Below are 72,089 nucleotides of genomic sequence, written 5' to 3'. Positions count from 1 at the left end.
TTTTTCCCCTGTTAATCTTTTTCCTGATGTTGTCCCTTCTGCAAAGAAGTTCATTTTGCATTCATGTTTATGGATGATGTCCTACAAATAGGTTATTCTACCTTTCAAAAGCATTTGCAAATGTTTTCAGAAAATAAGTTTCCCGGAAACCATTTAGGACCTGCTGGACATCATGGGATGAAATTGGAGATCTTAAATTTATACTCTTTATATGTAAATTATTCTGAGTCACCATTTTTAAAATGAATTTAAAACTGGTGATTGTTTAGCAAAAAACTAGCACTATGCACAGAGTATGTACTGTCTTCAGTCTGTTGAGATTAAACAGAAGACTTCTCCCACCTCTACCATTGCTTCCAGCACAAAGCTGAGACAGGACAGAGCAGAGAAGCTCACCAGGTCATTGGCCAAATTGTCAATGCAGTATCTTTCAGAAGGAATAGATTGATTTTTTCCAGAACTTCAACCAAGCAATTTAACAAAGAAGCCCATGCTGCTTGGGGATGTACAACTGTTCTTTTGCTGAAAGGTTATGAAGCATTTCTAGAGAACTTAAAAAACATATTTGCACATTGATGCTCATCCCTTATAAAACAAAATGCTGGGGTTTTGGAGTTGTCAGTTTAGAGAGCTGTCCCTTGAACTGTGCTATAAATTTGCAGGAGAGGAAACAGAGAGAGATGGGGGCTTCAAATGCCCACCCCTATGTAGAGTGTGCATTACTGTTCACAGTTTTAATTTATCAGCAGCATCTCTTCTTCATATGTTCCCTGTTTGCACAGACCTTGAGTAAGGGAAACCGTCGGCTGTTGCTGTTCCTGTGCTATTGCCTTCTCGGCATTTCATGCCCTCAGTGCAGGAGTGGGACCTGGAGAGTGAGGCCTCTGATTGCTTTGATCCTCAGAAGTGGCAGAAGTCAAACTGCAGGGGCATCCAGCCTAGGGTGGTTGTCATTCATCCTACCTACTGGCTGGGAATCTCTGGTCTGGTAGTGACACAGAGAGGGAATCTTAGCCAGCTCACCTGAATTACCCTCTGTGTCCTGCAAATAATGTCCTAAGACCTTCAGCAGCTCATCTCAGAAAGAAAAAGAGAAGATTTTTCTTGAAATCCTTGGTTTAATTAAATAACTTTTCCCCTAATATTCTTCCTAATTTAAATTGTTGGATTTTATGTCTTTAATGACATGTGCGCCACATGGACAGGACTACAGAATTGTGCTTTCAAGATTGGCAGATGCTTCTCATAATTAACCCAGTTTTCAGCCAAGGAAGGCAGGCAACATTTTTCAGACTTGTGTACTGAAGACCTATAAATACACACCGTGTCAGGATGGTCTGTTTTCCAAAGGCACTAAGCAAACACAGTATCTTTTAATGCGTGGGAAAATGAGGTCATTTGAATTCAGGAATCAGGTGTGGATTTGAGCACTTAACTAGGCAAATCAGCCCGATCGGCTGCTCTTTCAGTTGGTAGCAAGGAGCAGAGGAAAAGATAGAAAGAGGAACAAAATCACCTGGGTGCACGCTGCAGCAGCACAGCGGTCCGTGGGGACGTGATCATCCTCCCTTGCAAGGTTTGTTCATGCTGTAATCAGTGTCAGGGCTGACAGTCCTGAGCTGTACAAAATTAGGAAGGTCTTACAGCAGACCTTTGTGGAAATGAAAAGCAGCAGTTCTCAGTACAGTTTCTTCACCCAAATTTTAAGTTCAGCAAATTACACAGATTAGGAACTAAATATGCTGTTATGAAGTTTATGCTTGATTTGGTTTGAAAATCACAACAACGAAAAAGCATTGTGCGCCAGCTGAATTTCTATTAGCATATTAAAACAAACTCGATGAGCTATAGCAATGTATTTTGATTTAAGTCAACTTGTTTTCTTAACCAAAATTCTGTATTCTACCAACAACGTCTCCGAGTGGATTTTTATTGGTGGATTGCAACTGGGGAGCAACTACTCCTCAGGAATAGTAACAAATGCAAATGCAGTGCAAAACATCTCCAAAAATCTTGAAATCAGTTTTCTGAGATGATTAAAATTTGCAGTGGGAATGCTGTTTTTATTTATTGTTTTGGAGGAGTTTCAGATCTCCATCTGTAAGAAAAGGGGCTTGCAAGGTTTTGGTGCTGGCTGTTGGCTGTTCTTAGCTCTTTCTATAATTTATTCCCCACTGCAATACAGCTTCAGCAGTCTGAGGAGAGAACTGGGTTCTTGGAAGGAAACCGGGATGTTTCAACTGAATTTGCCAGATAGAGATGTTGTTTTTCAGCTCTGTGGTGAAAGTTAAAATATTTTGCAAAATATAAATGAAGATAATGGCAGAGTTTGCACTGGTGAACAGACTTGTACACCTTAAGAGAGTCAGTAAGGAATGACATTTTAATGAATATATATTACATGAACATATAATCTGTAACCATACACAGATATAAATATATATCTGTATATGTAAAAATAATCCAGTTGATGTCTATCCTCGTTGCAGGTGTTCAAGAAATGACAAAGACTAACATGAGTGTACAGACTGCCATTTCACAGGGGATTCTTTAAGGCAAATAAAGAAGTTTGGGAATACTTGGAAAGCAAAAGGAAAATTTACTTCTCTTCCAGTCAAGGGGTGAATGGTACAAGTTCCTGCTGTATCTCACAACAGTGGGAAATTCAGTTTTTTGCCTAAAGAGAGTTAGAGGGTTGGCTGTAGTCCTCATTATCACCATGAGCTCTGCCTGCAGAGGAGAAGAGGATGCAGGCAGAGAGGATGTCTGACTGAGCAAATGTCCTTCAAAGGGATTTACTTTCTAGGCAAAAAAATGTGGTTTTAAAGATATCCTGAGCTTCCTAAGCTTCTATTTCTTATAGCTCTCCAGTAGTGCCTAGTGGTCCCTAACCGAGAAGGCTATAAACACTCCTACTTAAAGACTGTCTCAACCCCAAAAGTGCAATTTGCCTGGCAGAGTGAGGCATTTGCAGTCACTTTCTGAAGTTAAAATGCGATGGGTGACTTCTGGGGAAATATACTGTCATTAATGCTGGCGTCAGGTCTGGGGCAGCACCCTTCACTCTCCTTCCCACTCCAAGGCAATGATTTAATGTGATTTAGCAAGCGTCTTCATTTGTGTGAGGCATCAGTCAAGTTCATGGGGGGCTGTGGTTAAGAAAGATTGGTTTTCACTTTTTGCACATGCTGGAGTCTTAAACTTAGCATCCCTCAAATCTGAGCAATTTCTGTCTGTCCAAAACATCACCATTGTTTCTCTTTTCCCACTTTCTCAATAATCATCTAATTTATACTTCATCTATGACTCAGCATTCATTTCAGTAGAGGAGCATCATTTTACACTATGTAAGCATCAGTTCATCAAATTCTCTCTAGCTGAAAAGACTTATTATATGCATTATTATTACAACAGTAATTAATATTAATAAAGAGATTGCGGGGTACTGTTACAGTGAGCTGCAGGTTGTTTCCTCTGCCTGATGGTTTTCGTGAGCAGACAGTCATTTCTTCCTACAATTTCATTTAGGGTCTGTAGAATTAAGGCAATTTCTTTTACTGACAGTAAGAATAAGTATGTTCTGTACTTTTTTCATAATAGATAGTATTATAATAAGTAATATATTTTCCTCACTCTCCTTAAAAAATGGTAGGTTTTATTAGTCCAAACTGACAGAGAACCAAACTACTCAGAAAACCTCTGGAATTTGCAATACATTACTATATAACCTGTCTATGATCTAAAAGATTGATCGCCCTTTGATTGCTTAATCCTATCAATTATAGCTTTACACTGTTGATCAGTTTAGATGCACGTGTCATCCCCACAGTATCATTGATTAATTCCTTCTCACAAGCTCCTTATGGAAATACTATCCCAATATTAGGCAATAGCAGGATATATATGAATGGGTCAACGAATGAATGCACATTGGCCGCACTATGGATCAGGAGCCTGAGCTCCTCTGTCCCTGAAGTCCATAGAGACACTTGAGAACTGCCAGAGACCTACCATTAGGTCATTGATTACATTCCACCTGAAATGCGTAGGTGACGTTTTGGTTATTATCTTTCATGCATCCCAGTCAATAGGTGAAATCATGCTAAGCCAAAAAGAACATAAAGTCATGCTTCATGCTGATTGCATCCTTCTTTTACAGCTAGACTAGAATTTTTTATTAAACCTAGTGCTTTTACATATATCTCAAATATAAAGTTAGTTGTCAGAAGTTTGAAATTGCTGGCATAACTTCTGACTTTTGGGAAACTTATGATAATGATAGGTGTTAATCTAAATGTTATATTTTTCAGTGTAATGAAATGGAGATATTGGTTAAAATTAATCAAAGATGCCCCTTAATCCAGAGGGGAGCCTTTACTGTTAGTGCTTTGGGCAATATTAGAATGAGACTTTCTAAAATAGTTCATGCCCTGAAGGCTATCCTGGCTACTTTTCCATCATTTTAAAGAAAACTCTCTTCTGAGGTGCTAAGAAGAGAGAGGTTTAGTTTGCGTTCAAAACAAAGTCTGGAGTCTCCATCATTCTGACTTGTGACTTTATCCCGTCTTTAGCCTTAGGGCTAAGAAGTCTCCTGGCTTGAGAGTGTGATGAAGCAGATCCCCTTATCCCTCATGGACCTTAAACATGGCTGGAAACAGAAGAAATTTGGGGAATCTGCTACTTGCACTTTAAAAAAGCAGAATATATATTTAAACTCAACAAAAAGAAGAGACTTCTAATATCCAACCTTTTTAATTCTAAGGTATTAAGAAATAGTAACAGATGGCTAGTCCACAAAACAGGACTGATGATACCCAAATGATTTACACTGATTACACAGAAAAATAGTCAGCCACTTGCTGACTGTATGAGTAAAATATAGCAGGGGTAAAGGACAGACATATTCAACCTAGCTTTCTGGAAACTGTTGATTTATCACTACTAGATGTGACTGAAATCGCATTCTCTCAACCTTTCTCTGTTCTTTTTCTTTCCATTTCCACTTTGCATCCCATTTCTGGTCTTTTTTTTCCCTATTCTTTGACTTTTGGAAAAAAACTTACTATATTAGAACATGAGAGAAATAAAGCATAACAAGAACCAAGTCAGGTTAATTTCTAAGTCTTTTTTTCTCAGCCATGAACTTGTGGGGATATGTTTTTAATATGCTCAGAGACATTTGTTAATTAGAAGATGTCATTGCCTTTGAGGACTCCAGGTGGTACAATCAAAAGTCCAAAAGCCTTTGCCTGCTTGTAGACAGCTTTGAAAACATATCCCTATAGTGATCAGTTGGATCAAAATATGTAAAAATAGAAAAGCTACAAGGGGGTTCAATTGTTTAATCAAAGAGATGGATAGGAATTGCAAATGTATGTGCAATTGCCTTTGGGAAAGGCTACAGTAAATACGGTAGAGTATTGCATGAAAATATGCTGACAAAATCCACTTTTCTGTGAGTTGAAGAGATAGGTCATCTCACTGGTGCAATGTTATCTTTATAAAGGCTGCAGAGTTGATTTTTTTTTATATTGTTCTTTTCCAAAATTAAATCTGCATTTTAAATCTTAACTCATGCCATCTTAGTAATTAGTTCCAGCATCTATCTGTGCCAGTCACTGCCACTGTAATTTTTGTTAATTAAAACCAGTTATGGCAAGGGAAAATTAAAAATGTAAATGCCTCAAGTTTCATACCAGTTGCTGTTGTGGAAATTTGGAAGCTTTGTTGAAAAGGCAAAATTTTTCACTGAAACAATTAATTTGCTGCTGTCATATTTTTTCAGCAGAATATCAAGGCTGAAGTTACTTAATATGATAAATATGAACATGTAGGCTGCATTTTGGTAAGCCATGAGCAAATGAATCAAATGCTGGTTCCAGGCAGCATCCCTTTCACCGAGAGAGTGATTGGCCAAATGTGCATGGCAAGAGAGATCACATCCCAGTCTGCACAGCATTGGCTCCACTTCCACGGTCTGTGCAAAAAAACAGAAGAGCTAGAACAGCGTGTTTGCTTTCACGTGTCTTTTGCAACTATTTCTTCTCATTGCACCTGCTTTCTTCATTGCTATTAAGAGAGAAAAGGACAGATCAAATTCATCCTTGCAGTAAATCCACTGATGTGAGCTCACATTAGAAAACTTCATTCTTTTCAAAGGCAAAATTATCACAAGCAGTGAGAAGGGGTTTTGTGTCACATTAAGGCTTTGTAAAAGACCCAGAATTCTCATACTTTATTAATGAGGATTTTCTTTTGACAGATGCACTTTGTTATCCCAGTAGCTGCAAGTGGTTTCAGTGTTACAAGTACTTTTATGGGAAATGCCTGGGTTACTTACAGCTAAACAGTGATTTTTCAAAGAAGAGTTGATATGAAATCCACAATGCATCAGTTAATGAGGAATTTTTGCTACACAGGCTCCAGCTGTTTGTGAATCCTTTTATTTGAGGGAACACGGATAGGGCGTCAGACAGGGACATAAGAGACTCACATTTTTCCTAGCTGTGCCTTCAGTTTGTTGGATGACCTGGATGAGCCTCTTCATCTTCCCGTGAGACAGTTTTTCCTACAGCAAAATAAGCATCATGATACTTCTTTCCTTTAGAAGGTGTGTGGTGAGGAACGTCAAGCGCGCTATAACATATAAGTATTCTTATTTCAGTTATAAGAAGATAAACCTTTCCTTTTTAAAGCAGATGCCTGTTGTTGATCCCTTCCTGTGAATGCCTTGCCAGGCCACTAACACCGATGGACGTCAGCAGCAAACACATAACAGGACTAATTGCCACCGTGGTTACCACTTTGTATCGTGTAAGGAATCACAATTAACCAAAGGCAAACTTGTTGGTATCTAGGGTACTGCTGAGTTTTGACCAGTAAAGGCTTCCTTTACTGGAAAACACAGTGTAGGGGTAGCACAGTTTTTCTGTTCCTGCTTCAGAGCTACTTACAAGCAAAGCCATCACTTTTCCACCTCCCACATATTTACTAGCATTTTGTGACCTATCTGCAATCTGACAGTGTTGCCTATTACTAAATCTTGTTGTACACTAAGGTGTCTCAGACAGTGACTCACTCAACTGAAGAGAACAGATATTGAAAAATTGCAAATCAGATTGCTTTCAACCTAATCAAAGATGCAAGAACTCATTTTGCCCGGTAGCCCTTTTGAGGACTGAGGAGATCAACAGGAAAATTGGAAAAAAAAGGTTGCTGACGGTTAAGAATAATGCAGTTGTTCTTTTCATTGAACTTTGTAATGAAATGAGGAATGCACTTAATTATATGATCCCAATGGTAATATCTGAAATAATCGGGTTTCTATTTGGTTGTCTTCTTATTCCTCCCTGCCACCATCCTTGTGTAATTTCTAATCTTGCTAAAATAATTGTTAAATTACTGTCCAACGTTTAATGCATAAATAAGGATATGACGAGGGCTAGAAGTGTAAATGTTCACAGTGCCAGCATAATTAGTCTCATCTGTTGCAAAAATAATTTCTTGAGTTGCATAACTAGTCCTTCCAAGTTTTAAAAACATGGAAAATAAAGCCAAAATTGAAGAAACGTGATATCATTTAGAGGGGGAAAAATGGCTAAGGTTTTTTGTGGTTTTTTTCTCTGTAAATGAGCAATTATCCCTTAGTAAATTGTAGCACAATGGATTAGACATGCTTGTCGATACCATGTAAAAACCAAGCCTTTGGGATTACTTGTGTTTAAATTACTTTACAAAGGACTGCAAAATACAAGATTATGTTTCAAAACTGGCTTTCTTCCTTAAAATTGTGCAAGAAATCATGACTGTTGGCCATGCAAATCATCTGCATCTATCCAATTTGTTGACTTTTACATGCCAATCAGCATTTCTACACCCTGGAAAGTCAGGGGACTTAAAATATTCTGGAATTTACTTAAAACAATTTTGACAAATACAAAACCTTATGGATTTATGTCTGCCTAATTTCTATAGCACACTTTGTGTGCTCAACAATACTGTGTGCATACCGTGCACGAAAGGTTCTAATATTCAGGCCAAATAAGAGGAGGATTAACTTGTGGTAGTACGTTCTCTCTTTCTGCAAGGTTTCTCCTCCTTTCCTGGAGATGGAAGGCAACCCACCTTGGCTGCCTTTCCTCTTGCAGAGAGAAGGCAATTCTCATTCTACTGAAGAGATAATGGAGCGAATGGTCTTTGTACCTGAGCTTTCTGAGGCAGAAACCTCAGCACCCACTGGTGGGTAAGCAAGCATTGAGAGGTTGATTGCTAGGACAGGAGGACTGTGGCTCCCACTAGGCTGCAAATGACCCTGCAAGGACTATCAGTATTATATTTGATATTAAAAAAAGGTTTATTATTAGAAAGCCCTACAAAGTCAGAATACTCATATTTATCAAGAAAAGAAGCTTAAATGTAAAATGTGTTTTAACCTGTCCAAATGCAAGTCAGAAGTTTTGAGCAGTACGTTTTAAAATTTCAGAGGTATATTCTGCAAAAAGTTAGAAAGTTAGATATAGGAACTTGTGGTTTTATTTGAGAAATTATTTGTTAAAAGGTTAAACATTTTTTGGAATCAAAATCAAGAATGCTTTGTAAATAGCACCACTCTGACTTCAAATCTCCTTTGGTTTCAATATTGTATAACTCGCGCTAAATATTTAATTATTTTTTTATATTTTTTGCTCTGAAGCTTTCATGTCTGGGATGTGATTCAGATTGATCATTCTTTCTTCAAATCAGGGATATTTTATTTAGACTTCTGTGGAGAATAGGGACCTAGAAAACTGTTTTATCATGGAAAACTCATCTACAATAATCCACTATATGAAAAACATCTGTATTCCCCAGTATGTGCAAAATGTAGCAAAGAAAGATAAAAAGAAGGAACATGAAAATACAAGGATGAAGATGGAACAGAATTGATAAGCAGGGAAAAGGTGCTTTGGGCTCACAGTTTTAGATCTTGTCAGTGAAAAAGTGGCTGTTTAATTTGTATCAAAACTGAATATCAGATCTTCTCTTCTCATAGCAGAAATTCCAAAATTGCTGGAAGAAACAGTTTTCAGGGGAATAGGAAACAAAATGAAGGAAGCCTTTCAAGAGTAGCTGAAGACTTAGCCTGCAAAAGTTATGTTTACCACAGACTCATGTTTCCTCTGGTTTGGTAGCGGCTGAGCTCTTAGTCATGTTGATCAGCATTGCTTCATTGCCTTCTTGTAGTCCTTCATCTTTTGAATTTCCCTGCTGTCTCTTGTCTGATACTTCAGTAACTTCTTAGGACCTTGAGTTGTGGAGCTTGGTTTGTTGAGCTCCGAGTGCAAAGTTCTAACTATGGACCACGACATCAGTCTCTTTTGGTAAGGAAATGATGATCGAAGGGAAATGTTAGGCTATAGGGAATTAGCTCCCTATTGAAATGAGAATGATAGCTTCCTTGGCAGAGAGAGAGCATGAGCATTTCTCCGGACTAGGGAATCATACCCTTATTCTGATACTGCAATAATCTGCTTTTTACTTTGTCAAAAAATTCATACAACTGATCTTTGCTTAAACCAGGGTTGATGCCATTTGTTTGGCCAGCAGTACATTCAGAGAGAAATGCAGGCCATTGACTTTGAAGAGTTAGGGCACTCCATGAATCCCAAACGACATCATGTGGAGAAACACCATCCCAGGACTGGAGAGAACTCATCATTTTCCCACGGTATGTAGGAGGCACAAGCTTTCCAATATGCATGTCATTTATTTTCATTTATCAAATATTTTTTCGATTGTTGATAAAAGATAACAGAATGTGTGATAAAATATGCACAGATTTTTTTTTTTTTCATTTGTATGCTCTGCGGTTTGGTGCTTCTCAAATCCATTGAACTTCCTTTCTTTCATGCTTTATACACACTGTCAAAGAGGAGAAGGGATTGAAGTAGTCTCTGCTTGTTAAAAGTATATGAGATATGAGTATATGAGTCTCTGCTTGTTAAAAGTATATGAGATATGAGTATATGCATCACAGGCAGCATGCAGAAGTGTAATTCTCTCCATTGCTACCACAAGCAGCCACCTGTTGTTTGTATCTGTTGCACATTAAAGTTTTGAAGATAGGAGCTTTGATGACAACAGATACTGTGCGTTTAGTACAGACAAGCAAGCTTTGAAACTCGCTGGCTTTTCCCAAAGTGGGTTCAAGAAATATTCTTCTTCCAACAACCACCAAGAGCACTAACAGTCTTGGAAAAGTCATTTCTCCCATGCGGAAACCCTCAAGTATACTGATGCCACAAGGTCATCAATACGTATACTTATCAAATGATATCCATTAAGAATTAAGGAACAGATAGTCCTTAAACTATACTAATTTTGGCAGTAGTTATTTTCAATTACTTCCTTCACAAGGGAAGATGAATACATGTCATGTCCCTAGTAAAAGAATATTTTTGCTTTCTATATTGCAGATACTATGAAAAAAACATTATAAAGGACATGGGGAGTTTTAGCATGATGAACTATCGAAATATTTTATCTAAACTTGCCAGGTCTGGTAAAGTTTGCAGACAAATGCATCACAAAGTGAGACAAAAGGTGACATAAGTGAACTGTGTATTTGTTGACATTGTTGACATCCCTTAGTCCATAGAGGAAGATAAACAGTTTTGCTTTGTCTTCAACCTACTGTCAGCACTTTCATAATTTAGGAAATCCAACTGGAAGCTGGATGGGCAGGCTCCAGTGGTAGGGATCTCAAGAGTGGGGTCCTTCTTTGTGCCAACCCAAACATGGAGGACAAGGACTACTTTCTCTAAGATTATATATACAGAAGTTATCTATATAGAAGCAAAAGTTCAGCTGTAATTTTAATGGAAAGAAGTACTTTATCACTCAGCACTGTCAGAATTGAAGATTTGGCTTAGAGTGAAATTTGTTTTATTGTTTTATAGGAAAAAAAGAAGAAATAGTTACATATAACAATATTTGGAAATAAAGTTTCTTACTATTACAATTTATGTCCCATTAAGAATGCCAGTCATCAAGTATATTATTGTAAATATGGTCTGAGAGAACTGGCTTCAAACTGAATATATTCTTTCCTTCCTGATCTCATGGGAGTCCTACTGTCGAGAGGAGAAACAACGGAAAACTGAAATCATCCCCAGTATTTGCATTACAGGAATATAGCAACTCCTTTATGGCAGAGTTTCAAGGCAACAATCTGAAAATGTTTTGCAAGAAAGAGATAGAGGTACATTTTAATGAGTAACAAAATCCCACTTAATGCCATAGATTTTAAATCCCCCAGCCACATTCCACTCTGGAAAAATCTGACTTCTTAAATTACCTTATGTAATGTTGCTTTTAAAGATAATTTCCACATAAGTTTGTCCTGAAAAAGCAGTTGTCAGATGCTTCCAAATATTACTTGTGTGAAAAAAATCACTACACTTTTGTGCATTCCTCTATAAATTGCCCTGTAAATTATAGTTCCCACATGCATTTCTTATAGCTCTGCTCTATAACCCTACAGTGAGTGAAGTTAAAAAAAAAAAATCTCAAGTAGTTTATCTTTTCTGAACTTTTTCAACACTGACAGGGTCATTTCAGGTAAGCTTAATGAGGCGTGGAACACTCTGTATCCTTGTAGAAGTCATAGATTTCAGAGATTTCTTAGTCCTGCATTTCATCATAATTCCCACTTGAACAGAGATCATACTTCTGAGGCATGAGATGTCTTTAACTGATAAAACTCCTAAAAACAATTTCATGCCAACCCCTGAAGGCCTGGGATTTTTTGTTTGTTTTTTTTTTTTTTTTTTTTTTTTGTGCGTGTATTTTGTGGTTTTTGGTTGTTTTGGGTTTTTTTTTTTTGTTTGTTTGTTTGTTTGTTGTTTTTTTTTAATTTAATCTGCCTTTGTTTTTCTTCTGTGTTGAAGAGAGAAAAATCAGAAATGGAAAGGTAAATAAAATCAAGTATGGGAATGTTGCCACAGTATGGAGGGCCTTGAAGTCAATTTATCACATGGCTGAAGCCAGTCAGACTGCCTCTTACATATATGAGAATGAACTAAAACAACAGCGATTATTATTTCTCTGACATCCACTGCATGTTGGGAGAACAATTTTACATTTTAAAGAACCGTCTTTAAAGAAGAGGATGTGAACATTTTGGAAAATCACCAATAAAGCAAAGACACAACTTTCTCTCCTACTTTCACTGAAGGGGAAAAATAGATGAATACTGCTGATGCCACAGAATATAAACCAGCATATACAGCTCAAACAGGACTGTGAAGGAATACATTTTATTCATAGCTGGTGAGGCAGGGCTCTGATCTCTACTACAATGTTAGTATTTTCTTAAATGGACTCTTCAGAGGATGATTTTCATATATATGACTACATGCTATTTGTCTATTAATAGATACATTTCAGCCAAGCCATTTCCTACCCTGCAGACATTTATAAGAATGGGACACTTTATATGTCAAATGTGATGGGTCTTGTGAGGATTTTTACCTCTACATTACCTTTATCAGTGATCATAAAACTTGCTTTTTCAGCACTATTTCAAAGTCAGACCAAATAATTACTGTACTTATGGGAAACATTTACATAAGCTCTTTAAAATCTGAAATCTGAACAGTAATACACCACCATAGAAAAAGTACGAAGAATCACTTGATTTCTTTCAGTAGCTTAATGCCGCATGAGAAAGCAGTTTAAAGTGTGAAAAACAGCCAGTGCAGGAGTCAGCCTTATTGAAGAAAAAGCTCTTGTGACCCGCCTTCACTCCACTGATGACATATTTCCCTCCTTCCCATGGTTCCCGGACTCTAATTTAAACTAATGGCTATCGACTTCCACTTCTTTCCACTTCTCACACGTGTGATGTTTCTGCAGAGCTGCCTTCTACCTGCTCTGGCCAGTCTGCCCCACGGACAGACACGTTCCCCTCTGATGAGGTGGAGGCCATCCAAATGGCACAGCTTCCCATGGACACGCTTCTGTGCTGTTCACCACACCGGTTTGCCTTCAGACCCTTTTCCAGAGTTTTCTTTCATCCTTTAAGCAAACCTCAAAGGACATTTGCTATTCCTTCCTCCAGGACGCAGCAGTGTCCTTCCCCTGCGTGCCCAAGAGCCACAACCTGTGAAGTGGCCTGTAAAGCATCATCAGTGAACCAACTTCAGAAGCTGATTTTTTAAACAGGTTTATTTAATATTTCAATTCCAGCACCTGTGTAGAATTAGTGTCTCTCTGACTGTCACAAATGTAGGTATTTTGTTCTGCTACTAATATACGGATTGCGTAGTTTATAATTTTGTTCTGCCAGACTGCTGCATGGTTTTCTGATTCTTACAGACTGGTTCCTAGGTTTCCTTCTTTGTTTTATTTGAACTGGAAAAGTGACAAATCCCAAATCAAGTTGACCAGGAACTCTGATGCACTTACACCTTGTGTTCCAAAAAACTGTTTCTTTTCTTTCTGCTTGTGATCAATTTATAATTACTCCAGAGGAAAAAAGAAATCACGGCACAGTTAGAGAGGAGTCACAGGTCATCACTGTGCCGAGTAAGAAGGAAAGCAAGCTTTGTGCATCATATTTCCAGAATTTTCCTGGAACTTCTATTTTTCACTTCTGTTTACCTGCAAGACTTTGGTCCTCCACCTAGTATGTATCAGTATATCAAAGAGATCAGAGCATTTTCCAGGATGCTTTTCAAAAAAAGAGCAGTAAGGTTCACCAAAGAACCCTGATCCCATAGCAAAACATTGTGTAACACTCTTAGAAGCTATTTTATTAGAAAAAAATGAGCCATTACAAAGCTGCTACTGAGATTGAATATGTAATGCCTTATCAGAAACTACAACCTAAAGCCGCTGATACCTCTCAGAGGAACTGGTGGGAATACATCCATAACCTGTGATAGCAGTGGTCACTCATAGTATCAACTGACAGCTGAGTAACTGCCAGGAGGACTGGAGGCCCATCAAATGTGGTGAACAAAACCTTACTTTAAGTAATATCACTGTCTGCTTGCTAATGCTGTTTGTGTTTAAACAGGGATTTTATCTTCCACAGGCCATCTTAGCCTTTTATTTGATTCTTTATATTGTATTACCTTACCAAGCTTTAAGCATCCTTAGTTTCCCTTGAGCTTATAAGAGGTTCAGAGGCTCAAAGCTCCACAGTATTGCTTAGTCATAAACCAGACCAGATGACAGAATTCACATCCCATTTTGTGGAGGAGAGACACCAGTAAAGGAATCATCATGGTTCAAGTGGTTGATATGCTAGGCTCGTCGTTTCCTTGCCACATGCAGATTGCACTGCCACATATTGAATTATACACAGTTATTCTGCACCATATCAAGATTTTTATGGATGTCTTCCATCTAAACCCTTGAAGCAGGGCCATAGTTTGACATCTGCTGCCAAACTTCACCAGACATTGGAATGAGACAAGTCCTAATATATAGTTTTCTGAAGAATGTGAAAACCATTTAATGAAAATGTTATACATTATGAAATAACTGAAGGTTTATGCTCTCATAAGAATCATTTGTGGGCTGTATCCAACCTAAATATTGGTGCACAGGATATATTACATGCAGCAATTAATAACACTTTATGGGATATACGTGGTTACCATCGTTTCTGGACATTTGAATTTCTGAATTTAGTTTTAGAAAAAAAGCACAACCCAAAACATTAATAACATGGATTAAAACTTTTTCCACCCATTTAATATGCAATATAAATGAGGACACTTTTATTGCTCAATATACACTTTATCAAATTCAATAAATTACTACGTTCACATTTTCATTAGCTGTAGTCATGGAGTTGCAGATGGCTCTTAAAATCAGTCTTTACATCATTTTCCATGATTTTTTCATGAAGCATGTCTTCTTAGAGATTTCTTCTTCCTTAAACATTTATGTCATGGAACATCGGGTTGTCAGGAACACTGATTGATTTATCAGTCTCAAGTATACTGCATTGTTTCACATAGATTTCAAATCCCCACTTCACTGTGACTCTTACCCTGTATCTCAGAGTAAAATGCACTGATGCTGGTAATTGCTTATTAGCTACAAAAATATTACTTTATGTACATACCTAATAAAATAGTAACTAAATGCTTTCTCAGATTGCTAGGATGTTTCCAAGGCTCTGAAATACTCCAAGCTTCTCTCCTTTTACCCATTCACTGGATCATTTAGGCGCATGGATATCTACTGCACAGTGCCTGGCATCCCGGGCAGAAAACTTCCATGCTTACCATGTGCGCACAAGAGCCAGTGTCTGAACTCTAACACTAGTCACCACTAAAAAAGCTCAGGGTTATGTTAGTGGAAATTTTCCTTTTCCTTCTTAGGAAAAAAACTAATTTTTGAAGTCCAAATCAATCAAATGGGCATTGGATGTGGGTATCTGGGATTAGCATTCTTGTTCCCTCTTTCTGTCTGTGAGTGATTACACCCATATTTCAGATCTGTGTCTGTTTATCTGATGTATTTCTCAGGAGATTTTTTACATTGTCAGTGTACAGGATATTAAAAGATTGATGGGTATGCTGTTATTCTTTTGCCTTACTATTTTCATGTAGAGCCTTTAGGCTGCAATTTAACTCAGAACTTCCATGAGTTCTGAGCACACGAGACGCTGTACAAATGCAGAGTAACAGACAAATCCTGTCTCAAGACCTCATAAACTGAACAGACGAGAGAAAAGTGGAAGAAAAAAAGTGCTTCTTTATCTTGTACTGGGTGGGAAATGGGACAGAGGGATGTAGATTCTGATAAACTCACTCTCCCTGGGTACTGTCTAATGCATAGGACTGCATCAGTCAGCATTAGATAAGGTGGCATGATTTAAAGATTGGCAAGTTTGTGGCAGAATTAGACTGAGGTCTCTGTCCCATTCATTAGCCCTCTCTTTGTTTTATTTATGACTTCTCTGATGCTGTGTTTCAAAATATTTAACAAACTATTATGACAGTCAAGGTTGATGCAGCAGTAATTCACCTGCTCGGGATTATGCCAGTTAATTATTTCATGGCACCAATACGTGGAAGAGATGTTGCCTGGGTAACAGAATAATCTTATTACAAAAGCTTTAAAACTTTTATGATCCATTTCATCCCTCATTCAGAGGATTAAGCCACCCTGATATTGTGGTCCAGCATCATTGCACTGTATGGTTCCAACTCCTAAATAGTTTTGGAGTTTCCCTTCACAAAAGTCTACTAAAGCCAGAGAGAAGAGGAAAACACACATGTCCACATTTAAAAGAGTTAGAGGACACAATTTGTTGCTCTTACGCACAGGATCTCCAGCAACCGTTGGCGGTGTGAGTCACACAGAACCACCAGCAATACGGCAGAAGGAAGCTCATCCTGACCTCTGCTCAACGTGCTCTTCTTACGTTGACCAGGTGCCCGCTCTCATTCCAGGTCTCCTCAGACACATACTGAGCTGTACACTGAGAACAGACACAGGTGGGGTGAGATTTCTGCCCCAAAAGGGCTAAATGAAGCCTTGACAGAGGCTGCCAGCATCACTCTTACCAGATACAAGAGGAGCATTGCTGGTCAGATTGTTCTCTTAAGAGCTGTCCTTAAATGAGATTTCCTGAAATCACATCTGAAACCCAAACAGTTAAATTTAATGAAAATTCTCTTTAACAATGGCAGATTGCAAATCTACCCCAGCCATGAACTCAGTTATAGCAATGATGTATTTCAGGGAGGTGGGTGAATGTTCATCAGCAGAAGTATTCAAAGAAAGGATACAAAAGGAAACATAAGGGCCAGAGCCTCTCAGTGCCTGTATTAGAGCAGCCACGGGTACTTGAGGCTAGGATGAAATCAGAAAGAAATGGAACAAAACTGGCACCATAGAAATTAAGTTTAATTTGTGAATAAAATAATAATTTGTTCTACATTTCATCATTTTTTGGACCCTGGGAAACAGAGAAATGCTTAAGGCTAAGGAAATTATTGTTGGGGAAAAACAGCAGACTGCTTAATAAGTTTTTCCTTTGATGACACTTAGTCAAAACGAAGTGATACTGCAGGCAGTCATTAGAGCTCTCTTCATAGTTTGCTCCACTGCCTTTGAAAGTTTACATTTACACATCCAGCAAGTTCAGTGGAACTGGATTAGACCACACAGAGGAGAGTTTCTGGATTAGACCACACATGCTCACTTGGAGGAGAGTTTCTGGATAATTCTTGAGCTTTTGAGCTGAAAGCATTTGGGAAGGGAGACAAGTATTTGAGCCTTTGGTCAAAAACATCTGGTTTGGCATAAAGGTGATAGGATTCCAGGTGCCAAATACTTCACACTCTGAAATTCATATATTGATTTTATTTTTATGTTAATTTTAGCAGAACTCTGAAGTCCCAGAAATAGAATCTCTTTCAGCAATACCTTTGATTTAATCTTGTTTCTGAAAACACAAAATGAAATACAAAGATCCCTATTAGGGTTATAGAGCTAGGTTCTGATTAAATGAATCTTGACTTCAGATGTATTCCCTTTGCAAAAAAAAAAAAATTTGCTTGATTTTAAATAACAAAGTTATCCACACTAACACTCAAAGCAAGGGAGGGCATATTGAATTCCACTGGTATTCAGGGATGCCTTGAGATGTTTCCATTCCCTTTCTTTAGCGCAGCTTTAGAAATACCTGAAGCGTTTTGTTGCACAGCATGCTTTGCTGAATAAGGATGTGATTGCTCACGATTCTTTGTTGGAGAGGAGCGCGTTGCTGAAAGAGGATGTAATTCTCTGCTGATTCTGAATGCAGACCTCTCAGCTGTCTTCTTGAGAAAAGACAGTGTCATGTCAGGTCAAGTGATGGCGAACATGTCTTCTCAAGGGAACTACCTTCCTGTAGTGCTTCCTTGAACACAGAGCCTGTGATGGGACATGGCTGTACCATATCTGCCTTGATACTCGGTGACCTCAAGCTGCAGATGCAGGACAGCTTGTTTCAGATGAGCCGTCTGCCGTCTGAGGAGGTTCCAGTCGTGGGGGCAGAGGACACGGCACGGAGCTAGGGATGTGTAAGGAATACGCATAGCTGTGGGGCTGTACAAGGCAAGGGACAACCGTGCAAGTCTCGTGCTCTGTGCATGAGTCCTGATAGAGAGAATAGCGTCAGTTCTGTGCATAGTTTTCACTGTCAGCCCCCGTTCAACAAGGGACACTTAACCAGGAGAGAACTTAAAAAGCCTTAAATGCATGGAGTAGAACTGATAACATTAAGGCAATAACAACGTAATTTGTAAGGCAAATATAACTCTGCCCGATAGCATATATGAATTAGTTACATGCCCTGATTTCAAGGTGGGTTTTGTATAATGGAATGCAACACAGCACACTCTTGAATTGTGGTGGCTCACTGGTGGATCCCAGGAGCTCCTGGAGCTCTACCTTAAGGCCATGGAAATTAAAGAAGTCCCAGAAGCTTTCACAGGATTATTCCTGCAGTAATTATTATATAAAAGAGAAACCTAAAAGAGGGAGACTGTGCACATATCTCTACCTTGGTCCCACTTTCTTGTTCAAAGTCACAGAAAACTTATTTAGAATCATGAGCCGAAAGCTATGTAAAACCATAGTTCTCATTATTTATTTAATCTGAAGGCTTTTGCTGTATTGTTTTTTATGATCACCTACAACCTCATTCTCCATATGTACTTTGTGAGGACAACTGGAGCTCAAGCCATCCGGAATGAAGTCTCTAAGCATCATATCTTGGACATTTGCTAGTCCCAGAGGTTTTAGTGGGTCTACTGGAATTATTGACTATGCAGCTAAACAGCTTAAAGTTTGACATTTATTGTTTGTATAGCAATCAAAAGTGTCTAATTGTATTTACAGATGAATGACAAGACTAAGTGCCTTGACATGAGTATTTTGCATTCTTGATTAGCAATGATTTAAATGAAAAATAAGATATAAAAGAGTGCATACTGTTAACGACCTCAAAGATAAAGTTAGCATCTCTGGTGTTAGTTCACAACCATTTGCTGTGCATCAGCCTCTGTGTTGGTGAGTAGCTACAGATGGACCCTAGGAATCACACGTAGCTCAGCCAGTCCACAGCTCTTCTTTCACTCTAACATCTCAGAAAATTCCTGTTCCTTTCAGCTCTTCCAATAATCCTTATCATCGTGCACACACCTCTTCCTCATCTCCTCTCTATCCCTCTGACAAATCGTCAGTACGTATTCGTCTGGCTGATGCACCCTGATTTTCAGCCTATCTGACCCTGAACACCACTCTTAGATTCTTAATTTTTCAGCCTGTCATTTGGTGACACAGCCCTCACTTTCTCCTTTTTTTCCCTTCTGCTGGTACCTTTGTCCTTATCTTCAACTACCTTGAAGTATCTATTTCTTTTAAGCATTTCATTTACCCCTTGGTTTTCTGATGTCAAGAAAAATGGATGGAAAATTGTCAAGAAGAGCCTCTGTCTCCATTGTGCAAAAAAAGTTCCAAAGCATCCTTCTCACAAAACCCCAATGCAGCAAACCAAGCAAACAACCAAAGCCCTCTGAAGACATGAATAGCAGCAGGACGTCCAACGACACAGAGAAAAAAAACAGAATTAGCAAAAAATAACTAAAATTAATGAGGTTAGCTGCTGCCCATGCTCCTGCAAAACTGATCTCTGGAGGTGTAGATCATATTGTCCTCAAAAGGTAGCAAAGAAAAAGGAACAAAAAATTCTTCTACTTCTAGAAAAAAATTGATTTTTCAGCGTTTAAGGGTAAAGAGAGAGATTTTGGGAGAAGGAGGTTTTGAGAAGTTCCAATATTAAAGTGACCGAAAAATGGTATTGAGCAACGTACTATGTTTCACGAGCAGATTTCTTTAGAAGAGAGTTGGAAAAGACATCAGCTGCAGGTTGTTTCTTGAGTTCCCACTTGCACAAATTCAACTGTGATTAAAAAGAAAAGGAAAAAAAAAAAAGGAGGAACAGCACATATTGCACCTTCTGTGACAAAGTGACACTGCGGCAACACAAAAATGTGCGGCTGGCATTGCAATCTTGCCAACTTTGGCCATCTAGTGGCATCTTTTTCACTACGAAAAATAAAAAATAAACAATTACTAGCCATCTCTATTTGGAGGAGAAACAAACCCCCCAAACAGTGCATGTACGTCAAGTAACGTGACGGGAGCTACATGATTCTGGCCATCTTATGAATGCTGCGGCACAGAAAAACGCTCCGGGTGTTTCAAAGCTCTGCAGCCTGGTGTGCTCCGGGGCAAACGCAGAGCGTTCTTGGACACAGATGTGCCAGCCTGGGTGGCTTTGCCAAGCGCAAGCGACGGCTTGGGGGCAGGCTGGAGGACAGGCTGCATTAGGCAGGACTTGGTGCCTTACGGTGCTATTGAGGGATGGAGCAGCAACACAGTGGTTACAGCGAGAGGGCTGTCACTGTTGCATTTTCCCATTTAAGAGGTAACTTTGGAGCAGAAATGACTATGGTGAAAGAAATCAGCTGGATCTAGTGGCGGGTCCTGCAGCATTCCTGCACCCGGAGATCTGACAGGAGCCCTCTGCGTGCGGAGGTGACTTCAGGTGCCGCAGTCGCAGACTGCCAAGCAGCCCCGGCTCCCCCGCAGCCGTTCAGCCCAGGCAGACGGGCCTCTCCCACCCCCGCGGCCTGCTTTCCGTCCGGGCCGCGTCACTCACAGCCAGCGAGGCAGCACCCGCCTCCCCAGGCGGGGGTGGCTGTTCTGGGGCTGCCCGGAGGCACCCCGGGGCGGGCGGCACACCAGACACCCCGGCCCGCGGCCGGAGACGGCGGGAGGCGGCAGGCGCCGCGCTGAGGGGCCCGGCCCGGGGCAGGGCGGCCGCCGCGGCCCAGCGCAGGCCCGCCGAGCGGTGGCGGGCGTGGCCGGCCCCGGAACTGCCGTTCCCGAGCCGCGGGGCCCCGGCGGACCCCGGCGGCACGGACCGGGCGGCGCTTCCTGCGCGGCGGCGGCCGTGGCGGTGCTGGGCAGGGCCGCGGGACGCTCGGCCGTCGGCTGCCGGCGCTCGGGTGGCCCCGCCGGGTCCGGCGCTCCCCGGCCTCGCCATGCAGCGCTTCACGGTGAACATCAAGCTGCCGGCGCGGACCCTGACGGGCGCCCTCAGCGCGCCGAACAGGGGGGCGGCGGACTGGTGAGGGGCCGGGCCGCGGGAGAGCGGGGACGGTCTGCCGGGCTCGGGGAGGGGCGGCTGAGGGGGCCCGGGCCTCCCCCTCGCCTCTCCCCAGCCGCGGGTTGAGCTTCGCGGCTGGGTGCCTGGGGAAGGCGGCGGGCCGTGCCCCACGCTGCCCGCCCCGGGTCTGCCTCCTCCCGCCCGCCGCCAGCCCTGGGGGCCGCGCTTTCAGCCGGGGCGTTCATGGAGTCCCGCGTCCGGGGGCCGAGGCTCAGCCAGCGCCGGCCGCTGCCGGGGGTGCAGTAAAGCGGTGGTAGGGATCCCTTTGGAGAGCTGGCTGTGGCCTCCTGCGAGGGAATCGTTACCAGCCGTCTTGGCCAGGGTGGTCACCGCAAATACTCGGGTCCTTTTTTTGTTTCTGGAAAGGAGCATGTTATGCTGTTGTGTCCCAGGCAAGCCTCCTTCTGCTGGGCACCGTGCAAGCTGCTGACGTCCCCGTCCTCTCCCCTTTCCTAGCTGGAGAGGCTGGCAGAGCAGGCAGGGAGCTCTGTGGAGTTGCCACTGTTCAGCTCTCAAGCAAGAACAAAGCCATGGTCACAGAAGAACATGGGCCAGTCCCTTCTGGCAATGACATTTGCTTCTTTGGGCAGAGGTCTCGTTGGTGCAACAAACTGTAGAGATCAGAGCAGCTTCTTCTGGTTTCTTTTTCTCTTATTTTTTTGAGAGTTGATGTACAAAGCCAGTAGGTATATTGGGTTTTGTACTTATTTTTCTGAGCAGTGACTTCGCCCAGCTGTGCTGAAAAGCATTAACCTAATACTGCTGAATCTTAGGGAGTGAAAACAAAACGAAGTAGCTGAGCCAAGTGATTTTTGAAAACTGTGGCCTTTATGTTTGTCAGCTTGCAAAGCAATGAACATTGAAGTTCTTTGAAGTTCTTAGTTTGAAACTTTGTTTTTCTCCTTTGACTGTTTCCACTTGCTGGTGTTTGCTATAGCTTTATAATTGTCATTGGTGGCCTCCTTAACCTCTCCTGAAGTCAGACAGGCTTCAGCAGATTTTCACTGTTACTGTAATCATTGTTCACATGCTCCTTTTTTGTCTCAAAAAAAAAAAAAAAAAAGAAGATGCAATTAATTATATAATTGTAATATATTGCTTACCTGCGTGCTTATATATAAAATTTGGGAATGCTCTTCATGAATTCCGATGTGATGTCTTAAATTTACAGAAGAGGATTTTTATAGGTGGATACCAAGAAGTGCTTTGCGGTGGCTTAGGGTTCTATGAGCAAATGGCTCAGCAGACAGTGCAGCAGTGGCATTTTATAATGCTTTTGAGTTTTATATTATTAAATAGTTTCTACTGTTTGATGTTTTTGTCTAGTAGGATGCACTCAACTTACAAAAAAAAGCCTCGTTCTTGATGTGAAGTGCTGTTTGTTCTTTTTTGCTTGTTTGATGATGATATATGCTTTCCTAGGGGCTGGCAAGGTTTGATTGCATATGGATGTCATTCTGTTGTGCTGATAGTTGATGCCAATACTGCTCAGACTTTACAGGTTTTGGAAAGACACAAAGCTAGCGTTGTCAAGGTGAGACATACATGTTTTAAGGTACATTACTTGATTCTGGTGTATTTATTATTTTTCTAAATTGCTGTAAATATTGACATTATATTGCACTTAATTTTTACATAAAATCTATTGTAAAATAGCCGTATTTTACATGGTGTCTTTTACAGCTAAATCAAACCATACACGCTGAAATTTGAGCTGAGGTTGACGGTATACCTTTATAAAAGGTACAAAATATAGAGAAGATATAGAGAGAATGTATAGAATATATAGAAACATTTGGTAGTGTTATAGAACATAGAAATGTTTCTAAGAAAGCTCTTAACATGACAGAATTTAAAATGAATGTTACAAAATATCAAATGAATCTCTTTTTTGATGCCCTTGCTGATCTTTCCCATTGTGGGGGTAGCCAGTGCACCATTCGACTAGAAAGCTACTTTTAAGTTATTACTCCTGTTCTTACTTGTATAAAAGGAACAATAACAGACAAAACTGAACATTTATTTTGGCGATAAAAAATGGCTAAAATTTAAACTTAAGCGTAGGGTACCTGTACTTTCCTTTGAAGGTCCTTGACTTGAAATTGCAGAGAGTTTGACTTTGGGTCAAGTGTGAAACGGGATGTATTTCTTTGATACATCATTTCTTTGACTGTGGAGAATGACAGATTAAGTCAGGGTTTAGAGGAATGTTTGGCTGGCAGATGTAATGTTTGATAGTCCTTGGCTCAAATGTTGTATTAGAAGGTAGTCAGTAATTTATGAAGAAAAATAGATTTTTAGATAGAGGGATTTTGGTGTTTTCTGTAGTAAAAGAAAATGTTTGAATGTGCCTTCTGGAAATTGCACACTATTTTCTCCCATGTGTGATTTTCTTTAAATAGACCATCTTCATGTAGATACACTAATACTCTATCAGATATGGCCGCTCTGGTATTTTTATATTAAACACAATTATTTTGTCTTTGGGTTTGATAATTTACTGACTCCTGAGCCATCATGTTCTGATGATGTCTTTCTGCACACAAAAGAGCTTCAAATTTTTGGTGAGTGGTTTTGAAATTCCAATATATTCAGTAGTTACACAGGTGGTGGTGTTTCTATATCTTTGTATAGTACAATGTATTTCTGTGCTACAGGGTCCAATTAGTGCGCTTTTTTATAATAATAAACTGTTCAAATCCTGGGTGAAGATACTGGGTAGGGCAAAACTGATACAGATCCATACAAGATCTTGGTTAAGAGCCATACAGATAATGACATTGTAGCTTTTAAAAATGGTTGTAAGGTTCAGGAATTAGTTTTGCTTGATTAGAGAGAATTTTGAAACTGACTGGCAAAAAGGAATGTAGAAGGGTTAGGTTTCAAAAGAGAGAGTTTATGGCATATCTTGAGACTTGTGTGCTGTGACATGTTTAAAAATAATGCTAAAATGTCACAAAGAACCGAAAACTGATTTCTGCCAGCATGTCGGTCTCTTCTCCCAAGTAACAAGCAATAGGACCAGAGGAAATGGCCTCAAGCTGCGCGAGGGGAGGTTTAGGTTGGATATTAGGAAAAACTTCTTCACTGAAAGGGTAGTCAGGCCCTGGCCCAGGCTGCCCGGGGAAGTGGTTGAGTCCCCATCCCTGGGGGTATTTAAAAGACGGGTGGACGTGGTGCTTAGGGCCATGGTTTAGTGGTGGACTTGGCAGTGCTGGGTTAACGGTTGGACTTGATGATCTTAAAGGTCTTTTCCAATCTTAACGATTCTATGACTCTATGTCTGTATAGCTGCCCAAATCTTTCACTGAATTTTGAGGATTGTCAGGGTTTCCCAAACGTTGCTGTCAGCTTAGAGCGTGTGCTGCTGATCTGAATAATCTCTCTGGAGACAAACGTCAGGCAACTTACCTGACTCTAAGTAAGGAGAGGTTATTTCTCAGCTATCTCAGAGCAAAGGTATGTACACGACAGCAACCACGGAGTAAGTGGCACTCTGTGAATCAATACCTTTGCTTGCCTTTTGGCAACTTGTTTGGGTAAGCATACCCTTAGCCTTAGTTGTCTTCAGGCCACCCTTTAAAATGAACAAATCATTTCCAATATCTATAATTGTGTAAAAAATAGAAAATGTAAGTGGTACGGAGGTAGCAGCTATAATGATGACTGCTTTAAAATTTCCACTTAGCTTAGGTAATAAGTTGTAGCAAAATTAGTTTTTGATCCATGTAGTGATAGCATTTTAATGTGCTTCAGTTACGTTCACTAGCTTTGAGAAGTAACGTTATTTCAATAGGAAACCAAATGCTGAAGTCCAAATAGTTTTTATATAATTTATGAGATAATTTTTCAAAACCACTCTCTAGTGCTTTATTAACAGAAATAGACCATAAGAAAATGACTAATTGATGAGGAGGAAGAATGAAGAGAAATTCTGTTCTGCTTTAACAAGTAGACATTAGATGAGAAATTATGATGAGGCCATGACCATTGCAGATACCTTTATGTGCATTTGTAAGAAACTTTCTTCAATTCCTAACTGACTTTTTTTGTTTGTAAATGCTAAGAGCGTAAATAAGCTGGAGGGGATCTGTAAGAAGTCTGCTGTGTGTGCCTGACTCAAACTCTTTGTAGTAGAGGTTCACACCAGCAACTCAGTCTACAGGGGATCTCCTTTCCCAAAACCCATGCTTCAGATCTGAAAAAATTCAAAACACACCACTACCTGCAATAAAATAGCAAAGAGAAAAGTGATTGTTTCATAATCCTTCTGCAGTCTGTTTAACTATTTTTCTTTAAATACTTCCTGGCCTTTGGCTGTCATAACTGTGTCTGGAATAGGTCATGGTTTCACTGAGAATTGATCCGTGCGTTCATATGGTGTTTGTGGGAGACTGATAACTTTGTGTGGAGTGGATTGTATCTGACTTTTTTTTCGTACCTTTATAAAGAGTACTTGAAAGAGTACTTTTACGAAATGAAATGTAATTAAAGGAACAATTTTTTGATCCTTCAAAAAATAGGAGCATTGAAATTACATTTGTGTCTGCTCTGATATGTTAATAAACAGTGATAATAAGGTTCTTTAAATCAGGTGAGATAAATTGTGAAAATTGAAAAAAAAACCCAAACTTCACCTCTGATTCCTGTTTCTGACCAATGCTGATATATTTTCAAGTCAGGGTAAGGAGGCAGTGACCAATACAGTAAGAAAATAATTACTTTTAGCAGAGGATCAGGTCATGTGTGGGGACTTTGTTGGAGGAGTGCGACTACAATGAGAAAAGAGGGCTTACAGTGTTAGAGAGCCTCATGAGCTCTGGTTGAGACTGATTGTGTAAGTTCTCCTTTTTGTTGTTCATAACTTGGTGACAGCTCGTCCTGTGGGAAATGATGCTTTCCAGACTTGGAATTTGCTTCAAAGTATTACATTTTTAACTGAGGAAGAAACAGCTTTGCAGGTTTCTATAATTACTTTTTTTTAATAGCTACATAGCTACATGCAGGTAATTTTTTTGAACAGCAGGGAAGCAGGAATTGCGGCACTGAAATTTGCAGGTAGAGGAGAGTCTCCCAAGAATTCTTTGTTATTCTGGTAGAAACACTTTGGGTTTATAGCTAGAGCTCTTTGAAGATTGCTTGCTGTGCCTGTGTAATGTTTGTTTAATTTATTCAGCTAGGCTTTTGAGATGCATCCTGGTCGCACCTCTGAGAGGGGTAGCACAAAGGTGGCTACAGTCCTCTGAATGCTGTTATAAATCTAATTCATGTTACAAAGTTAGCGGTGCCTAATGATAATTCGATTTTTTTAATGTCATGCTTTCAATATCTGCAAAAAGTGTTGTGTTTGGCCTCAGGCTTTCTGTCAGGTACTGTGGCAGCACACAGCTGGTTAGCTACAGCAACATTTTTGTACTACGTAAACTCCCATTAGCTTAGCATTAAGATTTCTTTATTCTGTTAGTGTCTTCAGTCTCTCAGTGACAGAAGTTCACCTTTAAAGCAGGTAGCAAAACAAGTCCATATTAAATAGATAAGGAAGGAGTCAGTGTTATCTCCTTATAATCTCAGAAGACTTGTAGACGGAATGGTTCAAATTTCAAGAGACATAGTTTTCATAAGTATTGCCAACTTGCAAGCCCATGCAGCTTGAAATCCCAAACCAGAAGGTGGTATGTGGAAATGAGTGGTGGCGACATGCTGAAAAGGACCAAAAAGATAGCAAATGTCAGCAATAGCTTGACATGAGACAACATATAGATGAAAGACTAACCTTCCTTCCTCCCCAATACCATAATATATTTGACAGATGAGGAAAATGACGTGTTTTAGAGTGTGTGTAAAAGTTAGATGGTAAATTTTCAACTTTCATTTGTTTGGAAATCAGTGGGTATAGGTTTGTAGATGCCCACAGAACCTTAAACGTTGCCGTTTAGTTTCTTCTAAATATTTGAGTAAACTTTTTATATACATAGCGTATATTTATGGATAGTTGTAGTTGCCTTCAGGAACAAGGATTGTTGATTTATGTAATTTAAAAATAGCAACCATGCAGTCATGCAGCACAGGTGCAAATTTAAGGTATGTTGCAAAACTGATGGTAGCTTATAGTTATGCTTACACAGATGCTATTAACGTTTACTATTACTATGCTCTTTTGTTGAGTTGTTTATTACTGGTTTATCCATCTGAAAAATATGAAGTATGGCGTCTTTGGTATATATGTTTACCTCCTTTGACTTTTTTCATCTGTATCTTCAGGTTAAGTGGGCTAAAGAAAATTACCATCACAATATTGGCTCTCCATATTCTTTACGTTTAGCTTCTGCTGATGTTACTGGAAAAATAATTGTATGGGATGTGGCAACAGGAACAGCTCGTTGCGAAATACAAGAACATGCGAAACCAATTCAAGGTAATGATAGTGCATGATGTTTGTATGGAAGTTATTTTATGGAGGGTTGTGTACAAATCCATCACTTAGGTTTTGCAAACTATGCTCAGTTCTGCCACTGAATTTTACTGTTGGGATTACTAACCTTCTCTATGTTTGTCTACTCATTTTCCGTATAAATATAAGACTTACCCTCTCCCAGAGGGATGCTGTGAGATTTAATTCATTATGGTAATATTTTCCAATATCTTCTGAAAAAAAGTTACCATCTATTTTAATTAATGTTATCGATTGAAATAATAATATTTACAGTGTCGAGTACATCTTCCTGCTTTTGAATTGGGGATCTAGTGCAGTTTGCATTGCACCTGAATGTTAAAGTCATGCATAGTGGTGTAGTACTTTAACAGTATTACATTACTGTAAGTTAAGAGTTTTGTGCATATATACTTTGACAATTATTTAGATAGTTCATTGTATAGCTACTTCTGGTCAAATATACTAGCACGACAACATATGTTTGCAATGTAACTAGAGAGAGAAGGTTTTTTTGAGCATCTGTGCAGTTGTCTGATTCATAAGGGCAGAGAGGCTTTTCTATGCATTGATAGCAATAGTAAGATGTGAAAAGTGAAATGAAGAAAGGACAAGATATTGTGTAAATTGTAGCACAGAAGACAGTTGTACATAAGGTCAGTTTTGGACATAGCTGGAGTTAGCTGTAGGAAGTCTTGAAACTGAGTATGTCACGTTTGAATTAGGTTTCAAGTGTAATTAAGTGGATGTAAATGGTAAGGATTAACACAAACAGTCAAGAGAAAGAGGAAATTTTGAGATGGTATAAATAACTGGTTCTGGCTTTCATTTGAGAAGACAGTTTAGCGGTGGCGTTTGCTACTTTTGTTTCTGTTCTGTGGGTGGTAGCCCAGTACAGCTGGGAAGGTCTGGAAAATACCCAATAAACTCTACCTGAACAGTTGTGGGCAGCTGGATGTTTGAAGATTCTTTATCCCATTACTAGAAAAAAAAAAAAAACAAACATTATCTCATTCAGGGCTTTCACAGGTCTCTGGGGGAAGTAAAAAACAAAAGCAAAAACCAACCAACAAACCAACCAACCAAAATCCCACAGAAAGAACCCAAACAAACAAACAAAAAGCCTGGAAAAAGGAGCTATGGATTTATGATGTTGTAAGCTATGGAAGATTTATGCTTGCTTGTGCTAGAGGCAGAAATGTCTAGAAGCCTGGCATAGAGGTCAGTACTATCTTAATTGGTCTGATGAAGGATAGAGAACAGAAAATGTAGCCACTGGCCAGGTATAACACCATTAAGAGAATGTATTGGAAAGGAATAATAGCGTCTTTTTCCTTCCTTCTTTTTGTGCTCATCTTTTAGTAAGGTGTCATCCATCAAATGCTCCCTTTCGTTAGTTAGCATCTTGTACTTCATCAGTGAAAAAGTTAAGGTAGTGGGTATAACTCAGAAAAGGGGATCAAAAGATCTAGACTTCATTCCTTGTTGCATCACACACCCAATATCATTTTTCTATTGCTTTAATTGGTGCAGTTTGTTGTTGATAGTAGTACTCTCCTGCTATTGTAAAACTTGTTTTTTTCATTCTAATCACTTGTGGTAGGCACTTTTCTGTGTATCGGAACCACTCCTAACAGAGCTGACCGGGAGCTGGCTGGAGCACTGGAATCTGGTTAGCTTTGTGGCTGCGCTACTATGGCTGGTCTGCTTCCAGTACCTGAGCTGATGCTGGGAGCCGACTGCTTCCAGCATCCGACGGGTGCTTTCAGAATTAGCTGGGAGAGAGAGCTCTGCAAGTACAGCAGCCTCTACATGCTCTGCTGCATGTTCTGCATTTCTGTTTATTGCTACTGCTGTCCACACTGGCAATATGTCTACAAATTATTTCTGAAGTAAAATTTAGAACGCCCCACCCCAGCCGAGAAACTACCATAATGAGTTTCTAAGAATAATTTATAATTTATTTGGACTATTTTAAAAACTTGTAATGAGGCTTGTGTTATATCTGGTTTTTATTTTGAATTCTATTATATGAAAACCCACTTATGAAATTAGCTTGTGTGGGTTTTGTTATTATTCTGTTCTTATAAATCCTGTGAAAGTAGATACAATATTGTAAGTCTGACAGTGGGACACTGAAAATTTATTCTATTGACTGCAGTTAATTTTATTAGTTTTATTTCTTTTTTTGTGTGTGTTTTATAAATTGCATTTTATTTACTCCTGACACCAGTTCACTGACTGTTTGGTGGAGTTTTGACCATGCCATTTGAAGTTTTCTCCAGGTTTTCAGACCTAGTGAAGGCTTTCCAATCTGCTGGGCAAGAAAAACAGTTAATAAGCAACAGAATTAAAATTCTGTTCTGTCCTCAGTCCCTGATTTGATTCAGCAATAACCTCTAACAAAAGCAGTTTCTTTTCCTTTGCATCTGTTTCTGAGGCTTCTGGCTGTCTTATACAAGTCTGTAGAAAATGGTGCAAATACAGAGACTGAGCAGAGAGTGACCTGCTGGTTCTCTGGGTGTTATCTGCAAGAGCTCTGTAGGATAACAGCTGGAGCCTCACTGTTTCAATGAGGAGAAAAGTGGTGCTTCCATGTGAGGCACTCTTCTTTATTTGATCCAAAGTCTGCATTCACCTGGGGAAGGAGTTAACCATTCGTTAACTTACAGTGTAACTGATTAGGACACACATGGCTGCATTTTTTTTTTCTCTGAAACTCAATGAGAAGCACTTAGCAGCTCTGAAAAAGCTGAATTGATAAAACAGAAGAATGGCTGAGGAAGGAAGTTGTTTCGACATCTTATGAACATGCTGTCACGACACATTATGAACATGACATTGTATGAACATGCTGTAGAGAAGCTGTGACTTGGTGAGGTTGTGCAGTGAGTGGTAGGAGCTGGACAGGGGGGGACTTCATTGCCTGCCTGACCCATTCTCTTCTCTGAAACACTGCCCCATGGAGCATGTAGGTAGCTCTAATACAGCTCCTTTCTAGTAACTGAGGTGGCTCTCTGTTCTTATTGACAGAAAACATAGTCTTTTGTGTCTGTTTTTTCTTGAATGTTTAAATGGTGCCTGGCTGTGATGACTGGCAGCCATACCTCTTCAGATTGACCTTAGCATTTGAGTACTGTACTTGTATTCTTGGTTGTGTGTTACAGTCAGTTTCATTTTACTCTTAAACTTAAGACTCTCTGTTAAAAAGCATTTGAAGTGGAGAAGGCATTTGTTTCCAGGTCCAACGCTGATACAATCTCAAATTTGGGATGGTGTATGGTTCATGGTGTCATCGCAGATGTTAGTTGGGATGTTGTATGGTTCTTTTCATTTTGGCTCTGCACTGGCTCTGTACAATACAATATGTTGTTTCAGGTAGGAATTCACTGGATGAAAAGATCTGACTTCTTCAGATCGGATGTGGGTTGTGTGCATGTGTGTGGACGTGTGTAACCCAGTGTATTGCTGCTTGTTAAAAACATAAATTCAGGCCGTAAAAGGAACTTATTTTTTAGAATTATGAAATAGAAACATCTTGTCACTTACAAGTCACTATTAATTTCTTTAAAGATGAGGTATTACAGAAGAAAAATAGTTTTAAAATAGAACAAACTTTTTTTGACAATTAATTTCACTGTTTGTTGTTCCCTCTTTCTTTTGACAGACATGCAGTGGTTGTGGAATCAAGATGCTTCCAGGGATTTACTGCTTGCTGTTCATCCACCTAACTATATTGTACTGTGGAATGCAGACACAGGCACCAAGCTTTGGAAGAAAAGTTACGCTGAAAATATTCTGTCTTTTTCGTTTGACCCCTTTGATCCATCACGCTTAGCTTGTAAGTTTGCATGTATCAAATAGTGTGACATGAATGTGGGTGACCAGGAAAAAAGTTAAACTAAGATGTTAATATTGAGATTAAAGTAATGGATTGGAGAGAATAATGTCATTAATACCAAGAAGAAGTCTAAGAACAAAGACGGGGAGTCTCTGGTCAATGTGGAATCTTCTAAAATAAGATGCCATTGTGTGAGGGGAGGGGAAAAGTAGGCATGAGTAGAGAAGTTAGAGATCTGCAAATAAATATTTGGGGCTTTATAAAGAAGGTGGAAGGCACATAGATAGGGAGCTGGAGGAAGCCAAGTAGAGAGCACTGTTGAACTGACATAAAAAGCTATAAAACGATGGGTGCTGAGGGAGAAACCAGTGAGATGAGTAGACCAAGAATAAACGGTATTTTCAACAGAAAGGAATTTTTTTTAAAGGAATAGAGTGTGAGCATCAGTTTCAGAAGCAATTCCAGTGTCCAGGGGGATGTAGTGCAGATTTATTGACATTTTACCAGAAGGAAACTAAGAGAAATAAGAGAGTCACCATTTTATTCTTTAATTTAGCTTGATTGCTCCTGATCTATAATGAGACAGTTTCCAGGCTTTGTGCTTGTCTTTTTTTTTTTATCTGCCATACCATTCAACCAAACAAAAAGAACTTTTTTTTTGTATAAACATGTAGTAAAATCTTAGCTACATCTTTACAGCTTAGCTGAATCTTTATGCTGCAACATAAATAATGTGAGTTAACGATTCTTTGAGCCATGCTTTGCATGAGAACAAAAAATGGTGATATAGCCAATGTGGGCAACCCTGCCTTCTGTTTGCATTGTGAAGCTTAAAGAAAAATAGTTGATGAGAGAGAATAACTCTTGTACTGAAGAAACAAGAGGTTTCTCCCAGTAATCCCCACAGTATTTTTTTAGTATAGACTTAATTTTGAAAAATTGAGTTTTGTGGATATAATTAATTGTAATGGACCATCTGCAGCTCTTTCAGTAGAAGGTGACTGTTGTCTAGAATTGTGGGTTTTCTACCTCATACAGTATTACTAAAGTTAGTAGCACTTCTCCCCACCAAAATTTCACTAAAATGGAACACCACAATCAAGTTGCACATTGTATTTTGCTATTATAAAAAATTGTTTTTCTTGGTACAGTGCTCACCAGTGAAGGAATAGTGTTCATCTCCGACTTCTCTCCTTCGAAAGCTCCTGCCAGCTCAGGGAAGAAAGTTTACATCTCTAGTCCGCATTCCAGTCCTTCCCACAACAAGCTGGCTGCTGCTACGGGGGCCAAAAAGGCCCTTGATAAAGTAAAAATCTTAATCAGTAATGAAAAACCAAGGTAGGTTGCAAATATTTCTTCTTAGATAATGTTTTGTGTACCTGTATATTTTATAAATATAATTAGATTAAAGCCTGTGAGATAATTAGTTTTAAAAAGGAAAATTCATTGGGGTAGGCAGATGATTGGGTGTCCTATATGAGGACATTATGTAAGGATATAACACTGACAGTCATTCATCCAGTTCTGTTCATAAAAACAGCCATATCATCCCAGCATATTTTACAGAAGTTAATGACATAATGTTCTCCCTTCGCTAACAGATTTTCATGCAGGTGTAAATTCAGAAACATCTTTCTTAGGGGGAAAAAAAAAGATGAAAATGGGCTAACGTAATTCATTTCAATTGTGGAGTGAGAAGGGATATAATAAGAGAATAAAAATTCTGTAAGTACTGATACCTGAGAAGAGTTGTCATTCTGATACTGTATGTGATACTGCAGCAGGAAGCATTTTGTAAGTTAATAGTGTATAAATAAAATTAGAATTTATACATTTGACTGTTTTCTGACCTTTTAAAACTAAAGGTGTTGCATATTGGGTTTTTTTATTAGAAATTCTCTAAACCACTTTCTTTTGTGTGGTGTAATTCTTTTTTTCCTTTTGTACATTCTATTTGAGTAATGAAAGTATTCCTCGAGCATCTAGCCAATTTGAGAACAAACTGATCAGACTTTATTATCAATTAGCACTTGACACCAAAATTTAGTGCAGATGTGAAATTTATACTCTGTTTTAATACGGTGTTTAAATTGCAAACTGGGGAGAAGACTCGATGATACTTCCTCTGGTAATCATTTAAGAAATTGTGATTTTTTTTTTTTTGTATGAAGTTAAAAGGCATGATCTTGTCATTTTGTGTTCTGTAATGCCTAATTTGTGCCGCATCGGACAGAACACCTGGTTTGCAAATACTAAGGCAGTACGTATGCTGCTGCAGCCTTGTGTATGCTCTGTAATTACAGCAACTCAGCAAAGATACCATCTTTTGTGCATTCTTCTGATTACATTTTAAGTTATATATGAATATTGCTAAGGATATGGTAAGTCGTCTTTCTCCCTCCTTTTCCATCCAGAAACCCTGAAAAAGAGTAGAATGGGAAAAGGGGAAGAAAAAATTGTAGCAGCAATTCTTTACCTGGTTTTCTATTAGTTTAGGGAAACTTTTGAGGGAAGAAGAGCAGGAGATTGTCAGGAAAGTGACTGCAGAGAAAAGGTGAATAATACTCCTGAAGCAAGGAGTGAGATGCAAGAGGAGTGTAAAGGGGGTTTAGTGTGTGGTAGAATGAGGAGATTAAAACCAAACAAAACCCCTCAGAGGGATGATACATTAAATCAGTTAAGAGACCTTCAAACCTGAGCACAGTATGAGGATGTTTTTCTTCAATGTGACTTAAATACAGTTCATTGGATTGCAGGTACCTAAATGAACTTCTTTACCTTGCAGCCAATCTCCTATTGACAATCAACAAAATGACAAACATTCCTGTTCTTTGCTACTTTCTTTGAGTTTGAAGACTGATATTCTTGATAGGCTAGTTCTGTTCATTTCAAAATAAAGTAATATGCATAATAACATAAAAATTGAAGTAAGCAGTATGTTTAAGGGTAATTTCCCATGCATACCAGTAAATGTCATAGCAGCTCGCACTGTTCATAATGGAATTGCTTTGTATTTGAGATGTGCAGGAATTACACTTGTTCTATTTGAATTACATATTATTTTAAAAATTACTCTATAATCTTATTTAGACAAAAGACAACAGAGTGTGTGTGTCTTTTAAAGGTCAATGATGCTTTGCACTGCTGTACCAATTAAATGGAAATCTACAGTTCCCTAGTGATGAAAATAGGGAATACTTGAAAAAATGCAGCTTCAGGAAGATTTATTTATACTGGTAATTTTGTTTTTAACTTGAAGTATTTGTTGATACTAGACTTGATTATATCTGATGTTTTGCAGTGCTGAATCTGTAACACTCAATGACTGTCTTCAGTTGTCATATTTGCCTTCCAAAAGAAACTACATGCTGTTATTGTATCCCAGAGAAATTTTGATTCTTGACTTGGAAGTGAATCAGACAGTGGGTGTGATTGCAATTGAAAGAACAGGTGTGCCTTTCCTACAGGTAATGAAAATTTGATTGGTTTCTATCATTGTAATAGTTCATTAAGATCATACGTAAGTTCATGACCCACTGACAGCTGTGTTTTGGTTAGTTCTAGAGGATGAAAAGGAGTTAGCTCACCAGGGGGAAAAATGTCATCTGAACCAAGCATTCCTTAATTTAGTTTGCTGAAGTCTGCAGCAAACCAACCTCTTTGCAGTTTTACAAAAGTTACCAGTGTGGAAATAGTGCTGTGGAAAAAGGACATTTCGTTCTCTGGTGGTGAAGCTGCTTACACACAAGTTAATACTAGTTCTCTGAGCATCTGCCTTTGCTTAATTAGACAGCTAAGTCTAGGCCAAGGTCTTATTGAAGCATCTTTATTCTTTTGGAATCATGAATTCTGATACTAAAAAAGAAAGTTGTTTTTTTAAAAAAGTGAAAGCTAAAAAGAACATATATGAGTACATTAATGTTTAAAAAATAAAAAAAGAAAAACCAAACCAGCAAACAATTCAAACAAAAACTTTCAATTAACTTCTCAAATTAATTGACTTCCTTAGTCACAAGTACTGTAGCTAAAGAAATTCATTGAAGTGTTACATTAATGATAACATTTTTAGTGACTTGCTTATACATCAAGATACATCAGTGTACTTTGCAAAGGATAAGATTTTCATGACCCAGTTTAATGTGGTATCTCTTTACCTAGGTAATTCCTTGTTTTCAGCGTGATGGGTTATTTTGCCTACATGAAAATGGCTGTATAACTTTAAGAGTTCGCAGATCTAACTGCAGTATAACTGGAACTCCAAATGAAGAGCCAGGTAAGTTTTGTGTCAATAATGTCCAGAAATGAACTTTGAGGCATTTTAATTAATACTTTAACACCAATATTAACCATCACACCTCATATGGGATAGTGAATTACAGCCATTCTAGTGTTTTTTTTTCTCATACATTAAGTTTAAATTTAAATTTATGCTGCATTCTCCCATAAGTGTTTCTGACTTCCTGAAATTTAGTGCAAAGTGAGATACTAATATCCTGAAAATCCTTTTATCACTAAATAATACTTTAACTATGAAGTGGCTTAACATATACACATATACAAGAATGCCACATATACAAGAAAGTTTTAGATAAAAGATGATTAGTTTGTTCTTTTTATCGTTAAGAAAAAACATATTTTTCAGGCAAACACAAGGTTTTGGAAGTCATTTGGTCAATTGGAAGAATCAATTTTAGAACTAAGGGATGAGCTTAAATTTAGATTAAAATCTAAATTATTAAACCTTTGTCTTTTTTAGGAAATGTTACTAAGAATGGCCTTTTAAATGTAATGAAGGAGACTGGAAAAAAGAAGGGAAAACATAGTTCTGTAAATGTAAAAAAGTTGTGTTTTTTTTTTTTTTTGTTAGAGTTTGTTTGTTTTGTTTGTTTTGGTTTTGGCAGTTTGGTAATTTCTAGTGAGGTACATTACTTGCTTCCAGGTTTGCCAATAAACCAAATGAGTCTTGGATTGTGGAGAGCAGATGCGCTTTCTACCCAGATATGAAACAGTAATTTTTTAGATTTTACAAGATTGGTGTGGAGTAAGGTATTTTAAAGACACAGTTACATTTTGGAGAATTTCTCAAAGCTGTGTTCTGTACAGCAAGATCAACAGTATGTAGTTTCTGATTATTTTTCCTAATTGTTGCACAGGAAGCATGTGGATTTCAACCAAGGAGCTCAGTCATTCTGCAAATTTACCTCTGTTGATTGATCCCATCGTATGTTTTCCATTCTGATTGTTTGTCCTCTGTGGGACATTGATGTTACAGATCCAGACCCAGTTCAGGAGCTGATTTATGATTTAAGAAGTCAGTGTGATGCAATCAGGGTAACAAAAGCAGTTCGACCCTTCAGTATGGTGTGTTGCCCAGTGAATGAGAATTCTGCAGCTCTCATAGTCAGTGATGGCAGGGTAATGATCTGGGAATTAAAATCAAGTATTTCTGGCAGAAATGTGCGTAACAGGTAATGGCATTTATTTTTCTTATCAAAGCTTCCATCTGTTACATTTACAAGTGATGTGTAGTATTTAATTATATTCTAAAAGCAACAGTGATGTCCTTGTGTGTATGGTAGCGTGACCTGTGCTATACATGTGTATGATGAAAGGAAGAGGAACAAAACAGATCATCCAAATAGATTAGTTCCCTTGCTTTGGGGAAGTGAAGGAACTGTATTTACTCTTCTTTCTTTAAAAACATAATTCCATGGTAAGTGGTTGGAATAAGGAAACAAAAGATAGGAATGAATATTCACATTATTTTGGGGGAACATTTTCTTCTCATTTGGCTTTCTTGAGACTATAGTTTTCTTCAGGAATGAATCTCTCGCTTTCAATCACATGAAAGGACTGCAAAATGAGTCTGGAAAGAGCTACGTTTTTAGTAGGGGAATGGTTTTCTGTTAGATTTCTGTGAATTTGACACAGAGCAATATAAGGCTGCACAGCAGGTGGCTGGAATACAGTGGTATAACAATATTCTTATATACAAAACCTTTAGAGTTTTAGATTTTAACCAGTCTCTAAAAATACTATATGAAGTAGTATAGTTCTTTAAACATTCAGTGTATTAAGGTCATTCTGCTGCAATAAACTTTTAAAGTACTATTGAATAAAATAAATAACTTACTGCCATAAAAGAAAAACAGAATTCTTAGTTCACTTTTAACTGTCAAAAGTACCAGATTTTCAACATAGATCCTTTTGTTGTTCATCAATGATTTAATATTTTTACTCTTGGTGTTCTCAGAAATACTGTTAGATGGATTCTTTGTGATGCATATCCAAGAGAGCTGTTTAGGATCCATATGTTGCTGGGTTTTACTTCTTGCACTCTTAGGCTCATTTCTAAAACACTGATTTTTGTCATGATTATATAGCCAGGAAAAATGTAATAATAATATAAGAACCACTGAGCCTAGAGGATTCTGGATGTGGTTGGATTGTACTGAAAAGTAAAGCATAGTTCTAGTTGGCACAGAGTCTTTAATGGATTTTGAAGGAGTCTTGCTCTGTTAGCTCTTGATCCTGCTGGACTTGATGGTCTTAATTAAAATTTGAACTCAAAGTCCGTTAAAGTGAATTTTTTTTTTTAAAAAGGCATTGTACATGCCTTAAACTGCATTTTTACGTACAGCTGGGTGCAGTCAGTAGCCTTTGGTCTTTGCTCATGACATAGACCTGTCCTCAGCCTAGCCAGATATGATTGCCAAGGCTGCAGGGGCTGTTTGAGTCCCTTTTAGATGGAGATTGCACTGAAACCCAGTCACTGGGGAAAAAATAACACAAAAACCTGATGCATAGATATCTCACAAGACTGTAAACATAGGTAATGCTGTAAGTTTCTGCTGTAGCTTTGTATATGCAAAAGCAATTGTGTTTCCTGTGTTTAGGTGAAAGGCATTCCTTTAGTTATGGGTTTTGCATCTGGAACCTATATAAGAAGTTCATATAGGTTAACAAAAGCCATTCCCCAAGTATGGGAATCTGTTCTTAAATGTCGAAATATTTATGATTGTTCTTTAGCTGTATTCATTAACAAAGCTCTATATATTAATACACAATATATTTAAAAGCTTCCATTCAGCGCTTAGGTACACTTCAGAACAAGGAATACGTCTGTCCGTTTTTCTGTTACTTGTAAATATCTCTGTAAGGAAGATGAAAGTTATTTTAAATTCTGTACATTTTTGTGTGCATTATCTCCTGGTAGAGTTGTTCATGGAAGTTGACGTTGGGAATAACCTTCTCAAAATACTCTGCAACTAGTAAGTGGTAGGAATACTGAAAGAACAACCTGGGGAAAAAAGAAAATCAAGGACCTAAGTCAACAGATGATCCAGTTTGTATTAGGAACTTGTTTTCATTTCTTTTACAGCAGTTCAAGTGCATCACCTTTGTATTCCCCAGTCTCATTCTGTGGAATTCCTGTAGGAGCATTCCAAAATAAACTTCCAGACCTCTCATTAGACAACATGATTGGTAAGAATTTCTCCCACTAATATCACTGCTACTCATTTCTAGGATTTTTGAATCATTGTATGTCTTAGCTTACTTAAGAACTACATATGTTAAAATTATTTTCTATGCAATTGAAGTAGTAATTCTGAAAGAAAAGAATTCCTGTTTGCTAAAGAAATTATCAAATTAATCTTTTTGAGGATTTTCTGTTGAGGACCAATGTTCAAAGTTCATTTTCTCTGAGGAAAAAAAAAGTAATTTAAAATGGAATTTGGCCAAAACTCCTTCATTTTTTTTTAAAAGTAATCTTAAATGGATGAAGATTATTTATCTGACACATCCATCTTTATGAAATCTAGATAGCAACCAACACTTCAGTATTGAGAAATGTTCCATAAAGATGGTTGCCTTTATGTTTTCAAACTAATTTTTATTGGAAAAGTGACTAGTGCTGCTCAGAGATACAAAGGTGCAGATTTGGATTTGGTTTGGTAAAAGTTGTCCGTATTGTTAGGTGCAGGCAGCTTACCACTGTGGGAGGTCCTTTTGCACTTTCTCTCATGTGTTTAAAGATGGCATTTAGGGCATGATTTTTCTCTTATCTGTATTTCTTGTAGTCATTGACATCATAGCTATTGTTATTTTGTACCTTACATCACTCGGACTGGTACAGCTGACTGCAGAAGGGATACAGCAGTGGAATTATATCCTTTTTGTACCCAACTTTACTGCTGAATCTGAGCAAATTCAGTATATTTCTAGCAGTGGATTGCACTCGGTTTTTACTGTTTGGCGTTATAGCTCCATAAGTCTTTGAATTGGTCTAATAATTTTAAAAATTTGTAACTAACTTTAAAAGAAAGGAGAAAAAAAAATAGAAACTACCCTTGAATTCTGGAAGACTGAAATGGTTGCACTTACTTTTCCCCCCCTCTTCCTTTCTTTTCTTTTTTTTTCCCCTTCTTAGTGTTAGGAAAGAAAGCTAATATCAGAGAAATTAGCTCAAGTGCAGTCTTCCAAAAAGTTTTATCATACAGAGTTCAACAGGAAGGAATGCCCCTTTAAATAAACATTGCTAACATATATGCTAGGTTATTTGTAATTTTTATTTTATAAACTCTTGGGTCTGATAACTTTCTTAACATCTAAGATTATAATTTAATACTAACAAGAGCTTTTGTTTTTAAGCAGGGCAAGGCACAATTGCTGGAGAAGAACAGTTAAAAAGTTCTTTTCTGCAGGAAGTACACCTCAAATTTCTGCTGACTGGACTTCTTTCAGGTCTTCCTTTGCCTCCATTTGCTATCCGCATGTGCCCACCTCTTACAACAAAAAACATTAAACAGTATGAGCCAATCCTTGCTGTTGGTAAGTATCTTGAACAGTTTATTGGTTGCTCTGAAAATACTAAACTCTAGATTAAATACAAATATAGTTACTAATACAGAAAAAGATTCTATGTTTTGATCCTGTGTAACTCATAACAAGTAGGAACCCTTGTATTAGTTTGCATCCATGATAGTCTTTGGATTCTTTTTTTACTGCATTGGGTTTCAATATTGCTACCTGAAAAATTGCAATATATTAGCAAGTTGGTATTTATCCTTCTTTTACTATGATATTGGTCCATTGATATGCTCAGCGTTTTACATGCTGCTCTCTCTTCATTCTAAATATCACTAAATAGGGACTTCTGCAGCACTGCATTCCTAGAATAACTAAATTAACTTAATAGAGACTGTACTTTTGTTATGGTGTAAGTACCTAAAAATACACTTAAATCATGTTCTTTTTCCTGAATGAATCTATTCTGTCTTATTACAAATGTAATTAACTCATCTAGATATTACAATAGTTGCCAGTGAGCACTTTATTTAATTTATTATCTCTGAGTTCTTCCTATTCAAATCTGATTTTTCTAGCATGCTCTTTCAGACCACGTGAGGGATTTCACAATGTATCGACACAGGCTGCTGTCTTTCTCTGCAGTCAGCTGTAATTTAAAGATTGTAGTAGGTTGTAAAATTAGACCTCCAGATTTGGGTTGTTCAAATGTGCTCTTGGTATATCTAAGATACCAGTTGATTCTTGGCTGCCCTGGCAAGGCTGTGCCTGTCGCAAGTCAGACTTGGGAGTTTTTTGTTATGCTTAAGGTTGCCTCTGCTATAGAGCCTTAGGTTTTTGGACTGGGCTGGGGGCAGATTGCGAAGGCGAATGTTACGCAGGAGCTTACAAGGAGGATCTCACTCCAGTAATGAAAATGCCATAATAATGCATGTACGTATGTGTGCCGTTCTCGTAATACTCCTGTTATTACTAAGCTAAAAGTACCATCAATAGTTGTGCTCTGAAATGTAGGCAAGCTATCATTATGTGATGTGATGCTACTAAAACTTACCTTTTGATTTTTATATAAGCTGTAGCTGTTAAAACAGGTGAAATATAAAAGTTGGGAAATTAATAGGTAGGTTTAAAGTGCATTTACAGCAAGGTCTGCAGCATTCTAGACTTAAGGTACCTGAACGGCTCTTTAGGTATGCATTGTTGTATTTAATAAAATTGATATGAGTATAAAGAAAAAAGAGAAGGAAAAGTAAGTCTTCCCAGTGTCTAATACAAAATTGTAACTTTCAGTGTTTCAAAAGGTATTTGATCTAATTGAAGCTAATAGCTACTAAGTTATTGATGTGTAATTTGAAAGAGGTCATTATTTCAGGGTTGAGAAAACAGAATTATGTTAATGATTTGGTAAAATCTACCCATGGTTCTCCCCTGGGATTATTGGTGGATAACAATTAATAGTCTTCCTTGAAGCATTTCCTCACCTTGAATAATCAAAACAAAAAGAAACATTCCTTTCTTCTGCAACTGGGTATGTTGTGAAAATGCAAGAAGAATGAACAGACTTTCTACAGGCTCTACAAGTAGGTTCAGGAAAATGCCTTGATCCAAATGGATTTCATTGGCTGCAGAGAACCTTACAGGGTTTAATATTTGGGGTTTAAGCACTAGGAATCAAAATACCTTTTCTAAAATGATGAAATATACGTTACAGGTGTTTAAAAAAAAAAAAAAAGAGAGGAATAGCTGTAAATCCTGCATTTTCACTAAAGTATGAAAGAGGAGAATAAAACGAGTCTACATGTTCTTTTTTTTTTTTTTTTTTTAAATCACTCTTTGTAGGTACAAGTAATGGCTCTGTCCTGGTGTTTCATCTCACGAGTGGACTCTTACACAAAGAATTAAGCATCCATTCCTGTGAAGTCAAGTAAGATTTTAATTTTAATTCCTACTATAATCCTTCTGGGAGACAAACGTTAAAACATATAACTAATGTTGTACCAGCAACGTGCGTGTCTCCTTTCCTTCTTAATGATGCTTAAGAAAATTGCCTGTTAAGTAGTCTACCTTAACAGTATCTTTGCTATGTATAAGCAGTAACACACTGTCAAAATTAGAGTGAAAATTACATTGAACTAAATATTTGAATTGTATCTGTGCCTGCTGATCTAGGATGCATATCAGCTACTTCCCGTTTCTTTAGTGCATCGTAGTACAAAGAAGACTTTTTAGGACAAGAAACTTTATTACACTGTCTCATTTATATAACTGTCGTGACTCACAGGTTGTGTCCTTTGAAATAATTCTGGTTTGTACATCAGGATTTATTTACTTTGCCACCTTGGGGCTGAAATTACTATTGAGACAGTTCCAGTCCTAACTGAAGTGAAAATAATTTTATCGTTACAAGATTTTAAAGACTCAGTATTTATCAATCCTAAGTAAGGAACAGAGTAAGTTTTAACACTGTTGTACTGTGTGGTTTTGTGTACACAATGACATAATTTTTTGGATAACTAAAGGCAAAGATATTCAAGATGGTGCTTGCTGGATACATATAATAAAATAATAATAAAAAATATAATAAAATATATAAAAATATAAAAAATATAATAAAATAAAATATTTATTTTTGGTAGTAATATTAGTAAAAATTTGTACCAGAGTTGTGGCGTGAAACCTTCATCAGTGTAAGGTCTTCATTTTACTGTTCATGCTACAAAAAGATAAGAAAAATACAGGTGTCTGAGCATAGATAGCTCTAAGAATTCATTATGTAAACCTGCTTTGAATCTACCACCAAAATCACGTAAGTATATTTACATTTATGGTGTGATTAGTAGGCACTGTAAGAAGAGAATTTCCCTTTCTGTTCTAAACCATTTGAGTTTTTGTTTCATACCATTAGCTACTTACAAAATCATTTTCATTTTATGTTCTGTTATGCAGCACAAGTGAATACTGCTTTTTTTTCCTCATTAAGGTGATTATAGAATTCAAAATTAAAACCACTACTAACATTTCACAGATTAAAGAAACAAACAAACAAAAAAAAAAGAAGATGGGGAGACAGGAGGAAATATGCTTTTGAAAAAAATATTTCTTTATCTTTTATTTAGGCTTATTGGAAGTTAAGTTAGTTTGGGCTTTTCACTTTGCAAAGGTTTTGCAACTTTTGAATACGTTGTCTTTCTAGGAACTGTCCTTGCACAAATGGTATTTTTAGAACAAAATTAAAATGACTGTGAATTTTATTTAGTCATAAGCTGTTACCTGGGTAAGTTTTTTAAATATTTGTTTTAATTTCCTCAGTCCCACTCTTAATGGTCTTAGTGACTTTCTGCATAAGTCTTACAAGTTCAAGGGAGTGCTTTAAGCAATGTAGAATAAGGCACAGTAGCTTTTTTTTTAATTAATATTCATGGAGTGCAACAGTTTCTCTTTCAGTGGGAATTCTTACTTTACCTGTAAAATGCAGATAGATTGGATAATGCCTCTATTTCAGTTTTAACTGAAAATACACCTTTAGGGAACACCATTATTTTAGTATGTAATTGATAATACCCTGAAATTGTAACTCAAGGCCAGCAGAATTTTCAGTGCCTTGTAAGTTTAAGAAGAGAATGTAATAAAACTGAGGTCTTTGGAATGGCAACTGTCCTTTACACATCAACTGTGCTAAAATAGTGGCCGCTGAGTTGTCTAGGTGCTAGCAATTGACTTTTTTTTGAGATTAAAGAGTTCTTTGTTAGAAGCTATACATGTAGTCGCATACTGATTTTTTTTTTTAAATTATTTTTAAACTTTGCAGTTCTGTATTGTGATTAGGAGTAGGGCAAATTGTTTTTCTGTCTTCCATTTAAGATGGTTTATCCTTGTGAGTAACCTTCAATGTTAATTTTGTCCGTGATTATTACTTAGCTATTTCACTATTTAGAATTATGTGAGTAAATACTTTTGCTTTGAGTTTAATTTGGTTTTTATTAGGAGACTGAGGCAAGAAGCAGCAGAAATGCTTCAGAGCGCACAGAGAGGAAAAGGCAATCAGGCTGCTGCTAGGAGCGTGAGTGAGGGGAAAAAAACAAAGGGTCACTATAGCATGTGTGCTGGCTGAAAGGAGCTGCGAGCAGGAGGTCAGTCCGTCTTCCTTCAGGATACAAAGAAATGCAATTAATTCTTATTACCAAGAGGAATTAGAAGAACCATGAAATGACGAAGCCTGATACCTGTTCTGTCTTTTAAGTGGAGCAATCTAAGCTATTGTGGTAAGATAGGAGATGATAGTACATCTTCAATGCAGAGGAGAATATACTTGAGACATAAATAAAATGCCTGCAACGTAGCCTCAAGCTCAGTGGAAGTGGTGCATTTGCAATGCCTCTCACTGCTACTTTCGCTTATTCTGATAGATAGATAACTATGACTAGAGCAGTGCTTCTCATTTGTTTTCACTGAAGTTCAGCAAGTCCAAGACTGCAACAGTTTTAATTTTTATAATTAAAATCTCTCTGACTGTAAGAAGAAAGGGTACGGCCTGCAGGCAAAACTTGGAAATTACTGCATTACATCCAAGTTTTAGCAGTTGAATTGAAGCTGACTCCCCTTTGGGAGACTGCTTTGCAAACATTCATCACCCCTTAAAAAAACTTTCCTCACGCAGAGAAAGATGAATGAAAAATACCTACCACTTCTGTTGTACAGGTGTTGGTGTGCTCAGTTTATTTCTGTGCGTTAGTAAATACGCTTTGCCTGACAAGTGTAAGCAGTGTTGCAATGAAATCCTGTGTATTCGGAATGGAATTCAGAAGTCTCCATTAGAGGATGTACGATTGTCTCAGATGTACCATGTTCAGCACTTAATTGTATTTTTTTTTTCTTAACCTATCTCTTAAAAAGGAAAAATTTGTTCCATTGCTGACGTTCACTTTTGAACATGTAGACCATACAAATACTTTTGAAGTACAAGGAAAATTCTTTTTAAGTAATAAAATTTGAGGCTGAGAGTATTTTCTGATAATATGATTGGGATTTTAATACAGTTTTCTTTAAGATATGGTTTTATTTCCAATATTACCTTTCTCTTTTTCTTAAAATTCTTCTAATTACTTTGAGTAGCAGCTGCCTTGTCATAAAGTCAAAACAATCCATTCCCAACTGGAAGAGTCATTTGTGTTTTTATCCGCTTCAGTACACTCTGTAATGTGGTTGGATTGGAAACATTAATCAAAACAACTGAATCTTACCTCTGCAGTAACTGAGACAAGTTGAATGTACAGAATCTCTGAGTTTCATATTTTAAAAGAGTGGATCCAGTCTGAGAAATAGTTTACAGCTGAATGTAACCCTTAATTCTAGTAGACAAAGATGTCCTTTATTAGGAAATTTTGCAAATGGACATATTTCAATAGGGAAGGCATTACTTGTTTCCTTCATTAGAACTTGAACCACTGTCTTCAGAATCTCAATTTACATGTATGACAATAATAAAAATTTTACTGTTTCAGGTGCAAGCAGTTAGCTAAGCTAAGGTTTCCTTTTGATTATGAGTGTTTTGGGTTTCTGTAGAATTTTATTGGTATTGACAGATAGGCAGCTGGCAGCAAAGAAAAAGGACTTGTCCTGTTAAATCTGAGCTGATGAAAGAAGTATAGAAAATGCTTCAGGTCTTTGAATGAGAATGGTGAATAACTACTGGCAATAACAATGCATTACAAGTATTCTGTGCTTTTTGCAAAAAACATAGTAGAATAATAGATAACAATTAGAAAAGTGTCAGAATTCATATTTCTTCCATTTCAGAAGGCTCCCTGTATTTATGACCCTTTGAAGACTTGCAGTGTCACACATAAATGTTTCGATTAATAATTGGATACTACTCATTTTGATTGAAATTATCGGTTGAACTTTCATAGGTCCTGGTGGGAGAAGGACCCAGTCCTAAATTTTTAACTTTACTTGAGGACTTAGGAATAAAGCTTCTCTTTTTTTTTTTTTTTTTTTTTTTTAAAGCTCGAACTAAAAAAATAAAGATAAATATGGCTGTAACTTGTATGTGCAGAATATTACGGAAGTGCTTTTTGCTTTCACCATCTACATTGCATTTAGGAAACTTCTACTTAATACAATGTGAGTTGGATGTACTGACAGTAAATCATAAATACTGTTATTTATCTTTCTCACATTTCGCATATATCCTTGCAAGACAGACCATGATTTTACAATTGATGAAACAGAAGACTTAGTTGTCCTGGAAATAGTTCTTAAGTAATCGGTGTTTGAAGGAGTTGAGGAAAACCTAAATCCTTTTATCCATGTTAAAATGAACTCGGGCGTATGTATGTATTAGAACAGTCTAAATTTTCTTTTAGATTAGTTCCTTGATTTATTCCACAGATAAAGGACTCAACTATTTATGCTGGCATAAAGTGTGTGTGGGAAATGGGGACGGGAGGACTATCTCGATTTGGAACAGTACCACCTAGTCCTGCTTTCTGTCTTTTTGTGGCCTGTGGTAGATCTCAAGAATTTGCTTAGAATCCATATGTGCTGACAATATGTTATATACTGTGTAACTTTACATCCTTGCAAGACTTCAAGGTAATTTGGTTTGTGGCTGCCTTGGCATGATCTAAAAGAGAAAAAAAACAAAAAAATCAGGTTGTTCAGTTCTTTTGTGATAGCCTTTGAAATCTCTACAGGGCCTCTCCTATTCTATCCTCTTTGTTTCTCCTCTCTCTGTGCTGAAGGAATCACATCTCTGCACCCTATTATCCATATGAGTATTTTTCTCTTTCTTTATGCTGGCAAATTGGAGTTATTTGATAGTTCTTCCCATCTGGTAAACCACTGATTTTAGTCCACTCTAGTGCTGAGTATCTGTCAGGGATTTTCACAGAAGTTACCGGTGTTTCTAACTGAAATTTTGGTTTTAACCAAACAAGAACCAGTGTAGTCTGAAAAGAAAGCTGCTCTTTCATTTAATTTGGTAACTTTATATTTACATCATACTTGTAAATGCGTAGGTTCTTTTTATGCTTAAGTGTAGTGTTTCCATGGGATGTAGAAAATTACTTCTGTGCTGTTTTCAAACTGAAGAACATACATGAAAAAAAATTACTGTACTTCAGTCCAGGCTATTCTAGCCATTCAAATATTTTGGCTAACATGTTCTGTGTACTCTCTTCTGATGACAGGGGAATTGAGTGGATAAGCTTGACTGGGTTTATTTCCTTTGCCACATCAACACCTAACAATATGGGGCTAGTAAGGAATGAGCTGCAGCTGGTGGACCTACCAACAGGTTAGTATTTCCTGAGAAATCTCTACAAGAGGCTAACAGACTTGCTGGGGAGTGACAAATAGAAGTTCTTGCTATCTTCCCCCCCCCCCCCCCCCCCCCCCCCCCCCGTTGTCACGACAAAATAAAATAATAAAGAGGAGTTTTAACTGGTTCTGCTCTTCTGTCCTTGTGAAGCCACGTAATGTGTTCTATCTGTTGCTCTACAGACAGACTTGAAACAACACCTTCGCAAAGATGTCTGTCGTTTGACTTATTAAAAGAATGAATATGTGTCAGCAGGAGGTTTAGAAGCATTCACGCAGTATTGGGTTTTAGTGGTATATTTTGTTCACAAAATGCATCTATTTTCAAATGTGTTTTATCATAGTCTACACCCATTGTTTCATGTGCACCTGAAATAGTGTTCAACCATTTATTGTGCTTTGTATCAGCAACAGATAATTTTTCAAAGTAGGCCAGGCGCGTGGCCAGAATTTGAGTGTGTGTCTGAATGTAAAATGGATATACTTCTATAAAGAATTGGAAGGGTTAAAAAATAAATAACTTTTAAAAAGATACAGTTGATAGCAAAACTAACAGACAGATTGTGTGTGTTTTTCAATGACTCTGGCCTTATAATGGATGACAATTATATTTGTGATTGAGTTCAATATTTGTACAATATGAGGAGTTATAATTTGGAAGATTAGACAGCCCAAAATAGGAAGCACTTCAATATTTTTAAATTATTTTTGAATGGGAAAACCTGGAGCCATTTAATTTCTAATTGAAGAGCCTGAGTCTTGTGACACATGGCTAATTCTGAATTGCTTTATGTAGCATAAAGTGATTTTTTTTTTTTTTTTTAATTAAGCTTATGGAAAAGACTCAATTTTTGTATTTACAGGGTGCTGCACAAAGAGGCTATTCCTTTAACATAACAATATTCTATTTTTTTTCCTGATAATGTCTTTTCTTCATTTGTTTAAAATCAAAACAGAAAAGATACATACTTTTAAAAATTAATTTCATGTAAAATGGGATTTTGATTTTTCACTTCTAAATCAGTATTGAAGCATTTATAAATATAACTGATAAAGGGCTTAGTATTTCTGCAGGCAACCAAGTTCCAAGTAAATGTGAATACCTGACATGTTAATGTATGTTTTGCTTAAAAAAAATGTTACTTTTCCTTTTTTAAAACTTAGAAGAAAGGCATAGCTACCTAACTGTTTGATCGTTGGGTCTTCCATCACTAATTAGCCCAACTTTCTATTTCAGTTCTAGGAAAGCTCTGCTGATTTGTATTTACTTCATGAACACTTTGACAAAATTCTCATTTATGTTTCTGAACAACAATAAGGAAGAAAATTCCTATGGTGTCTGATCACTAATGAAGGAAATAGATCTGGAAGGTTTCCTGCAGGCTGGCCTCTGACCCGAGAGCTCTAACTAGCATTGTTGATAACTAGATTTATTCACGTAATTGGCATAAGATAAGTATTTTAGCTATGAGTAGCCACAAGAGTGGCTGAAGTTTGGAAACTTGAATTTTCCTTGAAAGCTAAGGAGAATGAAACTTGCATAGGAGATGCTGCGATATCCTGGTGTTTGTCAGTCATTATTTATTTTAGTGATATGTGTAACACCTTTAATTCTGCAACACTTCCTACAGGTGGGTCAAAATTTTGTTGGGGATAAGATTAGAAGTTCTTATGGCTTTTCAGCAGTGTCCATTCTTTTAGCTGGAGAGAAAAAATAGTTCTGCTAAGTGTAGAATGAGTTAATACTTCAGCATGGAAATGCTTTCAGACTTCTAAATATGATGTTAGTTTATGGCAGAGTTAATTTATCTTACAAAACCTGAAATCTACTCATGAATTTCCTCCTTGGGGAATCAAGAGTATATCTCATTGGCTTTGAGTGGAAAATAATAACTCTCTGAACTCTCTCTCTGTATTTACATAATGCTGATTATGCATCAATTTCAGTAGTTGTGCTCTGGAAGCCAGTCAGGTATTACATTAGACAGTAGAGTTAACATTATATTTAGTCCTTTGAAATGCAGTAAAACTTCGACAATGACAAGAGTGATGTAAGATAGGGCAGGTTACTTGGAGGTGTTCTAGTTTAGTTTGTAAACTATTTCTGTTTATAAACAGAATAGTTTATAAACTATTTCTATATTTATATATAGTTTAGTAACTATGTCTGTTTTCCCCCATGTTGTTGTGTTCCAGGCAGGAGCATTGCATTTCGTGGGGAGCGAGGCAATGACGAGCCAGCTATTGAAATGATAAAGGTGTCTCATTTGAAGTAAGTAGATTAGCTTTGTGAGGTTTATAAGTTTTACTGTACTGCATGAAGATCCTCACGACTTAATAAAAATAATAGAAATTCCAGGAAAAAAACACTCCAGAGAGTATAGACAAATGTACAACAGCACTGAGAGAAAAATACTTTAGGATATTAGTTCAAAGTGCAAAAGCTGTGAATGTTTCTGTGGTTGACTTTGTCACTTGAGGATCCAATCACATTGCAAGGTCAGTCATTAATATTTTCGTTCTTTTAAGAATTGTGTTCACTGAACAGACATTTTGATAATATTAAGGAGAATAAAAGTGCTGAACAGTTTTTGTCAACTTTGATTATGTTATGAGTTAGTTCCTCTTTCTCTAACTTAAGACTTGCTTAAAAGCGGAAGATTGGCATTAAAAGCGGGATGATTTTTCACCATGAAATCCTGCTTATTTTGAGATCAGGCCTGTGACAGGAGGCCCTGGTCAAAAATAACAACAGTATTACTCTGTGAGATTACTTTAGTTTCCTGTATAAATGAAATTAAAGTAGCATTGAATTTAATAAGGCATTATCTCTGAACTTTAAAAGTTTTTTTCTTTACAGTGGAAGGAAAAAAATTAATGTTCTCCAGCTTGCATAGGAATATTTTTGGAAGTATGTATGTGTTCCAGAGAATTTGGAAGAGTTCAACCATATAATGGTCTTATTAATACATTAAAAATTAAGAATAGCCGTGGGCTTAGATGAAGAGACGAGAATGTTAAGCGAGAACAAGAAAGGATAGTTCATTTGAATAGAAATTAATGCAGTTGAGAAGAGTACATAGAGCTGCAGAGCCTCTGTATTTTCGAGTTACATGTGAAAAGTGGTAGATTGAAGGTGTTTTACTCATCTAGCTCTACAGATGAAAGGTCTGAAGACATGACTGACAAGTGGTTTAGTGTAAGAGGATTTTATACTCATTTATCACTGGATTAGGACACTGACATGCATCTGGAGTAGAGAAAAAAAATATCTCTAAGCTAAAGGCTTGGTATGTCTTTCTGATATCTGGTGCAGTCATCAATTCGGGCTGAATATGGCTAAATTAGAGGTGCTGCTGCTTTCTCTGAATTCCTTCCCTTGTCTCCTTTACAGTAATTGAGCAGTACCTGACAGAGATTTCTAATTCTTTTAGCTTTGAAGGAGGATGCTTTTTCAGACAGTCTTTTGCACCTGAGTAACTCAAGGAAATCACAAGCTTTGGAGTGGGATTTGAGACAAATTAATTTACTCTGCTTTCTCTTAGTTTTTGAGGGTTTCCAGAGTGCTGATAGGAACAACACATGTGAAGTAAAATGCTCAGATTGAAATGGAATGATTACTTTTGATGTAGTAAATTCTTACTTGTTTTAGGCAGTATCTAGCTGTAGTATTTAAAGACAAACCACTGGAGATCTGGGATGTCAGAACATGCACTCTGCTCAGAGAAATGTCTAAAAACTTCCCTACAGCAACTGCTTTGGTAAGGAATAAAATCTGATACTTACTATTTATTAAATGTAATATGTTGAGACAGTATAAAAATCTATGAACAATTTTGCAGCAAAATGTTACTGGATCTGTAGCGTACAGATAAGTGCTTTCACTCTTCCTTTTGCATCTGTCATCAAATAGAGGCAAGAAAAAGGAGGTGCTAGTGGAAAAATCTGGTTTGCTCCTTGGGTGATGGAGGGAGGTACCCTAGAAAGCAATATTCATTGAAATCATTATAATTAACAGCAAAATCGCCAGTAAATTCAGGGAGTAAACATTTGTCTTTTCCATTTTTCCTGGACAATTTTTCACAGGAGTGGTCACCTTCTCATAACTTAAAAAGCCTAAGGAAGAAGCAGTTAGCAGCCCGTGAGGCCATGGCCCGGCAGACAGTTGCATCAGATACTGAAGTTAGTAGCGTAGAATCTTCTGTGATCAGGTATTTCTCATTCTGATATCGTGCTGTTCTGCATCAGTTGTTGTTTTTCCACCGTGTGCCATTGTTCTATAGAATAGAATATTTTGGAACTGATTCTTGAGTACGTACCAGGCAAAGCGACTTTATGGGCCTCCCTTTAGCTTTTAGATGTGAAACTTTGATCTGCTGCTGAATGAGAGAAAAAGTGTACCTGTTTCTCTCAGGTGTGTCTGTAGCAGTCCATTAGTTACCTGGTTCTTGAAGTAAAACTCTTCTTTGCCCCTGAACTTTTCCACAAGTTTATAAATGAGTTAACCATTGCTTCTGGATAAATTGTTTTGAAGGTTATATGCATTTTTGTGCTGCCTCTGTGCATTAGTTAGGGAGAATTTGCCTTGCAATTCTAATTTCCAGAAAGAAATACTTGTGTCTCGTTCTGTTTTTTCTTTAAAGCTTGTTACAGGAAGCTGAAAGTAAATCGGAGCTGAGCCAGAACATTTCTGCCAGAGAGCACTTTGTGTTTACAGGTGCTGATGGGCAAGTTTATCATCTCACAGTAGAAGGAAACTCAGTAAAAGACAGTGCAAGAATTCCTCCTGATGTGAGTTCAAATTTTCTATATTGTTAATACTTTCATTTTTTTCTTGGGTATGATTGCCAGAAAAAAAATCAGGGATATGCATTGTAGTGGAAAGTGGTCATTAATGCAGTAGTTTGAAATATGAAATAAAAATTCCAAGTTCAAAAACGGTAGCAATTCTGTTTTCACAATCTTAGTTTTTCCATTGAAAACACTGTTGAAATAAGTGATTTTTTTTTTTTTTTACAGTTTAGAATCTTCATAGGCCCTGACTTGCTTTCTGAATAAATTACATGACATATTTTTAAGAATTTTAGTAAAGCATATACAAAAAGCTTGAATAACAAAGAGGATGTTACTGAAACATGACTATGCTCTGTCAAGGGATTTTATCTTTCCTCATGAGGAGGGCTTGAGTGGGCCAGAGAAATCTTTGTGAGTTTTAAGTTTGATTCCCCACCTCCCCCAGTTGCTCTGAAGAACAATCTTTTTTTAGTTATTCTTGAAGACTTTGATAAATTGAACTTACAAATAGGAACTCTTTTATTTTTGTTTCCTACTTTAGTATATGCTAGTATTATGTTTAATGAGGTCTGTCATGTTGGTGTTTCCTTGCAAGCAGAGACAGAGAAGTGATTTCCATTGCTTTAAACCCAAAATTTCTTACAAGGAAACATCTTTTGAAGCATATTGAAGCAAATATGACTGACTTGATAAATACTTGTATTCAATAGAAATGTTTCTGTTTTAACTGAGTAGAATTTGGTCTGTCGTGTTATATAATACTTAAAGAAAATTAAATACTAATGTTGAAATGTTTGTTCCTCTGTTTGGCTCTATTAATCAAAAGATTTTATTCTGCTGCTTAAATATTTCCAGGGAAGTATGGGTAGCATTACGTGTATTGCCTGGAAAGGGGATATCCTGGTTCTTGGAGACGTTGACGGAAACTTAAACTTCTGGGATTTGAAAGCCAGAGTATCCAGGTATGAATGAAAATTAAGTCTGATAAACATGAGATAATGAGTGTTAGAATGTTTTTTCCCCCTTCATTTTTGTTCTTCGCTGTAGGAGGTCCTCTGGGGTGTGTGAGCAGAAAAATGCAAGTGTTTTGAAATAAAATTTCAGAAAATGCCTACTGTGTTACGATTTCATCTTTTGTGTTTTCAGATGGAGTAACTTTTTATCAAAGTTTTTAAAACAGCTAGATATCTTTCTTATGTTAAATCTGCAATGGCTTCTGATAAAATGTTAAGTATTGTAGTACTTATTTCAAGCATTTAATCTTTTTAGTTTTCATGATAATTTGGATAGCCATTTGTGTATGCGTGTGTGTGTGTATATTGTTCTCCTCAATCTGTACAATACGATCTGCAACATTCAGGGAAAGGATTTAACTACCCACAATATTAGGTATAGAAAGATTGATATTAATCTTGTGCTTTTCTTTTCTTAGGGGGATTCCTACACACCGAAGCTGGGTGAAAAAGATACGTTTTGCCCCAGGGAAAGGAAATCAAAAACTTCTTGCAATGTACAACGATGGAGTAGAAATTTGGGATTCAAAAGAAGTAAGCGTCTGTTGTTTTGATATGTGCTTCTTTGGAAAATGCACATGACTTCTGAAAATCAGGATGAGTCAGGCATTAAGTTTTACTTAGTCATGATTTCTTGCTGACAGTTGTATAATAAAGTTGTATGGCTTTTCTCAGAAGACTTTTAGTTCCTATAAAGCATTTTTAAACTGTCATCAATGAAAAGTACCTTTCACTCATAAAGCTGACAATGTCTCTGAGATACTCTTTGTCATTCTCTTGTAGTGTTTTTGAGGCAGACATTGAAAATTTAAGGGGGTGTCCTCAATCTTAGAATTTAATCTATGTATAAGAGAGTATTTTCACCACAGGTTTCTTAACTTTTGTGCATATTCAAGAGTATGTATTCTTCAATGCATGGATTTAATTTGTTAGGGAATACCAGAAAGTTAGACACTTGTTAATTAACGTTGTCTAGCTTCTCATGTTATTCAAAAATTCTGTAGTAACGTTCAGAATTCTTCAGGGGTTCGCTTCATAGGTCTTTCAGGGGATTATAGTACCATGGGGAAGGAAAGATAATTGTACTGCTTTAGCTTAGCCCTCTGGAGTAAGTTCAAGTTATGAGGGTATGAAACAGGAATTTTAGTTTTTTTCTGTTCACTTTGTAGTGAGCACCAGGTCTGAAATCAGACACTTAATTTGAGCAATATGAAACTCTCCCTTGATGACAGGAGTTGCACAGCAGATATGACCAACAACGGTGAATTCTGTAGGCAGAGCAGAATACTATCCCATGAGTCTCTCCTTGAAGAACATTTGAATAGTTTTGATGCCATGGGATATTCCTCCTATAGCTGTTCCCGCTCTTTTTCTGGGACAAGCAAAAGAGTTTCCTACATGAAAGCATTTAAAATTAATTCACGTTTTCAGCTGAAAATCTTTCAGAATATCTGTAGAAATATTTTATATTCTCAGTCTTATTATCCATGTAATCCTCTCCTTGGAACTTCACCTTTGCCTACAACCAGTTATCGGATATTTCCACATTTTTCTCTAATTCTCTCAGTGCTAAGAGTAATCATGCTCTAGAGCTGTTGTAGCTTACATCTCTGTAACTCGATGCTTTGCTCTAGAACAAGTGAAAGGAAACAGCAGAATGTTGATTGCAGCGGAGGCTTTGTGAATATTTCCTTATATTAACAATTGTAATGTTCTGCGATGCTACAGAAAGGTTACAAAATGTCTAACTACTGACCTGTGGTTAAAAGTGCAGTTTAGAAGGTTTTGCTTATCTGTGTATTGTTTGTGGACAATAAATCATCCTATTCCCATGATGTTATGTTAGTAGTTTCTTTAAATGTATTTCTAGACAAGTTCAGTATTTATCAAGAAAATATATGTTTATGAAGAGCATGAGTTAGTTAATGAGAACCTTACTTCTGCCTTGATGCACGTGTGCTAGATCAGGGACTGGAATTAAAGAGGGAATGTAAATTTCCACCAGTTGACCATGGAAATTTTATCTCAGAAAAGATAACAAAAAGACAGCTGTATAGCTGTGCTCAAAAGGATGTTTTCTCGGCTCTCAATTGGGAAAAAGTATTGTTTCAGGGCAACCATGTGCCCTACTCCAAGGTTTCTAAATTCCCTACTCTCCAGAAGACACTATCATTAAAATGATTTATGACTAACTTCACCTTTTATTGCAAATTTTGTGGTATGCCTCTTGGGTGTGTGACAGTGTCTTACACTGTGTGATGGAGAGCCTACTAAAAATGAAAAATAACTCAACTTTTCAAGGTGCAAATGGTGAGCAGTTTAAGAAGTGGAAGAAACGTCAATTTTCGAATCCTGGATGTGGACTGGTGCACATCAGACAAAGTGGTCTTGGCATCAGATGATGGGTGCATTAGAGTTCTAGACTTGTCCATGAAACCATCGTGTTTTAGAATGGATGAGCAGGACTTAATAGGTATGTTGATTTCTTTTTTGTTATTGGCTGCTAGATATTCCATGTTGAAAGTGGACTAGAAAAACGTTCAGGACTTCTGTTAGAACAGAATTGTCATATGTAGAAGATTAGGTGTCCCTATAGTGGTTTTCACAGATGCCGATAATTTTTTTAGGCTTAGGGCATATGGATGTTTTTTTCTACAAGTTAAATCTCCTAAATAACTATACTTTTTAAATATCTTAATTGGAATATAAATTAACAAAATAAGACCTTTTTGTACAGATGTCTAGCAAGCTGACCTAAAAAGGATTGGTACATCAGTTGGGTATCAGTACCTACGTGACTGCTATTCATTACATAATTTTGAAACATTTGTTAATGTGTGAAAATGTCTTTTCTGGTATTTCCAGATATCTAAGACGGTTTGTAGACTGATTCATTGCTTTTCAAAGTAGATTTCTCCCACTGAACTCTAAAATAGTGATATTAGTGCTGTTTGACTTTTTTGCCATATGTTTAAGAATTTAAATATTTAGCTATTTAAATAGTTAACTAAGCTACATTTTTCTATTTTTTTTATTACTGATGTTCCGAATAACTGCTTTTGTTTTGGTCTTTTTGGTCAATCCTACCTTTACTCGTGCAGTTTCCTTAAAACATGGATTTTGACTAAGATACGTAATAAACAAAATTGTGACGTGAGGAGCTGTGGTGTGGGATGTTTGAGAAAACACATAATTTATCACAGCTATTTTTGCTATCAAATGAATGTTCTGTAATATTAAGCTATAAAAATTAATGTTCTAAAACCGAGCACACTGAAATTCGGATACGCCATGGTTAAGGTTGCCTGTGATTTAGCTGTCCTGCCTCTACGCTGTGCTAATCTTTTAATTACAAAATCACATGTACAAGATTCCTACATCATCCAGTGCATATGAAGTACAGGGAATTGCCGAATGTGTAATAATATAGCTGGTTGGTACTTGTTTTACTCCTAAGTCACTGGGTAGCATTTACTGCTTAGCATCCAAGCCTTGTACTGAATGCAGACTTACTGACTTTTAACTTTGTATGACAACAGAGAGTACTATAATTTTCATCTTATTTCTGTGCTAATATAGATGTGTATTAAACTTCACAACATCCCTTTGGGATGATGGGTATTAATCCTTGTATTATACTGTAGAAACTACGATTGCAAAGTAAAACTAAAACATACAGCTATACCAAAATGTACTGTAATGTACTTATTTTCCAGTATGTCCTTGTAGTAGCAATAATCATCCTATACAGCTCTACTTAGTGCCAGTAGAATGTGTTCCAGGAGTCTATGGCTAAATTCAATATGGAATGTCCCGAAATCCTCATTTGAGCATGGTTGATAACCCTGTACCTTCTATGAAATGTTTTTGCTTGAGTGTAAAGATAAGCTTTTATGTCTAGAAACCCATGCTGTGTATACAAAAAGCCTGCGATTTATGGTTTTCTTCTGGTGCTTGCAAACAAGGTGGTACATTTTATGATTACTGAACACAGTGTTATTGCACATTAGCCACTCAACAATGAATCTTTTCCTTTTGTTTCAGAACCTGCATGGTGTCCCTATCTGCTTGTTCCAAGGGCTTCATTAGCTTTAAAAGCGTTCTTGTTGCATCAGCCATGGAATGAGAAATATTCTCTAGATATTATAAACATGTAAGGATGTATATATAACATATATATATCTGTATATAATATATTGTTGTTTTTAAAATTGTACATCTTTTAGTAGTCTTTCTGCGCAAATAACTGTTAGACATATAAGTTTTCTCACACTTTGGGACAGTCAAAAAGATAATAGCTTCACTATTTATTACTAAAAGTAATAAATAGAAACGGCGTTAGGGTCAAGTGTTTTGTTTCTTTTGACTTTCAGTAGCCCTGGGCTATTGAAAACTGCCGTCTGCTTTGAGATACTGGCAATATTTTGCTGTCACTTGCAGGTTATATTACTTCAGAGGACAACTGTGTGTTCTCTTTGTTCAAGAAGTTAATGTAAGAATAGTCAGAGTTGGCTCCTAAAGTGTAACTGAAAGTGATATTCTGATAGTCTAACAGGCATGTCTTTACTTTTAGCGAGCCATAGTTCAACATCGTAGTAGGAGCACCTTTCTGTGTCCTTCATTGTGTTTGTGTGCTGTTGGTGGTCACATAATGATGGGCTAGGCATTGTTATTTTCATTACTTTCAAGGTTAATGAAGAAGAGTGAGAAAAGAAGGATGGGTGGCACTGACCGAGGTTGAGAGGAAGCGAAAACAATCGTTCATTACTATTTTGGAATTAGTAACTAGACAAAGAATCTTGCATGAATGGTTTACCATAAGACTATGAAAGACACTTTCATAGATGTTCTTGTTTTTTTTCTACTACGAGTAATACTCTTCCATTTCAGATAAGTCTGTCATTTTGGTAATACAGGAAACCTTTTTCTTTTTTTCTTTTTTTTTTTAATCCAGTGATTATCCAGAGAATGAAAATATTAAAAACCTTCTTCAAGAGCAGTTGAATTCATTGTCCAAGTAAGAATTTTTCTATTAATATTTGAGTAAGCTAGTGAATTCAGAGAAGGCAAAAAAAAAGACATTTGAGGCAATTCACAACTTAATGAAGAAAAAATGCTTTTTGCCTCTCTAAAGATAAGCTTGAGTAATGACAGCTTTTATTTTAAACAGTTAATTTTTTTAATGTAACTCCTAAAGGTGGTGCTTTATTCATTTTATTGAAGATTTTAAATTTTTATTTCTATGTTTTCTAATAAACCATAATACAATCTCAAAAATATTTTTTAAAATAAGCAAACTAAGTAGTTTGTTAAATATTGACTCAACAGTCAAAATGTACCGTTCTGAACACATAAAGAGTGATGGAAGTCAGTGTTGAATTTTTAACATTGACTTACCATAGTAATGGCTGACAACAAGAGTTTTAAAGATACTGATTAGGGTTACTGTATAATTTGTAACTGAACAGTGAGCATTCATAATATTTTATGCATTACTTCTCGGTGGTGTTTGGTTCTTTGATGTTGGCCCAGACTATATTGGACACTGCTACTTAAATACTCCAATGTTAGTTGAGATATTTAAGCTCTGAGGAAGAAAAAACAAACAATTCTAAAACTCTTTTATTGAAGATACACTTCCAGAGTAATGTTCATGCACATTGCTCTGCTTACACCAAAAACAGATTTTGATATTCCATTTAAACTATGAAAATAATATTTGAAGCTAGCAAACAGAAGTTCTTCCCTTTTCCTTTTGTCCTTTCACTTAGTAGGATGTAAAAGATAACTTAGCATATTTTTATCCAGTCTGAAACATACGTAGAAAACCTAAATTCATGCATGTGGATCTCTTATGCTATGGCACTACATAGTAGCAAAATTATTTGTAATTAAATTAGTAGTGTAATTTGCAGAATCACTGCAGACTAATTTATAGCTTCATCTACACCTCGTGGTTGTTCCTTTTATTATAATAAGGGATTCCTGACAGATTCACTATTTGTATTTAAACTGGTAGAGTGACTTGCTCGTTGAGATCAGTTATATTTCAAATGATGTATACTTCCTGGTGTAGTTGTTTTGACAGATGCATTTTCTCAGTTCAGAAAACAAATTGTGTATTTTTTGGTTTGATTTTTTTCAATTTGTAGGTGATATATCCTATTTGTATTCAAAAACAGACAAACAAACTTGCACAGCATTTTACAAATTATTTATGGCTTTCTCTTTTTGCAGTGACATAAAGAAACTTTTGCTTGATCCAGATTTTACTCTGTTGCAAAGATGTCTCCTAGTTGCCAGGTAGTAGAGATTCAGATAACTATATCAAATGTTTCCTAATAAAATCTTGATCCTATTAATGCGTATGAATGTGCTGAAGTTAAGTACTCAACTAATTCTCCTTTAACTCAGTGCAATTCCTAAAGTCCTTTGTTACCTGCGTATTAGAGTGTTTTCAGGACTGAGAATGGAAATGTTACCTTACTGAAACACTTAGTTTTATTTGCTTGCTGGATGTAGAGAACTTCCTTCAGTCTTGGTGGTACTTTTCATAAATGCAGTTCTGCTAACTACATTGCATTTAGTTGTGCAATGCCCAAAAATGTATTTCAGAACACACAACACGCAATAGATTATATGCAAACAGAGGAAGGCCTGGTTTTTATTTCAAATGTATTTGTTCTGTGTTGTTCTTCTACCTAAACTGTAGCTAATTTTAGTCTGTCTATATTCAGAGATATTTTTCAAACTTAGTAACTTTCTTGTACTAGAAAGAGGATATTAGTGATTAACTGTAAAATAATAATAGAATATCAATTGCCACATGTTAATATGCTGAACCTTCACTGAGTTTAATTGCTATTGTAAGTCTTCTGGCCAACCTTTTACTTACCTAGCTTGCTCAGTGTCCTTCCTTAATCTTTTCTTGTAGTTTGTCCCATTGATAATGCAAAGTACTTGTGGTGCCCACACTAATGCATGGTCTTTGTAAAAAGATATTTTAAATGTGTCGTGTTTTTATGTGACATATGAAAAAATACAAACATATTTCACATCCTGATTTGTATCTTCACAGACTGTATGGGGATGAATCTGAACTGCATTTCTGGACTATTGCTGCCCACTATTTGCACAGCTTATCCCAGCAAAAGCCTGCAAAACCAACAGACACAGCTATCCTTCAAGAACAGTTGGTTAATCCATTGGATATATGCTATGATATACTCTGTGAAAATTATTACTTCCAGGTATTTCAAAGAGTTCAAAAATATATTTAATAAGAATGTGATCAGAACATTAAAAGCTCTGCATTGTAACCTTCTTTTTATCTTAGAGCTTTTCACCATTCATATTTCACTTTTACTAGTAACATACAACTCTGGAATAAAAGACTCCCTCTTATTTCAAAAATAGGGAGATTTTTGGAACTCCCCAAATACTTCCATATTTTTTAAATGCTTATTTTTATTTCTTATGGTAGTCTTATGTTTACAATATTTTTCCTTCTTCATGCAGAAATTCCAACTTGAAAGGGTAAATCTCCAGGAGGTGAAGAGATCGACATATGATCATACCAGGAAATGTGCAGATCAGCTTCTTCTCTTGGGCCAGGTTTGTGGGTAATATTTTAATTTTTTGTTCTTCTTCCTTGTCCATTTTATGTACTTAACCTATTCAATTAAAGGTTTATCTAACTCATAGGTGTTGTTTCATACTTTTATTCACCCAGTGGATAGTTTTTGCTGTCTTAATACATTATTACGCTACAGACTCAATGTAATGACATGGTATATGGTAATGTTTGGTATTATCTGCTTCAGAACGTATAATTTTTCTGGGAACCCTATAAAAATCTTTCTTTCCATATGGTGACTAGAAAAAAAAAATCACATTTTGAGTTTCTCAGAAATAACTTAAAAACAACATCTTTGGGATAACTAAGTCTGCACTTAGTACTCTCGGTTTTGGTAACAAAGGACATGTCTAAGCTTTTGGCAGATCTGTACTGAGCAGTGAAACACCGTACAGAGCTGCTCACTGACACCCTGATAAGAATATTGTTGCATTTGTACAGTATATATCATGAGCTGTTCCCTACTAATGTGGTTGTGCTGCATCCATTTCCAAAAATAGCTTTGGTGTTACTAGCTCGAACTTAAATGATTTCTATGCCACTGAGCACATCAACAAATGTTACCAATAAAAGACGCCAGAAATATTTTGTCTGTAGACAGCCTGTTTAAAATGGCAGATTATAGAAGTTTAAAAGTACCAGTTTATTGAATCAGTGTATTTTAATATGTATTTAATGTGGCTTTCCATTATTTCTGTAATTATCTAAGCCATCAGCTTGACTGACCTCACCAAATTGACCTCTCTAAAAGTTAGGCATCTCATTTTAATAACAGGCAGAGATGACATGCCTGCAGTAATTCATTCGATTTGGAGACAGGTGTCTGCCGCCAGTGTAATGAGTCCCATTGGTTAGGTGCTCCGCTGTATCTAACATTTTAAATGGATGAATTCTACTTTGTTTTAAAATATAAGGTATTTAATCAGTCCTTGAGATCCTGGCCAGTTTCTGCATCTTTACAATTTTATTTCTTCTCTGCTTATATTAAATGCTTGTTGTCTTTTATAACTCTTCAAAAGATTATGGAAACAAGGAAATAAATGTTCTGAATTAAACTTTTCTTTGGTATCTTCTAGAAATTTTAGGCTGTGAATAAACGTTATGTTCATGTTAGATGTTTAAATGCTATCCTTACTAAGGATGTTTTGCTGAAATAGAACCTTAATTATTACTATGGTGGTAGATATTTTTGTAGTCTGTTTTAGAATAACTTTCATTGTTGTTTGTTCCATGTCTTAAAAAGGGTAAAAATATAAGACTTTTGTTAAAAGTGAATATCTTGTGGTCAAATTCATCTGTTTTTTCTCTTGCCAGACTGACAGAGCAGTACAACTATTGTTAGAAACAAGTTCAGAGAATGCACATTATTACTGCGATTCACTCAAAGCTTGCTTGGTCACAACTGTCACCTCATCAGGTCCGTCTCAAAGTACCATTAAACTGGTAGCAACCAACATGATAGCCAATGGAAAGCTCGCAGGTAAAATGTGACTTTAATTTTACGTTTGCTTATAAGCTGGTGGTTCTGATCTTATTAAGGCTGCTGATGGAGTTGAGAGAGCAGAAAATTGTAATAGATCCTATGTGTTGCATATGTGATAGTATGCACTACCTACACTAGGTAACACAAAAATGATCAGTAACTCAGTTATAAAGCTCAACTTGTTCTGATTCATTTTCACTGGAAAATATATTTCTGGAGTAATTCTCTTAGCAGTTGTTTGCACTAAAAGAGGCTGAGCACATAAAGCTACGTATTTTCCACTTTCCTAATTAAAGAATTAATTAAAAAATGGTTTCTTATTACTGAGGTTGAAATACAGACTTAGTTTCCTTTCCAGTTCAGAACTTGTTTCAAAAAGTGTGTTTTCTTACATGTACAGGTTAATTTTGTGTAATGCAAAAGATGTTCACAATATGATGATTGACTGAAATATTCAAAGACGTGCAGATAAAGTACAAATGTCTGTACTTGTCTGGAAAAAATCCTTTCCACTCTGTGGACAATTAACGCTTCACTGTTAATAATTACATTATGGACAACATTAAATTGAAATAAAGGATTATTTATGAAATCTGTTTATTTCCCTTACAAAGATCATTATCTCTCTGTGATGAGAAGTCCAGTGAACTCCTTGTCATTTGTATTTAGGACAAAGATAAATGAGAGCTTTGTGAGGTCCTTCTAAGCTCTGTAGCCCAAGAAAAAGATGTGATAACTGACACCCAGGTTATGTGGAGAGCCAGGTGGTAGAAATTAGGGTTTTTCAACATCTTCATATGCTAAGAAGGATATAAGAGAGATTCTTTTCCTGGGGATGAATGATCTGCTCACACTTCTGTAGCAACTCTTTTTTCGCTTAACTTATTGTATAGTGTGCTTCTTATTTTCCAGAGGGTGTGCAGTTACTGTGTCTGATCGATAAGGCTGCTGATGCCTGTCGCTACTTGCAAACTTATGGCGAATGGAATCGTGCAGCATGGCTTGCAAAGGTAGGGAATTTCTTAATTTTCAGTCTGCTAACACAAATGACCTACTTACTATACGGAGGTGTGAAGGCTGATGAGGGTGCTAAAGTTCTCCAAGGTTAAAAAACTGAAACGTCAATTTGAAATATCATCATCAGTTCTTTTCCATGTGTTAAGCTATAACAGGCCAGTCCATTCAGTCAGTGTTGACAGGTTCTTCTTCAGCCTTTTGACTACAAAGGTCTGCCCTGGTCATCCAAGTGACAGGATTGGGGCCTAAAAATGGTTAGAATACTCAATTTTCTAATTTCTGAGCAGTGATTTGTGAAGTTGCATATAGCTACAGCAGTACAGAGCTCATAATAAACTACAAAAAACCACTCCTGGAAGTGGATAAGTAATTAGGCAATTAAGTGACTTTGTGCTGAGCTCCATGTAGCTTCTGTGTGGATTTTAAAGTTAGCACCAACCACATAAATTTGCACCAACTTCTGTTTTGGTATGCAGACATTATTACAGTAAAAGCATCAAGACACGGCCTTAATTCTCCATATTGTTATGGACAGGAGTCAATAAGGATGATCTTTCAGTGTCTCCAAGTAAAGTTTCTGTTATGTTTCCTGCAGAAAGTATGGAAAAAGTCATACTCAGATTTTCTAAATGGATGAATCCCACTCGTAAGAAAAATAAAGATGCTGTGTCCTTAAGTTTTCAGCAAAGGATAAAGATTTCTAATGTCTTGATACTTGAGGTTTTAGTAAAGCCGTGTAGTAAAAATAATGTTAATCACATGTAAATGTGGAGTGACCAGAGCAGAGGTTTTTTGTATCTGTGTATTTCTCTTTTTCTTTATATTGTATTCATTCAAAAGTTTAGCGTACTTTTTATAATAAAATTGGTAACTTCAGATGCTTTTACTTCTGTCCGAAGTTTCTCACTGAAAAAAATGAAGCCAAAGCAGAATGCTCTCTTTAATTAGCAGCCAAGAATTCGTAACTGGCTTTCCCATCTCTTAAAGGTTCGTTTGAACTCAGAGGAGTGTGCTGATGTGTTAAAGCGTTGGGTAGATCACCTTTGCTCTCCACAAGTCAACCAGAAGTCCAAAGCCATTCTTGTCCTCTTGTCACTTGGATGCTTTACGAAAGTTGCAGAGATGTTGCACAGGTAAGGCTGAAACAGCACAATCTGTATTTTGTCTTGTCCAAAATCGTTATTTAAGCACTTGTGACACAGAAGTCAAGGGGGAGGGAGGAGGTCTGCAGTTTGATTTCTGACATTTGTTTCTATTTTAGCATGTTTTTCTTTAATTAACTTTAACCTCAGGAGTGCATCACTTCTGCGTGCTGGAACTGATGTTTTTGTTGCAATTTCAGGAAATATACTGGAACTTAAATTTACTGCAGGCTTTAAGATTCCTAGAAGCCATTGACCAAGCAGTAACAATTTATAGTAGCTATGATTATTTCTGAGTAAGTTAAGCCTTGATCTTCCAAAAATTTTGCATCAAATGTCAGTTCCTTGAGCGCAAAGAGGAAGGGGGGATGTAAGAAGCTTGGGGAGAAGGCAGTGCCAGACTGAAGGGTGCAAGAGGCGCATGAGGCAGCACGTGGGAGCAGTATGACCTGTTCCTACATACCGCCTGGGAGCAGGGTAGCAGCAGTCACTGCCATGAGGAAAGCACTCAGCGCTGTTGTGATGTAGCGAACACTTACGGCCTACGAAGCATGAAGGTGCAGAGAGCAAGGGAGAGCAACATTGGAAACTGAGAGCGGTGTGTGATGTGAGAGTGTGAATATGTGGCAGCTAAACGGTGATACTGTTTAACCTTGGCGGTGTTTGACAGCCTTGTTCAGCCCTCAGTGCAGAAGAGATTTACCACTCCAGACCTAGGTACAAAATTTTAGAAAGCCGATGTGCAAGTGTTTTGATGCAATGTCTTGGAATACTTTTCTGTTTTCCTGTCCTAACGGATTATTCTCTCTTTTTTTTCCATTTAACAGTATGAGGTACTTTGATAGAGCAGCTTTATTTGTTGAAGCTTGTCTGAAGTATGGAGTATTTGAAGTTAATGATGATACAAATATCCTTTTTCTGAAATCCTGTTTTTGCATCTGTGTACTCATAGACAGTGAGTATGTGTGAGCCAATGTTAAATGAACTAGTCTGCACAGGAACAGGAGTTCCTATTTTTATTTTTCAGGTTGTGTAATTTGAAGGAAGTATGAGGAAACAAGTGAAAAGGAGTCATTTGCATAAATCCATAACGTTACCTCCTCCTGATGCTCTGTGAGGCCAGTGGAACTGGAAAATAAACTAAAAGTGAATAAAAATAAACATAGGAGAGAGAAAAACAAATGATAAAATGGTCTTTGCAGAACTTGGAAATTATTACTGCAGACTGTGTAGTGAAATCAGTGGTTCAGTTATCTTTTAAACACTGTATCTCAGGGAAAAAATCCTGCGTTGAACCCCTCTATGTACCAGCATACTGTGTTAGTGGTTGAAGACCTTTATGAAGGAGTCAGTTTTGAGACAGTGAAAACAAAGGAAATTAAAGGTTAATAAGTTATGTAGATAACTCCAGTTCTAATTAACGAACAAATGGTGTAGTATGACCTTACAATTTCTTAATTTCTTTTGCAAGTGATGACATGGTATTGTAGTAGGTACTTATGTGTATCTGAAAGGTATGTTTTAGTTTATAGCACTCTGCATGTTGCCTGATAAATGCTAATATGCATTCAATAGTAGAATTTAAAGCAACTTTTTTGTCTTTATTTGTGCTGAAAAATATTGGATTAGCACAATTGGCAGCAACGTTCAGCATTTTCAGCTTGGGAGAGCTAAGGAGTGAGGAGAAAGAAAAAAACATTCTGAGTTTTTTCATTTTGCTATTTATTTGTGTTTTCCTTAATGCTTCGTTTACATAAATTGATCCATGCTGTGTATGCAGATTATGCCAGAAGCTTGAAGCTCCTGGGCTTTAAACAGGGAGCTATTCTCTTTGCCTCAAAAGCAGGAGAAACTGGCAAAGAGTTACTGATGGAGCTCAAACAGCCTAAAGACGAGGTGACACAAGAGTAAGAACTTTATGTTTATGAAGAGATTTGGCTTGTCTGTGAGACTGAGATTCCACTGTGTGAAAATACATTTTTTTTTCTCTTGAATCACTGTAACAGCTGATATGTGTGATTTGAGCAAATATTGTTAAATGTGTGTGGAGGCAAGATTAAGAACTGTTTTATGTTTATTTTTATGTTAAAATTGTCTTCACTTTCACAAGAGGGGAAAGAAGCCTATGATAAAATTATACAAGAACATTTCCAACTTTTTCAACTGTAGCAGAAATCAAATTTTAAAATGTGGAGAAGTTCTATACCTGTGTAAAAGCCTACTCCATTTACTTCTAATAATCAAATCTTTGTAGTTCTTCACTACTGTTGTATTTATATGTATAAATGATTCAATCTGTACTATAAAAATATAAATATATTTAAAGAATAAATATAGATCACAAAACACACAGTTCTTTCCTGGAACATTGTGTTTTCTCAATCCAATATTTCTGTTTAAAATTACTGTTATTTTAAATCAGTTCACTGTATCGTCATTTTCATAACTGTCTGGAATGGAATCTTTAACGTGTTTACTTATGAAAGTTTCCTAACATTCCAAAAATCAATGAAACGTCCTTTTTTTCAATTAAAGTATTGTTATATTCCGTGTTATTCTTGGGTGTGTGCTCCCTGCACACCTTAGGGACTAAATTCTGTCTTGTGTTGACTGGTTCATGGGATCAAAGGATGGGAGAAGACCCTACCTCAAGCAGCAAGGTAGGCTCCTGCAGAATATTCAGGAGACTGCTAACGCTGTCTCCACGGTTATTTTCTTGTTTGTTATTTGAATGTGTGATTAACAATAGGTAGAGAAAGCCAAAATGTTGGCTTTTTAATTAATACTTTTTATGCTAACACAGCTTATCGGCCAGATACTTAAGGATGCCACCAGTAACATCTTTTCTCATTTTTGTGCCAGTATTTGAGTATGTAAATACTTGTTTTCATTATTGTTTCTTATGTCAGATACATCTTTTCTATTTATTACTGGTTGACAGAGAGATTTTACAGCCGAGGAGTGGATGCTGATGTTAAATTGCACTTGCAAATTGAAGACTGTGGCATGTGAAAATTAATCTTGGCTAAAAAATAAAATTACTCTTTTTACCAGTTTGGAGCTACCAAAGTTTAGCTTTGGGATATCTCTTTAACTTCATAAACCTTTTAATTCAAATCTAAAGTAGCATTTTTGATAAAATTTGAAAGGTTAGGCTTTTCAATAATGGTGGGTTTTATACAAATTGTAAAATGTGAGTTTCGTTGCTCTAAATGGAAAAGTAAATGTTTTAACTGCAATGTATCTTATTTCTTCTCGCCACATCTTACATACACCATAAAATACTTTCTGTTCAATGTATTACGAACAATGCTTATATAGTTACTTTAGCGTGGGAAAATAAGTATACAATGAAATATGCCTTAAGCTTTAACTGGTGAGCAACAGGGTTGAGCAGAATTAACTGTCATTAAGAATGGGCTAAATTCTGGCTCACATTGACTACTACAACACTCCTCCACTCCTACTCTTGGTTTTGGTAGCAGTACTCACGGACGAGGTTACTGCAGAGTTAACGTAAGCGCGCGCAAACTTGTTCTTTGACAGATCACGTAGAATTGTTTGTCAAAGGGTCTCTGGAAAACAATCTGCTTTAATATACACTTGGATTTATAAATCTAATGTTCTTTTAAAGAAACACATTGCAAAGGCCTTTTAATACTGAATGTTTCTATATACTATTAAATGTGAAGGTTGCAGACTACTGTGTGGCATTCCCTATTGAAACCTTTATGATGGAAATAGAGTGTAAAAGTGACTGAAGAGTTTATTTAGATAATAATGTGGTCACACTACAATAATAAAACCAAACTTAAAATCTCTGTGTGTCTTTATTTAAAATGTCATCTGTTGCACTGGGATTGAGTGCTGATTGTGTAATTGTTGTCATTTTTCCTTCTGGACCGGCACAACGCTCAGGGCTGGTTTTAGTAGAGGAAGTGATTACCCTTTATACATATTACTCACATTTTCCATATTAGTACTAATGAAATGTTGAGTTTGAGCAGTATTAATTCCCAACCTTTACTAGCAAACGTGAAATTTGTACAGGTTGAATTAGAGCAGGACATTGCCTGTGCTTTCTGATTTTTAAAAGCATGGAAATAAGTGATGAAAGTAAAACACATCCTTTCTGTTTTCACGCTACCCCGCAGACAGTAATACAAGATTTTTTCTTGCTTCTCAGCTGATGCCAGCGAGCATTGCACATCTTGGTTTTGTCTAGCAGGTAGGTACACTTAACGTCAATGTAGATAATCAGCTTCTCAAAAATATGACGTGCTGAGGTCCATGTCAGTGAAGTCGTCTTTTTCTCCTTCCTAGTTCACGTAACTTTCCTCTTGGCTCTTAGGGTGCTTTTGTCACTTTGGCTTAGATGTTGTTTAAAAAAATACAGATCAACATCTGATGTGTAATTGGCTTGTACAGAGTGAAATGTGAGAAGCTTCTCACTTGTGTGTTTGAAGGACAAACCTGAGAGTTTGGAACATACAAAGGGAACTGAATGAATTTTTAAAAGTTTCCAATAAATATGATTTTAACACCTTCCATCCCTTTGAGAATTCCTTCCTCAAACCGCTGTGAATAGTTCAAGTAGCAGCTGAAGTTTAGAATCTGTATGTGCCAGGTTGTGCATTTTGAAGCTTCTGTCAACAGCGAAGTCTGTAACGCAGCCATAGCTCTGGAGCCTGCGTTTGGCCATTCTTGGCAGTGAAGAAGTGGTAGAGGACTTGGGTTCGCAAGTCAGTGTATAGAGATTCATTATTCGTCTGTCTTTGAACATGAGTCTTCTATTAATTAAGCATGATGTTTGATTATCAGAGCAGATTACTCGGTAGATATTTTGAGATTCATTTGCAAAAGGCCAGGTCCTTTGTCCATAAATAAGGAGGGTTTTTTGGACATTGGGTTGTCTAGATGGAGAACTTCCAGATGGAGAACATCTATAGCATAACTAGTGATGGTTACCCCTTTCATTGTATTATATGAATCATTTTGGACTTGTATGACCAACAAAACCCATGCATACGATTGAGTCTACAGGGATGCATAAGCTGTCTTCATTTCAGTGAAGCGTTCTGAAATTTGTACACCTGCTGTGTGAAGCTCCTTCAGTCCTGCAGAGATTTTCTTTCTAGATCTGTGTGCTCACATTCAACTACTGGTTTTACAACCTGAGAGAAGCTTATGGTAAATATTATCCTGGGACTTTTGTGGTACTACTTAATTATCAAAATGGGTTTTTTTTTGTTTTTTTTTTCAATTCCTGATGTGATTCTTAAAGTCCCAAATTATTTCGGTTTTATCATAATGGATGTACTTGTTCTAGCTGTAAATAAAAAGTCTAGAAAATAGTCTAGCAACTTAGTATAACCAAGCCCTAATTAGAGTTTAATTAGAGCACGGTGTGCCTCACAATAAAGGCAGTCTCTGTGAATTAATCATATTGATTATCAGCGTCTAAAATTGCCTAACTTGGATCAGTTTCTGCTGTACTTCTCTAGAATTTTAGTTACATTGTGTGTGTGTGTGTGTGTGTGTATAGATACGCACACATATACATATATTTGATTCAGGGGGAATAATCTGTGGAAAATGACAAAATTGGTGTATTGCAGTGTAAAAATGATTAGTACTATATTGCAACTTATTTATAATTTACTTTCATTAAAATGCAAACAGTCTGCCAATTTAGAGACTTTGCAGCCTTAGAGAGGCATATATTATACATCAAGAAAACCTGGTCTGGAATGTTGATGTGTTCAGTGTCTGAGTAAATAATCTAGGAGATGATGTTTTGCAGCAGTTGATCCTAGAGAGAGAAAACAAGGACGATCACAGATCCTTTAGTGGGAAATGGGTTGGTTTGGATGATCGCTAGCTGCCCAAAATTGTATTCTAAAAGCTCAACTAAAAATGTAGTTGCTGGTGAGCAGTAAAATAACAACAGTTTGGCAAAGAGTAAAGGCTTTTTTTTTTTTAATAATTATTTTATTTTTTACTTTCCGAGAAGAATTCAGCACAACTCTGATATTAATGTGAACCTGGTAAGAGAATTCATTAATGAGTTCAGGGTAAGAATTTCGTATCCATTAATCTAAGTAGTGGCATAAAATTCTTTAACGATGCTGATACCGACCTGTTAGTATTTTTGAGTTGGGACTTTGTGACAGTAAGTTGGTTGCTTCCTACTTAAACACTGAAGTTACAAGCCACAGCTGTGATAGCTTCTCAATATCTTCTCTGGTTTTGCTGCAAGGCAGCAACGTTAAACAGAATTAAAAAGGAAAGAGCCAAGATTAGAAAGCGTTGGCAGGTAACGTAGTTTCCTGAAGATGACATCTTGTTTCATCATTCCACTATATGAGGACTAGTGAAAACAGGCACCGAAAATTCCTGTATTAAGCCAGAAAAATCAGAGAGGAGGAAAACATACAGGCTGGAACTGGGTGTGCTTAGGCCTTACCAAAATTTTTTGCAGATGGAGCTATATTCATAAGTGAGAGAATACGGCAGCAATTTACTGCACAGAGACAGTGCTGTAGAAAGAGCAGTCTCTGCCTCCTTGCTCAATAAAGGCAGGTGGCGACAGCTATCGAAGCTCAGCATAAGTTTCCAAGAAGAATGAGAAAAACTATCAGAAATCAGGGAAAGGAGGAGAACTTGACAATTCTTAAATCGAACAGGAGAGGAGAAGTCTTTGAAAGTCCTTTTTCTTAATGTCTGGGGAAAAGAGTGTCTTAAAAGGCTTTTGTTAAAGCGTAGGAATGGGAGAATGGCAAAACAAAATCAAGCGATGGATGCTGATGCTGTATTGGCAGATCCTCAAGGCATAAACATTTTGCTTAAAAGTGACATATTTAATACAGGTATATTCATAAAGAGATTCAGCGGAATTGAACTCCAAAGGTTGTAGTACTAAAAAATGAAATAGCAAAGTCAGTATGTGTTCATTTCCCAAAGAGAAGCTACAAAAGTAAGTCAGAGTCGTTCCCAACTTCATACCTACTTGCATGAGTTGCTGGCATGTCCTACGTTGCTTTGTGTAGGTGGGATCTCATAGAAGTAGGAAGCCACCCCCAGGCGGAATGCCTTTTGTCCATACCTGTTGATTCAAAGGGAGAAGAGGGACCTTAATAAGATCCGAAATTAATTTTCTCTGAAGCAGACTGGTAGATTTGGACACACTGAAGTTATTTTCCCTGGAAGCCATGTGCAAACTTTCTTGGCATATCTGAAACCTAGCTCCGCTAAAGGATGGGCAGGTGTTGGCAATACATACAGTTAAACTTTGCTGTCCATGTGTAAGGTATTTTATTTTTCTCCTTTGATCAAAAGACGAGGTCTACCTTTTTAAAAATGCCTTGCTTCTGGCAAGT

General features: G+C 37.0%; 1 protein-coding gene across 2 annotated transcripts; it reads left to right on the top strand.

Moving 5' to 3' along the window:
• Nucleotides 1-21,014: 21,014 nt before the first annotated feature.
• On the top strand, nt 21,015-68,457 carry WDR11 (WD repeat domain 11). Of its 2 annotated transcripts, XM_082309688.1 has the most exons (29): nt 21,015-21,187; nt 22,649-22,760; nt 27,488-27,641; nt 31,324-31,497; nt 32,649-32,835; nt 34,799-34,964; nt 35,656-35,770; nt 36,770-36,965; nt 38,879-38,982; nt 40,153-40,329; nt 42,145-42,229; nt 47,496-47,602; nt 49,822-49,897; nt 51,278-51,386; nt 51,712-51,836; nt 52,269-52,416; nt 53,275-53,381; nt 53,852-53,966; nt 55,734-55,905; nt 57,477-57,585; nt 58,387-58,449; nt 59,670-59,735; nt 60,511-60,682; nt 60,951-61,046; nt 62,383-62,548; nt 63,464-63,561; nt 64,556-64,701; nt 65,538-65,620; nt 66,467-68,457. In XM_082309688.1, exons 1-29 carry the CDS (start codon nt 21,102-21,104, stop codon nt 66,619-66,621), a joined length of 3,669 nt encoding a protein of 1,222 aa, XP_082165814.1. In that variant the 5' UTR covers nt 21,015-21,101; the 3' UTR covers nt 66,622-68,457. The 2 variants fall into 2 exon arrangements, with proteins under 2 accessions (XP_082165814.1, XP_082165815.1); XM_082309689.1 differs by lacking the exons at nt 63,464-63,561; nt 64,556-64,701; nt 65,538-65,620; nt 66,467-68,457 and having other exon boundaries at nt 40,150-40,329; nt 60,951-61,054; nt 62,383-62,542.
• The last annotated feature ends 3,632 nt before the right edge of the window (nt 68,458-72,089 follow it).

This window comes from Platalea leucorodia (assembly GCF_965183815.1).
Source record: "Platalea leucorodia genome assembly, chromosome: 4".
Classification (NCBI taxonomy): Eukaryota; Metazoa; Chordata; class Aves; order Pelecaniformes; family Threskiornithidae; genus Platalea; species Platalea leucorodia.
The sequence above is the reverse complement of the archived record's forward strand: the minus strand, read 5'-3'. Positions and strand labels throughout refer to the sequence as shown.

What these genes read in the sequence shown, in the direction of transcription:
- WDR11 (XM_082309688.1), top strand. Translation starts at nt 21,102, where the DNA reads ATGCAGCGCTTCACGGTGAACATCAAGCTGCCGGCGCGGACCCTGACG. An exon ending in GTGCAAGAATTCCTCCTGAT is followed by an intron (nt 52,417 to 53,274) that starts GTGAGTTCAAAT and finishes AAATATTTCCAG; the next exon opens with GGAAGTATGGGTAGCATTAC. An exon ending in GTTGCAGAGATGTTGCACAG is followed by an intron (nt 64,702 to 65,537) that starts GTAAGGCTGAAA and finishes TCCATTTAACAG; the next exon opens with TATGAGGTACTTTGATAGAG.